Below are 71,129 nucleotides of genomic sequence, written 5' to 3' on the forward strand. Positions count from 1 at the left end.
CACAACAGAATTTCACAAGAGGAGGGTCTCTGCAGGAGCAAGGCAAGTTTTAATGAAGAGACGCGTAGCTGAGAGAACTTAGGTTTTGCCAGTTGATTTTATATAAAATGCTTTGTACGCAGGGACTTCAGGACTCCTGTGCTGCTATACAAGTCGAACTCACTTGTTTCTGCAGAGGTTGGCATGTGTTGGCAATATCTGTAAATTATTTGGATAAATTATTTGAACAGGGCACTGTCTGGGGCCTCTTACATATGAGGCGCTGATGATTGTGTCCACATTCTTGAGCTTCAACACTTGTATTACACTTTTCCTCTGAAAACACCTTGGGTTTGGTTACACTAGTTGTGCCAAATTACCATCACGGGTCTCACTTCATAGACAAGAAAACCAACTCAGTGAAGCATGTTTTGTCTGATACCACAAGATCTGTAAGAAGGTGGCTCTACTGAAAAGCAAACAGGGTGATAGTTCATTAACTTTAAGCAAGTGATGTCAGTTCGGAGAAGACAGAACAGACTTGCTTTTTGTTAGGATCAGCAAAAAAATCAGTAGCAGGGCCAAATAAAGCTGGATGAATTACCGCCTCTTCTAAGATACAGATCGAGGATTTACTGGCTGATACGCTGGCATGAATTGCCCTTCGTTCTGTTACCAGTGCAGACCATAATGATCTACGGACACTACACATGCATTTGCAGAACAAATTCATGTAGTACCTTGCAGCATCTCAAGAAACAGTCAACATTCCAGCTGTCTTGCAGAAGACTGACACAAACCGTTGTCCTAGTGTTACCAAAGAAGACAAGCAGAAGGTGAAATCAAAAAGGAAGAAATGTGGAGTGGTTTGAGTTGGTTTATTTTCTCTGCTAATCAAAGATGACATCACCATAAGTTAAGGCACGATTTTAAGCCAGTTTGTGTAACTGATGCTGGTGATATTACACTGTGCATCACCTGAATGGGAAGGTTTTCATTTCATGCTCCTCCATACTTCCAGCAGCTTTATGAGACTATAATCTGTTAAGGCTAAACTCTGTTTTATTGCTTTCCTTTCACAATCAAATGATTTTATGGAGCAATTAAGGTCTTTTGAAAAATCATAAACATTAGCATATTGCTAATTTTAAAAACGACTACTAAATAAATGCCTATCATGCAGTGCACGTGTTCCACTATGCACTTTGCTTATGTTGATATTGCTGTTTCCATTATTATTTCAGCTGAGTAAGTCTACCCAAAAATTTGCTTTCTAATCAATTAGACGGGCAAGGATATTTAGGCACATAAGTTGCAACACTGATTAAGGCATGCAATACAACTACAATCCCTTTTACTGTGTGGGTTTCCTGATCACTGCACATATGAAGACCTACAGACCTAACTAGCTGTTCACATTCAGAGAAAACTAATTTTCATGCACAACCATCGGTGTGTTTGAAGGGAATGTGTTGCATCCGAGGCTTTGAGAAGTGTGGCCCTTTAAGAAATAATTTCAGATTTTAGGGTTTATGTTTTTAAAGCTAATTGGGGGATTTTAATGCCAAATTCTCATTTAAATCCATTTACTTCTTTTGAAAAAACTCATCTTCAGCAACCATTGACTTTACAGCTGAAATCAAAGCAGAACAGCTACTCTAATTTTCATGAAAGTTATGTCGACAAACATGTTTTCTATAGAAATAGAACAATATTGCTGTGACAAATCACTGGTATTTGACTTGCTATAGCTAGAAATAATCTTATCTATCAGAGCTCTGTTACCCAAATTGTCATATTTTACTGCTTATTTTCCCGTGTAGGTTAGCACTTTAAGATAGACACTGCTAACATTAAAGCTAATATCATGACTAATATTATTTCAAAGATCCCTGGTTACACGATAACAACCTGTGGCCTTGCTGACCTCTGTGATAAATAAGACTCCTGAGCATCTCTTTTATTTTCATGTATTGAAAGGTAGACTCTCAAGTTAAATAGGGCAAAATTATTTAAAAAATCCTTCAGAAATGTTAAAAGTAACAGAATAAAAGTAAATTTTAGGATCAGTTGAGTTTTACTATTGGAATAAAGTCTGCATAATAATGTGTAAGCCTAGGGAAAACCTGTATGCATGTCTTTTGTTGGACAGACCTCAGGCTGGGCCTTGAATTCTCCACTGTGATTATTTTGATTCCACAAAAAAAAAAAAAAAAAAAGGGTACCAATTCTAATGTAATTCTTTACATTATTCTTTTAATTGCTAAAAAAAATTAGATTGTCAGTTTTTTAGGGAAGTTATACGTTACTAATGCAGATCTCGATGCTTATTGAAGATATTTTTTTTTTTTTAGTTATTCCTTTATGTCTAAAAGCATGCAGGTTTTATTAAACGTAAAATACTGAAAGGAACACAGAACCTATATTACATGGCATGTCCTGCTGTGGCCTTACTTTACCAAAGAAATGTAGCGAAAATGTGCTAGTAATATCCTTTGTCTTCATTATAAGAATCTGTGTTACTACATTCTTTCTGATGTAAGGCCATTTACCTTGACTCCCAACTACATTTAATCTCATTACATTCGCTGTCATTATAGCAACATCTTTATTCCACTTGAAAGACTTTAAAGCTCTGGAGGATGATATTACAGTAAGGGCAGAATATGCTTTATTGAATAGGGTCCTGTGTAAATTCCAGATATGATCATGCCATCCATTTTTATGAGTCTGCTCACATGATTCTGGGTTAATACAGCAATTGTGATTATTCCAGTTAAATATGGGGATGGGAAATCAGACCATGAATAAGCATCTTAAATATTTTGATATTGAAAGGACCAAAAAAGATGTATTAAAAGATCTTAATATAGATCTTGACTTAAAAAATAACCTCTGTACTTCTTCTGAAAAAGATTCTACAAAATGAAAATATGTATAAATACAAATGCTAATGTTAGAAGTAAGAGTAAATTAATTCCAAGACAGGAAATGACATCACTATAACTTACCCTCAGTATAGACCTCAGCATTTCAAGGATCATATTGGATTTTATAATATTAATAAAAAAATCTACAGTCCTGAGTTGAATAAGCTTTACTCCTGGAAATAAAAAAATCTAGTTAAGGCTGCTTGTCCAGGGATCGGCATTAGAGTAGAAATATTCATAGACAAAATGCTTCAGAAAACTAAAAAGCCAGAGAGGCAGGGTTAGGATTTTCAAGTCTTGCACAGCTCAGGAACAGGCTGTGGGGCTGTTAACAGTGTCCCAGACAGTCCTGAGAGGCAGTGGGACTCCCAGCAAGGTGGTAAACCACAAGAATCTATTCTCATCTTCTCTATCTGTCTGGCTCTCTTAAGCCTATAAAGTACATTTCTGAAAATATGTCTTGTGTTGGATTACCTCTTTCATCTCCTATATTCTTGCAGGTCGTTGTGTAGGTTAGTGAGTATAAGGTGCATTCAAAATTTCTTTGGGATCAGTTCAACTGTTTTATTCATGACTTGCCCTAGATAGTAAAAAAAATAGCTATGTGAAATTAATGGGTCGTAAGATCTTTGTGAAAAGACAGTAAAAATTTCTTAGTGCGTGTCTGAATAAAGCATTCTTGAAGTACTCAGCATGACCATGCTGATAAATAGACTTACCCAATGTCTGAAGGGCAAGTTATTGGTTCTTGCCTTTGGTCAGTGATAACGTTGTATGATCTTGTCATTTATTATGGTAGATTTTATTAGGTGTGTTATTATAGGCTACCCATAAAATTTTATGTACTAGTAGAAAATAAAATTATAGTTTATCAGATTATTTCTTTGCCTCTAACTATCCCAGATAGGTGAAAACAGAGATTTGCAAGGTATAGAACTTCTTAATGAATACAGACCTAGAGTAGGATGATATTAAAGATGATTCTGTCTGCTCTTTAGCCTTTGAGGCTGCAGCATCCAGTCAGGGCTGATGCAGGGACTGACCCAAGGGAAGGGTAACAGTAAAGACTGTTAGTTTCATTGAGGTGATTACTGAAGATTTGATTTCATCTTGAGAATGGCTACACAATGTAAAGATTGGGTATGTCAGGCCAATATATGCAGAATATCTTTTTTTTCAAGGGCAGGCTTTCTGCTGTATTAGCTTAAGTAAATATTCATGTTGCTAATTGGTTCAGATAATTTAGGTAAATGATGTTTTTTTGAAGATGACTTAAGGTGTAAGATTAGTCCTGTGAACAGAAATAATTGCCTATCTAGCCATTTCAGGAACCTCTGCTGTTCTTTCCTTTTTATCTCACTTTACAAAGCAACTTCATCAGGCCATAATAAGAGTTACTCACACAGAGCCTGTAAGTCTTGCTTTAAAGGAGCATATAAATGATGAAAGAAGAGACAAGACAGGCAGGAAATAGAATTCAGTGAAGTCATAGATTCTTGCAGATTTTTCTTCCAAACTGTTATTCAGTAAAAAGATTTCCCTTTCCCTCATGCCACAGAACTGCACTTCCGTGCTCTGTTCCTGGCTGATCCGTGACACGGTATCTTCATCATTTCTATTGCACTTGGGAGACATAAGATCAGGCTGACACAGGGCTTCCTCACAAAAAGATTCATTGGTTTTTCCACTGTACAGAGATCTCATTACTGAGGAACACAATCTAATTTCCACTTATACAATGGATGGGTCCCATAGTTCACAAAAATATATGGAGGAAAAAGGTGTCTTACAAACCTATCACTCCATCTTTGGTCTCTCAGAGTTTATCCCCAAATGAGTTCAACAGAATGACATTTGTATTTCTTTTTCATGTGTAATTCCATATAGGCATGTCTAGAAGGGACATTTGACCCAGGGTGCACAGTTAAATGTTTGTACAAGACTGTATTCCTGATGCAGTAACAGGACTCTCTGGAATCTCCTCAGTATGATGGCTTCCTCTCCTATTACTATGCATTTTCATGGTCCTGAAAAATCTTTTCTGAATCACTGTTTTCAGTAGAGTTTATGTGCATTAGTATTACATTTCAGATTTGCTAGTTATTTCATTAAAGAGCTTTGCTCCATAATTAAGCTAATGATTTCATTGCTTTTCTCCTTTCTGATCAATCAGGAAAACAATTTCTTCTTGTATTCCCACCCAGAAAAATTCTGCTTTTATCTAATGATTAAGAGATCTGATCCCATCTTTCTTCTATTCTTTATTAATCAGATCTGGTTTAATATTGAGAGATATCAAATAATCTCTGTTTAGCACATTTTGTGTTCCAGAAGTGCTGCTTTCATCACTCTACTAGCTATCAAATAGCAACAGGTTGGCTGGTTTTGCCACTAGCTCTCCATCATGCTGGGAAGCGTTCCTGCTGCAAAAGAATCCTGTAAAGTCTGTTGCTTTTGTAGTTCTAAAACTCACACAGCTAAAAACAAATGGTTGCTAGAATTTGCTCTTTTGGGAAGTGCAAACCTAAAAATGTCAGGTGTACAAACCTGTAGCAGAATCCTAGCAACAGTTAAATCTACACAAAAAGTTTGGCCTAACCTTGTTTTTCTCAGACTGCATGTGAATTTAATTATGTAGAAGTTGAAAAAGGAGACATGCTAGACACTCCTAGTAGACATGCTTTGACCTACCCTGACTGCTTTAGAGGATTCCCAAATTCATAATTTTGAAGGAGCATTTTTCTTTGGAAAAAGAAAAAAAAAAAAGGTAGATAAAACATTCTTCAGAGAAAACGTTTGTAGAATTGGATTCTGAATTACTTGCTGACACACACTTGTTCTCACTCCTCCTCCCAATTGGATTTTAATTCAGCAATCTGAGAGATTTTACAAAACTAATCATTTGCTTTGATCCTGTGAATACATTCCCCTTGAATAAAGACAAAATCAATAGGAGAAAACAATTGATGAGAGGAAGAAAAACCATTTTCCTATGCTGTAAAAATGTAGTTGTCCATTGACAAATGGTAGCATGTTCTACAATTAGCTTATAGCATATCTCAATGAGAAAGTTGCAGAAAAGACTTATGAGGGTCTCTCAGTGGAACACATCCATATCTGGTGTTGGGGATGATTCAAGTTCACTTTGTCCTCCAACACCTTGTCATCAATTTTCTTAACTTTCGCTAGCTGCTGGAAACAGTTTTCTGTTTGCCATTGGTATGTGCAAGATAATCAATACCGTTAATCTACATTCCAGATATCTGGAAAGTGTGTTCCCTACTACTAATACCACTTGGAAACCTACAGACTGGTGCATGTATGATCTTATCTATTATTACTGTCTGATTGATTATAACAAATTGACTTTATGTTATATAGGACTTGCTTGGGCTTTTCATAAAGGAAAAGCATTGTTTAATTCTGCAACTACCTTGGGCTTAATCTGATCGAGATGTTTTCCTAGAATTTCCACAGGCATACCTGTATTCCCCACAGAACTGTGTTCTAATCCATTTACAAGCTTTCAGTAAAGTCTCAGCAGACATTGTAACCTGAACAATTACAGTGCCGGTACAGGTTCAGGTGAACTTAAAGGTCTTCATTTTAATTTTGCCCACTCATTTGCTAGCAGCTTCTTCTTAGCACCTATAATCCACGGCTTCTGAAAGAGAGCATTGCATCTACAACAGCACCACTGTGGATGTAGCAGTTTTTTGGTTGTTTCATCATAGCTATTTAATTGCTTAATGCTGCATAATATGGTCAGTTCAGTGCGTGGACATAACAGCAATTTGCTGTTGACATTTTTCCCCAAACATACCATTAAGTACTGATAACAGCATCTTTCCTCTGAAAAGCAGTAAATGTTTGGGGCCCACCAAACCAGTGTTTCAGCAGAAGAAAAAACAGGAATATAGAAAGTCTCTTTGTTCTAAATGTGGTTAATGTACACGTGCTCCTGGAATACAGGCGCTAATAAACAGAACTCTTCTACTTTAGAAATCTAAGCCAGCAATAATGTTCAATACCCAGACAGAAGCTGTCTCAAAAACCGAGACCAGGGATGAGACCAAGCTCTCCTGGCACTCCTATGGTTTTTCTCTAACCATCACTACCTCAACAGTGAAACCTCAATGTTAAAGATCATATTCTTTTCAGAACTGGCACCTAAGGAAAATAATTTAGAAAATTCCATCTAGCAGCATCTTTTGGGCACACCTACCAGGCAAATATGTTTGCAGATAAGGTTTATGAAGCATTAAATGGAGGTAAGTACATATAGCCTTTTGCTTGGTCATCCTGCTGTACTATATAGCGTATATATGTATTTTTTTTTACTTTTCATAAATCTTTTGTGGTAAATATGGCATGATGCTGGTCGATAGCACTGATTTCAATAGCTGAACTCTTTGCTTACTTTTTGATTCATCTGTGTTCAGGTATCCTGAACAGTAAGCACAGACCTCATCGATTTGTCTTTAAAGTCCATAAAAAAATTCCATTGGAAATCTGGCTTGAGCCCTGAAACACATTGGAATTTATGAAAATGATTCAGTCTTTCACGAATCATCTCTTATTACTCGATACTCTACCAAATTATTTTTCTTTCAGAATCTGTTTTCATCTTCTAGTTATTTACGTTGTGGGTGCTGTCCCCAGATACAGCGCATCAGGAAAGTCAAGACTTACTAGCCTAAAGGGAAATGACTTGTAGTACAAAAAAGCAGGGAGAAGATTTTGTATCTTTACCCTACTTCCTCACCTCTTCTAATTTACTCACCTTTTATTGAAGCTTAACAGAATGGCTGACAGTGTGCAGCACTTTCTAGTCAGCATTAGCAAGAATGTTAAATTTGTAAGGAAAGAGATTAACTAGGGCAAGTAAGGAACAGAACACAGAAACTGTAAATTTTTTTTTATTGCTTATGTTTCATCAGACTGTTAGTTTTCATTCCCATGTGATGTAATATTATTATTTCCATAATGTATGATGCATTTTTTACATAGTCCTTTCATTAGGTATCTTTCTTGCTTTCTTTACCTGACCCACCATTTTGTCTCTGCTCAGCTCTGTACAGAACTCCTTTCACTCCTCTAGCTTGTAGCTGTTGTCTTTTTGAACCAAGCTCCTGACTGTCCATGGTGGGGCTGTATCTTCCCGCTCCTTCAGGAAGTTGCCTCCGCTGACTGTGCAGAATAGTCCCAGGAGGAAGCGTAACAGTCAAAGCCTTGACAGTGATATGAGGTGCCATGGCTTGTATGTAAGTCAGGTAGTAGGAAGTGTGATCCAGGGCATTGCAAGGTTTTACCGATCTGTGTTGAATCCTGAGTTTAGCGGAGAAGTCTACAGAAAATGAAGACACCCCGCACGTCTCTTGGGAATAACTTAGAAGTCACTTCAGTGATACCTTTCCTGACCTAAACCCTGACAGTATTTTCTAAAAGCAAACAGATGTGTAACAATTTGAGACTGTCATAAAGGATGAAATACCAGTCCTTATATTCCTAATGGTCTGACAAGCTGCAAAAACTTGTGTAAAGCATCTTCAATTGTTTAACCAGAAATCTCTATCCAGGAGAAACTATGTGGCTAAAACTCTCAGTCCTCCAGATAGATATACTCTACCTTTTTCCTTCTCAGAATAAAAAGATTAATTTATCCAATTCTCCAATTCTGTAAAAAAAAAAAAAAAAGAATTTACAAGATTTTTAAAAAATATTTTTCCCTTACTTTTTTTGTTTCTACCAGAATCTTGCTATTCGCAGAAAATCTGCAGATGTTTTTGCTTTCATTGTTATTTCTTGAAGGGGTCACGTGCTGCTTTTAATTACAACCTGATTCCCTACTGAGACCTGTGCAAGTATTAACCAGAGCAACATTTTAGCCACTACATTTAGACTGAGACAAAAGCTAATCTTCTATGTCAGAGGTTTACTGTACTGGATTTATTAACACCTTCACAATCTTCACCAGTACTTTAGAATTCTTCAGGTCAAATTCATCCTAAGTGAAGTTAAGCATAATGAATTCTCAGACTGCTGTCTAATTCTGTGACAGGCAATAAATTCTGTGGTATAACATGAAAACATAGAGCAATGTAACTGCTACAGGAAAAGATAGCTGTTACAAATACTGATGGGCACAATAATTATCCATTAACAATGACTAATGAATAAATCAAGTATAGACTACAAAGAAAGAATCGCAAGGAAAAGGATTCAAAGCAGGCAAAAGACTGTGCTTTGTGTTACACAGTCAAACGTAAATCTGTAATTTTTAGTGAAAATGCTCCAAATGTTTACCTCTTTGTTTCAGTGGAGCTTACTTTTATGTTATATTTCATTAACTCCGTGAAATATGTGTGGAAGTGCTGAGAAATTGATTCCTTTGGTTGTGTTTACATGGTGTCATTGATCTAAGTAGGAACCACATAAAGTGCCATTGATCTGAATGGGGCTCAGGCTGAAACATCCAAGGGAATATGGTATTGTGGTTCCATCGGAGCAAAACACCCACTAGATTAATTCGTTCACAAGCACTTTTCTAAGTGAGTCACAAATTATTCCTGTACGTACTGAGCCTTGAGACTTGCCTGTTTCAACAGCAGGGAGCAGAGACATGCAAGTCTTGTATTTGTCACTGTAATGCACAATAAATTAGCAAAAGCCAATGTAATATTAACCTCCTTTAATTGCAGTCTCCTTGTCTGTTTGTCTACTGTATATACTTAGTCACACAGTCTCTGGGTGCTGTGCTGTTTCTAGTACCATCACAAATAAATAACTGTGCAGTTCATTTTCAGGCATCAGTGATGAATTTTCATCAGCTTAAAGGAGAATTTGACTGTTTCAAAACATTAATGCAAATACTTGAAGTAGTTCATATCTGTTGCTTCCATATAGACACTTTCAGGCACTGATAAGAGGTTAGATTCAGATTACAGATATCTTACAAGATAATATATCATTTAAGCAGGTTACCAATTCCAGAAATGATCAGAGAAGACAATGGAGAGGGCACAGATGAAAATGCAAATGGAAATCTAGGAGTCTGATGAATAGGAAAACGAGTGACTTGGCAGGTGACACTCTACCAATACCCAGGTGAAAGTAGAGAGTACTTTATGACTTAAAGTGGTGAATATTTGATGAAATGAAAATTTAAGGTGCTGAGAGCTACAGTAGGTGTGGAATTCCTTGAGTTTTTTAACATATTCCAAACTAGGTGCTGTGTGTAGGCAACTCATTGCAATAATCAGCACTTAAACCTTGGTCAAATGGCTGTGTAATGCAATTCTGCCTGGACTAATTAATCCTGTAGGCTGATTTATTTCCACATTCTATTGTATAGTACTGCTGTACAAAATTAAATTACTACTGTATTGTGTCTAGAAGAGGGGATAATTTATTTGTGACTGAAAGAATATAGTACCACCATGGCTGATTTTTGTGGGACTTTCATGAAGTAAAATCTATATCACAATCGGTTTTGGCAGAGCCATGACTTTCTGAAAATGCTTTTTACAAATGTAAGGTGTAGAATTACTGTGGAAAGTGATACACACCTAAAATTAATTGCTGTGTAGCAAAGCATTTTTATACTGCTTGGCTGATCTTTAAACAAAAGTTAGCATTTCAAAAACACTTACTGAAACCGTTAGCTTTCTTGCAGTGCATTCCAGTTCAATAACTTTAATGAAGAGGAGTGATATCTTCACATCAAAATTCTAACAAGGACTATTTTCTAGTCATCTCTGACTCCAGAAGTTTGGGGTTTTTTCACTGAGTTGTATTGCTTTGCAGGAAGAAGTATGCATCATTCACATACAACATCCTAACCTAAAAAAGACCTAATTTATATCTATTTCCAAAGGTGTCCCAATCTGGGGACACTGGTGGGAGGTGACTGGAAAACAGGCTCTATTGTATAATACAACGCGTTTTTTAAAGCCACAAAATAGCACAAGATTTGCTTTTGCATATGCATTACTGATTGTTATTGTCTCCGTGGGTAATTATTCTTGCAGTATTCATTTAACCACTTAATACTTGAAGTTATACTGTTCTGGTGCACATTGCACAGTTGGCAGAAGGGGCTACAGCAGCAAGCATGAGAGGTTAACTGACTTTTATTGAAGCAGTTTATAGCTTGCTCTTTTCTTCATCCTTAAGCACTGCTGATCCACTGTAAACTAAGATCTATTGGGACAATATTTTTAAAGATGTTTAGTTTTCCACTAACCTATATTTTATTTGTGTTGTTTCATTTTTTTCCCCAAGATACTCTAGTGATAAAAAGGATAAGGTCATTGTTACTGAGTCTCTTTTTCTTAAGGTGAACATACTAAATTCTCCTGCCCATTAAAGGGCAGATGTTGCATTTTTTTTTCCAGAGAAATTTACATACACTTCAGTTTATGGAACAGAAATTGCAGTAATTCAGGAGGTAGCTACATTTGCTTAGCTTACATAAAGTGCTATAAGGAGATCTGCGGGGAGAAGTCTTAACCTTTTAAGTGATTTTTAAAACATCAAATCTTATTTCAGTTCATTCTAGTGGTTTTCTACTACTAGTATTTTACTGTTATCACCGTTTAGTGTGTTTGAGCTCTATTAAAGATTTAAATTAAAGTTTTAGAACACTTTTTTAGAATTCAGACGATTTTATGGTTTATTATTCATAACATCTGCCACTTACAGAAAAAAAAGCCTTAAAATGCTCCTTTAATATGTATTTAATGCCTGTGATACAATTTTATATTAAGATTTGTTTTATTTTAGTAGTTGTGTTTGTATAGCTGTAGGAAAGATCTGTTTTCACTATAAACCCTTAGGTCTGAGGTTTATATCTTGGCTATTAAAACCTTCGCCACAAGGAAACTTGATATTTCTCAGCATATAAAATGTATGCTTTCTGCAAAATATGGAAGACTGGAAAAAGAATACAAAATCGACATTCTAATATTAATGAATGCTTACTGGTAATGAAAATGGATTAACTAAAGAAGTAATGCAGATCATTTCTGTTTTCCTGCTGTATATTATATAAAACTATATTCTTAAGAAACCAAACTTAGCTATAATATGAGAGAGCCTCAAGAGAGATCTCAGAAGGTATTCTACAGGCAGGCAAATCAAGCTGAAGTCCTTCTTATTTTTAACTTCAGGAAACTCCCATTTTTCAGTGGTGCTTGACATTGAACTGGGCAGGTGTGTCCACATAAGGTGCAACAGGGAGGATTCACATGCTGGCTTGCTGAAGTGACAGAATTGTGCAAAATAACTGCAGTGGTCTGGCAAGCTTCAGGAAGCAGGTGGGTCTGAGGTACCTGACTCCAAAATTACAGTGCTGAAAATGCCTGCTTGCCTGCTGCCTGACCCAGGAGACATCTACACTACACACACACACCCCCGGTATTATTCACCAGGCTCCTCTTCTGTACATCTTGACATGCCTAGGATTGCCCCACTCTTGATGGATCTGGGTGGTATAGTCTATGACTCTGAGAAAATTTAGCATTCAGAAATTCTATGGGTGTATATGTGAATACGATGTACAGTGAATAGTAGAATTTGTATATGCATATCAGGAGGTATTAGTTTACATGCAAGAGATGTTGGTACCGTTTTTTACTGAATACAGACAACATCATTCATTTAGAAGGTTTTCTGAATGTGAGCTGCCAGTGCCCTCTTACCATGAAAAAGACAAATCACAAACTGGGCTACATGATATATATCTGCTCATTTCTGGTGAGGCTGCACCTCAAACACTGCATCTCATTCGTCAGCTAGACCTGACCTGACTCCAGGTCAAGAGGGAAGCTGACAACAGCAGTGGATCCACCAGAGGCTTACCAAGATTGTTAGGGACCTAGAGCAACAGCCCTGAAGCTGAGGGAGATGCACTTGCTTAGTCTGGCAAAGTTGCAAATAACAAGCTACTTGAAGAGGAATTGCAAAGATGATGGAGTCCATCTCTTCTCTAGAGCTGACATAAAAAGGGGCAATTGCCCTGAATTGTGGCTTGGGAGGTTTGAATGAAGCCTTCCTATCAAGATTGCCAACATACGTATAGGTTGTGAGAGTGCTTTTCATACTCCCACATCTCACAATCATTTCTTTTAATATCTTTAACACTTCAACCAATTTCCGTTGCTTTTAACACAGAATGAGTTTAAACCAGGTGAAAATTTCCACAGTCAGTTACTCACTCCCTCAGCTATCTTCTGTCATACCACTCTATTAAAGTCTCTAATGGGAGTATTCAGATTTCCTTTTTTTGCACAGTGGAATGAATTAAAGGTAAAATATCAACCTAGAATTCCCCAGGAAAGGAATTTCAGTCAGCTTTCATAACAGGTTATAAGCAGATTCAAAGAGGGGTTTAGTTATGGAATAATAGCACATGCAGAGCATCCACATTGACCTAGTAGACACTAACAGCTCTGTCTGAGGCATTTAAGTCTGTTGGATTAATGATTAACTGATTAAAAATTCACAGTAGTTTTTGACTTAATAGACTATCATATTCTATCAAGTAAACCATACAAGATTATTTAAAATTGTAACTCAGATTAAGAAGAATTATTTTTCCTAGGCTATAGTGGAGTTACATGGAAAATAAAGCACTAATAGAATTGCCAGAATAATTTAGCATTGCATGACATGAAAGTGTCTTAAATCTCTGCTGGCAGATGAGCACACAAAGTAATGGTTCAAAGTGATCATTACTACTTAATCATGACACGTTCTCCTGGAAGAGGTAGTTATAATTCTCCAAAATGAGGCATTTATATTTCCTCAACTCTTTCTCTTCTTCCTCTTTATGGCATATATCAAGTGATAAAATTCGTATTGAAATGACATTTGTTCAAATCAGTTAGTGAATTAGTATAGAAGAATGACCATGAAATAGTTGTTTAAACTTTACTCAAATAATGAAAAGCATTTCAGATCATAGTAATCACTGTCATCATCGTTTACTTAAAAATCAATAGCATGTAAAATAATTCTTGCTTCTACTCCAATCATTTATATTTTATTTATATCTTTACAGACACAGTCAGGTAGCAGTCTCCAACATGGTGACAGTTCCATATTCTGTTTCTTATGTTTGGTTTCGCTACGCTACATTTGCATTATTTTCTTCTTGTGACATACTGTGGAAAGTAATTTAATTGTTGCTATTTTTAGTTTACCAAATTAACCTTCTTCAGCAAGAACATCTGCAGAAGGAGTACCTGGAAAGTATATGCAAAAATTTTTTAAATGTACATGAATATATTTGTGCCTCTTAATATATGAGAGATAGTTTGAAAGAGTCAGCAATAATCCATAGATGATTAAAACTTATGAACAAGATTTTTAAAATTACTAATATTTCAATTATTTCAATTACTAATATTTTCAAAATTCCTAGTATTTCCAATGCCCCAAAGGGCATTGAAAAAGCAAGCTCTTTCCAGGTGGTCTGAGTATATGCCTATTATATTATGCCTAATATATCTTCATGGAATTATTTTGAATACTGTCATCAAAATGCTTTGCTTTTAATCATGGAAACGATTATTTGGCCAAGCCTGCTTAGACTCTTAACTGGAGAACTGGAGTGCCTACAGCCCAGAGAAATACCATCAAAGCTTTTCAGGATTAGAGAAAGATGACTTGCCTGGATTACTCAGTATCACCCCCATTAGTGAAATCCAATAGACGATGACGGTGTGTAAGTTCATTATAGGCCATTAGACATCTCAGTGTTGGAACTCTTGTTATGTCTACTTAAAGAGCCAGCACTGTCTTCCAGAGCTCTAAAAATAATATTAGATTTTTCTAGGTAATGAAAGGTATTGAGACATTTTCAGCTGATGAAAAGCGCTGGATGATGGATCATTAGGGTATTTAAATGTTAGTCATATGTGAAATTCCAAAACTGTAGAAATGTTTTAAATTTAATTCATTTGGTTCTGTTATTGATTAGTAAAGGCAATTTACAATACATTGTTGAATGGATGGACCACAATATTTTGGTTATAATGGACATTGTCTTGTGTTAAAAGGAGAGGGATGGTAATTAATGACACCTTGCAAAGTATCTTTTGCCATTAAATTCTCTTTCAGTGTATTAATCATTTTGTTACAGTGACTGTTGTAAATTCTGTGCCTCATGATAGTCTTCCTTGTAACAGGACTGAACCATTTCAAACATTGCAATTTCACAACCACACAGGGTTTAAAATATAAATTTCTCCCATATCTCAACAAGATTAGAGAGAACATATGTCAAGTATGTTTGTAAGAGCAGATCACTTCTTGATGTTTCGGTAGAGATTTTTTTTTTTTTGTCTTGAATTGAGCTTTCTTTTCCTTGTTTTCATTGTGTTTTCTTTCTCCCTTTTGAAGTGTCCTTCATTGACACAGTCTCTGCACTGCAATCTCCCTGACTTCGGGTCAGGATGGGGTGACTTTGCTCCGTTCTGCCACGCCTGTTATGTAGCCATTTGTTTGCTAATGTCAGACATCCAATGTGGCACATTAGGTCAAGCTGTAAGAAGTAATATCCAGGCTTCTTTTAATACTGTCAAACACATGGAAAATGCCTGTTCTTTGGGATCGTTATCGCAATTATAGTATTATAACATCTTCCTTCAGATCAAGTGTCTGATATCACATATATAGCTATTAGATCCTCAGTGAAATATTTTTAAATGGCTCTAAACATGAGGTTTTTTGCATACTATTTCTTGCTTATTTTTGCCTGCAAAGACCCTGTCTATATGTCTTAAAGGTACAGAAGTTCTACAAAATGTTCTTGCTCTTGGAATTATAAATTATAATTTCTCAACTGAAATACTGTTCTTTATCACTATAAAAATTAAAAAAAAAGTTGTAAAAAGCTAGTTGTTATATTATAAAGAGGAGCTCTACTAACCTGTGAGATATCAAAGACCAGGCCAGGCAGTCTAAAAAGCTTTTGAATTTTGCCCCAAGTGAGTATTTGTTGAAATACCTTGAAAAATACGCCTTGACTTTAGGTTTTGTAGGATAACACTCTCTCTGAAAATTTTCATATTCAATACTACAGCTGTATGTAGTCAATTAAAGGCAGTAATAACTGGAAACATCTAGAGAATCCATGCTTAAAAAATCAAGGAGCATTCATTTTGTGTCATAAGAGAACTGCAGTGAAAATAAAATGAATTGATATTTTATCCACGGGCAGTGACACTAATTAAAGGACTTATGGAGATCATGTGCTGATTTCACATTTCTGGGAAATATTGGGAGTTGCATTTGAGAGGACATAAGGTGTTATTTTAAAGTCTATACACAAGACGAAAACAGTCAATGTGATGCTTTTAATTCATACAGATGCTTTTTTATAGCTTGACATATAGTAAAGTTAGAATTAATTTACTCAGTCCAAGGATTTAAATGATGTAGAAAAGAATGATTTTGTTCTTTTATAAAAACTACAGAGAAAAAGATTTAGAATTGTAGAACAGAGAAAGACAATTACTCTGGGCAAAATCAATGAGTCTATGCACAAGGGAGAGAGGGATACTCAGCATGAGTTAAGGGTTAGTAGAAATAAGCCTTTAGTGTGAAATTCAATCCTGTGCTAAGTACCAACACAGACATATCACACAAACCAATTAAAGACCATTTAAGATTGATGTACTTGTTCATTAAGTGTCTCCTAAATGTAAAACTTGACTAGGTCCCATCAGTCAAATATTCACTTAAAAGTGACCAATAAAGGTAGTAGAAAAGCTTTTCCTTTAAATTACCCTTTCTTTCGACCAGGAAAAATCTTGCTGAGAAGCTTAAAAACAGTCTATAATAACAGGAGGTTAAAAGGTAGTCTGTGCTTTTACAAGTCCCTAGCTTATTTATAATTAAGAGATGCACTGAATTTTGTTCTGCAAAGCTGCAGTTCCTCACAGAACAGCTTGTGCATTAGTAAGGAAGAGCACTAATTGTTTGCTTGATCATTAATTAGCCATCCCGCGTTTCCATATCGTCATTTAACTCCATTAAGCTTAATGTTTATACATATACCATATTAATGATCTCGCATGCAGATAGCAGTGGAATACATAGTGATTAGTGAAGCAATAATCACATAAAACATTATCAATTTCATCAGTATTAATGTTAATTCCATCAATTTGTAGCATTACAATAGAAACTGGATCACAATTGGAAATGGTTTTTTAGAGATCATAAATTATTACCAGAGGAACAAAACCCCATGTAAATAATGCTGTGTCTTTGTGGGGTATTCTTTAACCAAAAGACCCCACAAAACTCCAAACCAAAACAAACAAACTCCGAACAAAACCCATAACCCAAACAAACAAAAAAAACCACACCCCCAACAACAAAAAAAACCAGAAAAGAGGCTGAGTTTCTAGTGAGATCAGTATAATAACTATAAGTCTTGAAGTTCTCACTTAGTTTAGGTCTTCTTTCATAACATCATGATGATAAATGACAGTGATCCTTCAAAAGCGGTGTTTCTCTTTTCTATAAGAGTTCTTCCAAATTTTGATCAAGAAATAGAGACTGAAATATAGACTGACTATCCATGAAAGCTCATAAAAAGGCAACAATGCTAGTGAGATGTACAGTAAGATTTACCTATAAAGCACTTCAAAGACTATAAATATTCAGAAGGCTTAAATTGATGCTCCTTTGGATCATTTACCAGTTCACACCACTGAGATTCTCATCTAGAGTGGTTTTGTTTGGCAAGAGTAGGAAGCAGTAGGAACACAACACAGTATTCAGAATAGTGATGGGGGCATTTTCGGCATTGCACAGCTCAGTGAAATAAACGCATCATGAAATTAAGGACCGGTGCATTTAGAACAAAGAATAGAAAATATTTTATGCAGAAAATAGTTAGCCCGTGGATTTTTCAATGGCAAAAAGACAGATAATGTGTCTGCATGTAATGGGGCTGGGTAATTTATGTTTGCTAATACTATTTGTAGCTGTGATAACACAGATGATCAAATCTCATGTGTCAGAGAAATATGATGAAAAGGGAACACTTCTTTCTTCTTCTTACTGTCATTTCATAGTCAGTTAGATGTTTTATCGGTATATAAAGCAGAAACATAAAGTACGCGAGGAACAGAAGATGGACCCATTATGACAAATCCTCCACTGCTTGCTCTGTGAATACCCAATCCAGAATGCCCATTGTTGCCAAACTGCAGAAAATATTTCTATTTTAAGAGTTAGTTTGGACAAGCAAAGCTGATAAATGTTAAAGCTAAAATAAAACTATGGAGCAGGGCTAAGTGACCCAATAATATCTTACAACTTTTTTATTCATATGACACCTGATGTATATGGCTGTAGTTCCCACTGATTTAAATGGCTCCTTGTGATCTGCATTGCTGTAAATGACAGTGAGATCAATTCTTGCACAAAACAGCATTCTCAGTGGAGATTTTTCTGTCTCAATGCTATGTTGCATGGGTTCAAGCACTATTTTCTCTTTTGTCACTTTTTGGCCAAGACATATTCTCTGTAAAAGGTTCTGGAAGACTTCTGTCACATTAATACTTTCTAACTGAAGGCATCATTTGCTAGAGCCTATATTCAGTGTCACACTCTTTAAAAGAATTGCTCTTGGCATCACAGCCTAATGGTATTACAAATCCTGTCACAATATCAGTAGTGAAGTGGTAAGAGAGTTAGAAATATTAGAATGGTGCTCCATAGTCGTATAGCTTGGCAAAGAATAATCGGACTCTTCTCTTGCTCATACCAATGAAATGTTGTCAGTCTCAACTATCCTGATTTACAGTCTGATTGGAAGACCACTGGAATCAATCTTCACCTGTCCAAGGGGAACAAAATATTCCAATTTAAGTGCTCCACAGTGTTCTAAATAAGATGAAACTTGAACTTAGTGTGTAAACAGAGGAGTAGTATCATCACTTCTTTCAGATTTAACAAGGAAGTAAATCACCTTAGTAAAATATTATTTTGGATAAATTGTAAAGCAGCATCACATAATCCTGCAGACTCCATATGGACTTTTGTACATCTAGTACTACCCGTCAAAAAGCCACCTAAGAAAGCATCAAGCAGTGTCAAATTTGACCATATCAGACTACTGGCTGCAGCCTGTCTGTCACACAGCCCCACCAGATAATTGGATAAGTCATGACAGAAAGAAGTATTTGTTTAGTTCTTTCTACACGTTTCTGAAAACTGAGAGAATTTCTAGGACAGCTGTAGTCTAGAAAATTTACAGAATTTCGTAAAATTAAATGGATGCATTCAGGTGGTGTGTATACCACACATGAAAACCTCATAGTATAGTACGACCAAATGTGTTTAGTATAACAAATTCGACTACATTTGCTAGAAGAAATATTAGTGATTTCAATCTATTATTTTATATTATTAGTTGGATTTCAATTTTAAGTCTTAGAAAAGTGTATAAGACCTTTGTGAGAATAATTGTTATTATTCGCTCTGATGCCACCTTGATAGGGTAAGAATTTTTATGCATTGCTGATATAGCAAAAAAACAGTAGGAACGAGTAAACGTAGCTAAAATGGAAGAAACTTGAATATATTCAAACCATTCAATCATTTCTGATTTTTATTATAAGTTTCTTTAAGTAGACTCTTTAAAATGTTTACCAAATAAAAAAACTAAAAGCACTGATGGAAAGAAGTCCTTCTAAAAGAGTTGTATTGTGCAGTTGCAATTAGTTTTCCTTCTGTAAAACCATCAGAAAACTTAGTGTCTCCCTAGAGTATATTTAAATATTCTTTGATGAATTTTCTTGTGTCATGCTTGATTGTGCATGTGCCACACAATTCCAAAGAATGTGTACAGTGGGACCAATCACTTCCTCTGTATAACTGTAATATGGCTTCATATATAACCATGAACCATTTACATAAGTTATATCTATGCAGGAACAACATATTTAATATGGTCCTTCAGTGAAAAGATTCTTGTCAGTCTTCTTGTGGGGAGATTGTTATCTACAAAGCAAGTACTCAGTCTGAATATAAGGCAAGCTAGGTCCTTTGCTTGTTAGTGTAGCTTGCTTAAAGTGAATCAGGAAGCCAGAAAAGAATACAAATATTTTTTTTATTTTTAAAACCCCTTCTTTTTGTGTGTCCATATGTCAATCAGTCACCAGCCGTCTTGTATTGGACTCAAAGAATGTCCCGGCAAATGTTGAGCGATGCAAGTTAGTGTAATCCTTCCTCCGTTCTGCCACTGAGTTACTCGTTACAGTTCACCTCATACCACTGCTTCCACCTTAAAATCAGCCCTTCTCCTTAGAGCCTTCACACGATTTTCACTGTTCTTCTTTCTTTTTTCCCACGTGTTGTGTCAGCATTACAAGCCTGGCTAGTACTGCATAGAGCTGACATTTATGCATCCTCTTGATTTTAGGCACCTGGAAAATAACGGACTTTTAATTTTTCATTAAAGGGTATACAAAGGAAAAGCAAGAATCTTCACTAATTATGATACTTCAGACAATGTTGGTTTTGATCTGTGACCTATATGTATGGAAATACATGATAATTACTTCTTGCTTTAACACTAGTGTTAGGATTCTGGTGAACTTGGGATTTGTTCTTAAGACTGGAGTGCGCGCAGATCATTTCACCCATGCTGCTACACTTGAGTCCCTCTCTCCTGTCTCTACAGTCTTTTTCAGTGTCGATTGCGTCCCACTGGTACCTCCCCTGCCCTTCTCTGCCCTCAGACCAGTCTCATTCTTTTCAGTTGTGCAGGATCCACAGGCATCTCTTGTAGCATCTATCTTCTTGATCACACAGCTTCTCCTTCACTCTACTGCCCATTTCCAGTTTCTCTCAATTCTCTCTTAGGTCTCTTTCCATCAACTTCTCCCAGTTTATGTCCCTAGAAACCTTTTTATCCCTCTACAATCAAATGGGATATCTTGTTCCCTGTTCCTGGAAATGGCTGAACTGCTCTGAAATTTTTCTAAATATTTCTCTTGAAATTTTCTAAAATCAGCCTCAGAACCTTGGAAATTTCCTAGAAACTTTCAATCTAAATAATTCCTGTAAAGCCATGAACAATGGAGGATATGGCTGTATGATGGTAATCATTAAAAAATTTAACAGGAGAAACCTTTTAGTCTTGCCTTTTCAGCTGTGCCCAAAACCATTTTTGACTCATGTTTATGGACATGAACCTTTTGGAGCAGGTCCAGAGGAGGCCACAAAGATGCTCAGGGGCTGGAGCAGCTCCCCTGTGAGGACAGGCTGAGAGAGTTGGGGGTGTTCAGCCTGGAGAAGACAAGGCTCCGGGGAGACCTTAGAGCAGCCTCCCAGTACTGAAAGGGGCTGCAGGAAAGGTGGGGAGGGACTCTTGGTCAGGGGGTGTAAGAACAGGTTGAGGGGTAATAGTTTTAACCGGAAAGAGGGTAGATTTAGGTTAGATCTAAGGAAGAAATTCTTCCCTATGAGGGTGGTGAGACACTGGCAGAGGTTTCCCAGAGCAGCTGTGGCTGCCCCCTCCCTGGCAGGGTTCAAGGCCAGGCTGGACGGGGCTTTGGGCAGCCTGGGCTGGTGGAAGGTGTCCCTGCCCATGGCAGGGGGGTGGGACTGGATCATCTTTATGGTCCGTTCCAACCAAAACCATTCTGTGATTCTATGACTCTATGATTTTGCTTTATTATGTTGTTAATTCAAAAATGTATGATTCCACTGAAATAGCCTGTTCTTGTCACCATGAAAATTAGTGACAACACTGGTCATCACTGCTAGCTCTCTTTTGCTGAGCTTTAGAAATATTCACATAGATCACTGATATCAAAATACAGATGTTGTATATCCAAGTTTAAACTGTCTTGTAGGCAGAGAGAACGTGTAAATGGAGGACTGAGAAGAAATAACACTTTTTATTACTACCAATACATCTTTTTTTTCTTTAAAAACAGGAGGGGGGAAGTAAGTTCTTTGATGCTAATTTTATTTTTAATTAATTTTTAGGGTCATGAATTAACATTACTAGAAAGTGTGAATATTGAAGTTTCACTTTGACGCTGTACATTAAGAATTAATGACCTAGACTTATTTACACCTAAATGAGTTTTTTAATGGTCTAATTAACAAAATGTATCAGTTTGCCTCTTTAAACTAAGCCACTCTGAGGTAGTATCTTTTAGTAATTTCAAATGTTTAATAAAAGATGAAAGTCTTCCATTATTTTAAGTAAGTACTTTTTTAGCAATCTGTTTCATCTTAACATATTACTGCGGCCTCAAAAAATTGAACTTTACATTCAGAATAAGTTTAAATTAGGTTCAATTAAATTCAAATTTCAATTGAGAGTAATTTGAGCATTTTGTGTAGGGGAAAGGTAAAGAAATGTTTAGATCTTGATAAACCGCTGTATGAGAAATTCTAGCTCCCAGGAACTGCTGTTTTCAGAAAAGGGTCCTGCTTATCCTGCTGAAGTGCAAAAGGTCCAGTTTGTGAAATGAGAAGTATGGTCTTCTCAGCGCTGAGTAAATCTTTTTCTCTTGGCTGCTGAGTCAGACTTGATCCGTGGTGGATTACATCCAGTTCTATGAGTTTGGTTTTATTAGGAAATCTAATTATTAAATACTTTTCACTGATTTTTAAGGATTCTTTCCATCTGTGTTAGCTAGAATTCAATTTACATCAGAAGAAGACAATATATTAATTATCTGAACTTTATTATCTTTTGTCTGGAGGCTTTTAAGTACCTGTAGAGGCAAAATTTACCCCCTTTTTTAAAGAGCAGGAAGCTGGGATATAGAATAATTCAGGACTTGCCCAAGATCACAGAGAAAACTGATCAACAGACCTCTTCATTCTTAGCTAATTCTTAATACTGTGACACAGGCTAACATTTCTGACATGCAATAGTAACTTACATAAGTGGCAAACTTCAAGTATGAGAGGACCCTCACCAGTTTCCACGGGGCTGTTTGTACGAATCAAGTTGAGCATTCAGATAAGGTATTTGCAGGATTAAGGTGGTGCAGACTTGAGCTTTATATAAACTTTAAATAGATTCCCAATCCTTTGTGCTTCCCATTGTCCTGTGTTGCCTCTCACTCTGAAATAGGGCATATCAGACAGCCAGGAGAACTGAGCACACAACTGGAAGGGAGAAGGCCGTCTCCTATGAATTAAAAAATCTAAAGGCTGACCCCCCAAATCATACGCTTCAGTTTCAATAACTTCCATGGCTTTGATATCCATCCTGTGATTCTATTTTGGTTTGTCTTCTGATTTTTGAACTCCTGGGGTTGGCTACACTGACATCATCTCTAAATTTGGTGGGGAGAGAGAAAGGCAAGCATTGTTAGGGTGAAGGAGCCTGAACAGCAGCAGCTGCTGATCTGCTCAGTCAACACAGTCTATTTTATCACACAGCTTGAGATTGAAGGTTTCTCAACTATATTTTTAGCACATTAAGTAAAAGCTTATTTGTTTTTTGACTGAGGTGATTATACCCTTGGTGAGGTGCTACTGCTTGTTCTGCAAAATAATACTGTTAATCTTATGATAAACTCAGGGGTTCAAAATGAGCATCACCCAAACCTCCATTATATTATATTCATAGTCAGAATGTTCAGAAAACAGACCTGCATCTCTGAAGTCGTAATGAACTCGGCTTTAATGTGCATTGCATCAGTTGCAAAAGATAAAAACAAGTTACCTGAGTCTCCTCTTAGTTCTGGGGAGCTTTGCAATTTAAGTAAATAATAAAACATAGTAAGACCAGAACAGGAGATATGTCTGTTTATGAGCTCTACCTCAGGAGTATTTTCAGTCTCTATCCTTTAGAGAAAGAATTTGTGGCAACAAATACAGTCTGTTAAGGGAATTCACTGTCACCTAAACAGCCCCTGCACTGGGGGCCATAAAGTGTTGTAGAACACAATTAATCCTTCAGTTTACTATCAGTGGTAGGTCGGTAGTTCTGTGACAGGCTGGTGAATCCAGGCAGCCTGTGAACCCACTACCTGTAACATTTTCCTAGACAGTTCTATAGAAGAACCCCACAGCTTCAACAGAGCTGTGGCTGTGTCTACATGGCACCATGCGAAGTCTCTTAGAAATATCAGTGAGCGAGCACTGAGTGAGCACTAGAAGCCATCTACCAACAACAGCACAGTGCTCTGGTTGGGTTTATTACTCTGATAGGAACAGTATATCAATACTGCAATTCTACTTTTAGTACCAAGCAAATTTGGAAATATCACTGCATAACGCTGCATTATGCTATGCAGACACGTACCGGGTGAAATGGGAACAGAGATGGGAAATCCTGGCTCCCATTAGAGTCAGGAGGAGTTTTCATGTTACTTCAGTTGGTTCAGGATTGCACCCGTATATTTTTTTAATGGCTTGGGGTTTCCCACCTCCGTATGGGTTCATCCCAGAGCCAGTATCATCACAGCCTATTCATTGCAATTGTTATTCTTCATCCAAGTTGTTTTGCAACTGTTATAAACTGAAGAATAAAAGATAAATCTCTGACAACATCTCATCTGTTTAGACAGAAAGGTCTTTAGGAACAAGGACTGCCTTTTACTGTCTGTTGCTATAGTGCCTAGCACAATAGGGTCCTGGGTCTTAGTTGGAGTCAATGCAGTATCTTCATTGTAGTAGTAAGTGTTCCTGAGGAGACAGAAAAATAAAACAGCTACTCTGTAATGCAGTTGTGCACCATAACGGCATAAAATAATTTGACATACCGGCTAGTCTATGTGTGGGATTAAACTTTGCTATGCAAAAACTTCTCAGGTACTAAAGATAATCCTTATGTAGCACTGATGATCTTGCAGTGACACAAATTATTTTGCAGACCCCAAAGCTCTCCTTCATATATATACAGATACCATGCTCTCCAATGTAGCCCTGAACCCCGGGAAATGCAGCTACACAGGTGATGAAGAGCAGAAAATATTTAACAGTCCAAGAGCTGCAGGACAAAATGTGAGCTAAAAAAAATGCACTGTTAATGTTGTGAGGTGGATTTAAATAAGTAGGAAATTATCTGCTGGATGGAATTTGGCAAGAAGACCAAATTTATCATTCCCTTGTGTGATCCAAAATGTGTCATGTCCATCTGAATAATGTCCTCCCAGATGGAAACAGGCAAAAACTTTCCAGTAAGCAGTGCTTCCTTAGAAAATGCTGAGTTACTGAAAACAAAATTATTTCTCAGGAAATTCTCTGGGTCTTTAGGGATTTTGGTTTTTTGGGTTTTTTGTTTTGTTTTGTTTTGTTTTTTTACTTGCCAAAACACAGGCAAGTCTCCATTATTCATTGCTCTGCAGCAGACCTGTGTGGCCTTTCTCTGATTCCAGGGCACCTAGCAGGCTCCCTGCAGCTCAGCTAGGAGATGAACCCAGAGCTCATCTGTCTTCCACGTCTCTCTGGCAGAGCTGGAAACCCTGAATTTCTGAGGTCTCTGACCCAAGTGGGAGCTCCTGCAGCTTTGACTCCTCTCTTTACAACAAAGACTTTGGATACCTTAACTACTGCCCCAACCCCTGGCCTGTGGAGCTGGAAGCCTGGAAGCCCTAGGAAAGCCGACCCAGTAGTGGCTCATTCTTATCCACCCTCAGCATTGTAAATACCAATAATTCTGGTTGAAGTATGGATGTCCATATTTCTGAGGTTGCTATTCTATTGGAAGGTGAGAAACAAACATCCCCAGGACCCCTGAGGCTTTCAGATCTGCTGCTTTCATAATGGGATGTTTCCTAGGTTCATCCAAGATTTGTACAGTTGACTCCATTTGTTTCAGACAAAATAAGCAATACCAAAACTACCTAATTTTTCCAATATAAAATTTGCATCATTTTAATTCCATTGAAAATTTTGAGAATACTCTTTTTTTATTCTCTGCAAACCATAACCGTGGAGCAAAGATCTTGACTTTGAGTGAAAGCACCTCCAAGCACCGTCTGGGGAACTTCTCCGTGCTCACTTCTTGGATGAAGCACTTCAAACTGAATTGCTAACATCACTTCAAGCTTGGCTGCTTGGTGGTTTGCCATCTGAGATTTTTTGGGTTAGTCGTTCTCAGCCTGTGAGATGTGGCATATCCAAAGTGGGAGGTTGATAATGTTTGGCACTTCATTCTTGGTAGTATATTGTTTACTCTGAAGCCATTAAATGTTCTATAACCTTCAGATATCCTGGGTTTTAACCATGACTTTTATAGTGTCAGGATGTGTTGAAGCTTATGTACAGTGTTAAGTCATGGTGTGTGCAGAGTTCAAAGCTTTGTGGATCTGTTACACAAAATCTCCCTGCGCCTTCACAGCTATTATCTTTCCTCTTGACAGAGACATTAAAAATAGCTGTGGACATTAAAGATGCTCCCTGCTACCCATAACAACATTTCACTGCATCAGATTTAATAGCTGTGGAAGGACTGAGCACAACTGACTGGTGCTATGAGATGTCACTACATTTGCATCGAACGGCCTTCTCTCCTGTGCCAACATGGAAGAAAGCTAACAGCACTTTAGATTAACAGTCTCTGATACGCATATAATTAGGATGAAGTTTGCACTTAGTGTGGTAAATAAGAATTATTACAGCTCTCAAAACACACATTTAATAAATATTCAAGAACTGTAATAACTCACCAGCAATCAGTTGTGAGCAAATTTTATTAGAAATCAGGAGATAAATATTGTCTGTATGTGCATATACATGAAAGCAAGGGTGGTCAAAGCTGCAGGTTGGTAACTTGTCCCTCTTTGTGTCCCTCCATGCAGACTAGGTGAAATGGCAACCTTGTGCTCTGGTCATTTGCAGGTCATTTGTAGGAATTTGCCTGGGGTCCTTGGGCCGGGGCACACCTCGCTCTGCAGTACCTGACAATGCACCTGAATTTGGCACTCGCATAGGAAAGAGTACTGACTATCCAATACCCAACATCAGCCTTCTGGCTGTAGTAGGACTACTCCTATGTGGCAAAGTGTTTGCAGAATCAGGACTGGAGAAGGCTTTGGATAGGATTAGAAGCTGGCAGTTCCCAGAATCAGAAAAGATTAGTGAAGGCCTTATTCAAGGCAGTGTGATGAAATTTCCCTACCAACGGTTTTTCAAAAATCATATTAATAAACAGTTAATCTAGGAATTATTCCAGTAGATCATGCACAGGGACATCAAAAAAGAAATGGTGCTGGCATCATTCTATGTATAACGAGTGAGATGTCAACACTATGCAGTGATTTGAGCACAGTGGTGCTTAACAAGAGTGGAAAGGTGTATGCTGGGGGAAAGAGAGAAAAAAGCAAAGTTTGAGACAGTATTTCTTTAAAGAAAGAAATCCATCATATGGCTTTTTTAAATGAGGATAAAACTACTCTCTCCAGCTGCATACAAATGGGAGAGCATCTCATATTAAAATGGAACTGGGACTTTCAAGTACTTCACTCAGTGTGCAGAAAATGATATTGGATGTTGACAGCTTTTCTCCACAAAGAAGACAGCTGTGGGGGTCCTTTTATTAGACAGTATAAAAAAAAATCCTGAAGTGAAGTTTTCCCAAGTAAATAGGCAAATATTCAATAAAACAATCAAGTGCTGTTTTTATTTTGCTGTTCGGTATGGAGTTTGTTACATTTCCTACAAATAATACACAAAACAAATCCCTTTTTAGGACTGTGGGAAGTACTCACATATGACAAATGGTGATTGGTATATAGATGCGCTGAGCTGGTAATGTCTGTGTTCTCCAGAGCCTATGAATCACCTGACAGTGCCAGTGCCATGGTAAAGTAGAACAATATTTTCCTTTTCCATTCTGGAACATCCTGAACTTTCCAGAACCAGGGAGCCTTCCCAATAATTAGAGATGACAACCTGTAAAACCACAGATCCTGTCCCCTTGCAAAATCCTTCTCCAGTTCCATGTGTGGAGTATACATACTGCATGTATGAACAATAGGTATTGCCCTTATTCTTATTCATGAAACCCTAGTAGAGAGCCAAATCCTGAATTCAAACACTCAGAATTACGTGCTAGCTTCTAGCAAAGTTGAAGCTGCATTATCCCTATCTGTCCATGGCTAGAATCAGCCTGGGAGCTACCCCTAAAGGTAAACCCATTGGGTTCAGATGCCAAGTGACTGTTGTGGAAGTACTTTGGCCCAGGAACTGCTTCCTCCATGTTCCTGTCAGCTGATGCTAAAAAAAAAAACCTCATTCAAAAGTTGTTCTTCAGGGATTTTTTGTGTCTTCTTCAAGAACAGAGGGAGATATTTGGGAAAAGAATAGTTTATACTGTTGAAAGTGATCGTTATATCTTTCATTAAATATTTATGATCCTTGTGTGAGCATCTGGGACACAAAACAGTTAATATGCAAACAACAGAGTTAACTGGGATATTACAGAACATTAGCAAACATGTACAGTATAAATTGGACGGGTAATACATAGAGATAAAAATCAGCCTGGCAGCTCTTAATTTCCATTTCCATTCAAAAGATGACTTCCCAGAGATGAAGCACAGCTCCAAGAAACAGCGGCACTTCTCCCATGTTTTACCTCTCTCAGTTTCAAGAAGGGCCTTTGCATTTCAGGGAAAGAATGCTTCTTCCCTAAAACTTCATATATTATCTCTCCTGGTTTTTCCTCTCTTAGACAAACCAGAGGTCTTAGCCTCTTTCAGTCAAACCAGAGGTCTCGTCGTTGTTTGTCTTTCTGTGTTTGCTTGCAGAGCTACAGTTAAACACCAATTACAACTTGGATAGGTGACAATGTAACGTCATTCCTGTAGAACTCTCTTTTTCAGGTCTTGATAATGTATGTCTTAATCACAGTGACTGTTATCACATGGAAAGACAAATGTACCAAACACAGATGCTATTATGCAGTTTTAAATGATTGTCATTTAAGAAAAGTAACAGGATTAAATAGATATACTAAGAGGGTTTTGTAAATCTCTGCAGAGACACAGGAATACATTGTATGGTGCAATGTGAGTTACACCTGCAGCTAGTTCTCATCTGACAATTCTTATGTAGTTCTGAAGATTCATCCCATTTTATCTCTTTAAAATGAGTACTTTGTTCCTCCCTTTCTACAGTGGTAGAAATGAGAGGCTTAAATCATCTTCATGGCTTGACACTTGACAAGTTATTCCACTGGCTCATCCTTTACCTCTTATGAAATACAAGCATCTCTCATTGCCACAAAGACCCTTTGCAGCTTACCACGTTCTCCCTAACTAGCTGACTTTTGTGTCCGACCTCCATGAGCACTTAATCAAGGCATATTTGCTAGCTTAATTAGACAATACCACATTTTCTGTCAAATCTCTCCTAACCTCTTTTACCATGTCTACACAAGGCCCAGATCTTCACCCATACCTCAGCGAGGTGCAAACTACAGTTGCTTTTCCCTAACTCACCACCTTCTATTCCTCTTCTATATCCAGAGCTAACCAAGGTGAGACAATTTATTGCCACTTGACTCTTATGCTGGATTCCCACTGGGATTTCAGTGCCACCTGGGGTTTCTCAGTGCTAATAACATAAATGTTTCATAAAGTAAATACAGAGAAGGAAGGGGAGCAGGTGGGAGTCAGGTTGCCCACAAATGTTGAATAATGGGACTGGTAGAAAAACTGCAAGTCACTGTAAGCTGAACGCTTACATTAACATCTCTATTCTATAATTACATGCTATACTCAACAGTTGTTAGTTTTGGCGGGTGTTGCACAGTGAAGATGCATTAGAGTAATTATATTGTAATGACAGAAGATCATGAGTTAAAGATGTTGTGGAGCCTGTTAGTATACACATCTGAAATTGTTTGGAGCTGATGTGAGAAGTGTATCCACATGGAATTTGATAGCACTGATATTGTAATTAAAGCTGAGGAGATGGGGTTTGTACTTATTTCCTACTGCTGCCTGTGAATATTAATTAGCTCATGTAACCACCTGACCCTAGTAATAATCAGCTCTGTTAGATAGAGCAGGAGGGAAAATGTGAATTGCCCACTAAATATTTATTAAGAAAGCAGAGATGAAAACAGCCCAGTTGTGGTAGCAAATAGAGGCTCCTGGAAGCCCAAGTGCCTCCTCCCTAGTGGAAGGAAGAGCAAAATCTTTCCAGTTCGCTCTGGTCTCTGCTTCATGGAGGACAAGGACATTTCTGGCACCACACAGACAGCAGAAACATGCCTGGTTTGGTACACAAATGAGAAAAAGAATCATGGGTCTGCAGAGATCTCAGATTTCTGAAGACAGCTGAGACTCTTTTCCCTGCCTGCATAGGCTGTAAGGAGGAGAGGTGACTCGAGAAGGCCACAGACAAATCTGAGCTGAAGAGCCGCCCTAAGTCTGGACACCCTGAGTAGACATATGTTACTCTTTTTGAGGGCTTCAGCATCACCCTTAAAGAGAAGGGAAATGATTATTTCACCCCTTGCAAAGATGGGATGAAAAAGTACATGGGGACACTCTACATCTTGTGCTGGGGAAAGACCTAAGAATTAAACAAAACAAATTCTAGCCCCAAGTCCTAGGCTGCCTGGCAATTTTCTCTTGTCTGGCAAAGCAATACTCTTCACCATTCTACTATAGACCATTCTACTAATAGCGTGAGCTTTGGGGACACCCAGAAGATAGGGTTCGGGAGATAAATCTGAATGCATGCTTTTTAAAGATGACAAGTAAAAGCCATGGAGATAATTAAGATTAGTCTATATTTGCAGCATAACAAGGTAGCTCTGTTTCTCTCTTTGTTAGGTCCTAGTCTTGTTTGCTGCAGCAGCAGCCCTCCTAATGGTTTCCTGATAAGAGTCATTATATTTTTGTCCTTCTAACATCTCCCTCATCTCTTCCTATCACAATCCCCTCCACAGTCATAAGGATTCAATCACCTATGATATACAGTCTGTGTGGAGGGAGAGGCTGTGTTAAAAAAATGGTGTGTTCCTAATCACTTTAGGGTTGGCTAGGCAGTAATTCTCAGAAAAGGTGGTAGAGCACGATGCTGCTGTGCACTGGTGTCTGGTTGCTGCTCTGCTGGAGATCCATGAGCAACAATAGCACTGTGAGTCCTCTTTCTTCTTTCCTGACAGCACCACAGTACCTGTATCTTAATCAGTCAGTGTCAGACAGTGTCACAGGCTCTGAACACTCCTCTAAGCAAAGCACAGCACAAATACCTCCCTGCTGCTTGTAGCTTAGGTTACCATTACTAGACTAAGCTGCCTGATGTAACACTTAAATGCTCCAGACAGACTGAAACCTTCAGAAGTGTTGGCACCAACATGCATTCAGACCAAGACACCCCTCAGCCCCGGGCCATGCCATTTCTGTGCCCTCGTGACTCTGGCAGAGGCTGCCACTGCTGCTACCCTGCTAGTCACAGCACAGACAGAAGCCTGAGCTGCTGCCAGAGAGAGGTGACAAAAGGAAAAGATCATTGTTGTGGTCATTGGTATAATTTTAGTCACACGTTACAGAGAATGAGGAATTTATGTATATTTTATATTAAAATATTGCATGCCTCTCAGGCTATCTGATTTATAACTTTTGTGACTGGCATGATTTAAATCAGAAAAGATGAAGGAGGAAACCTACCCAAAATGAAATGGTGACATAAATAACGAGTTTTAGAGGAAACAACAGAATAGCTGACTATAGGGAACAATTATAGCCCCATCAAAGTTAGAGTGGTTTACTGTTCCCAGCAGTGAGTCTAGCATCAAAGGGAATCCTAAAACCTGAAACCCTTGGAAAGAAGTGGGTTATCAGCAGATACAAACTGATTCATGTAGAGAACAAAGAGAACATTTTGCAAGTGGGACAGCCTGGCTTTTCCCAACTCAGTGACAGCACGCTCTTCCCTGAGCACGGAGAGGTTAACTTGGGCTTTTAGTCCTTCCACCATGTTAACACATTTTCCTCAAGGCCCTATACCTTCAAGGTATGAATAAATAAGGTTTTATTTTTTAAAACATTATGTGAGTTACATGTGTTCAGAGGATCCTGCTGGGAATGTTTTCAAGCTCCATAAGTAAGTGAGACCTGTGGTGTTAACACAGGGGTCTGAACCATGTTCACCCATGGGCACCAAATATTTACAGCAGCTTTATTAAACCTTTGGCGTTTAAATACTTTATCAAATAAGGGCCACCAATGATAAACTTCATCAATTTGACAGTGGGATTTGAGAGCACCTCAGCAAGTTTGCTGCTGACACCAAGCTGTGTGGTGCAGAGGCTGGAGGGAAGGGATGTGCCATCCAGAGGGACCTGGGCAGGAGTGAGAGGTGGGACCGTGCAAACCTCATGGGGTTCAACAAGGCCAAGTGCAAGGTCCTGAACGTGGGTCGGGGCAATCCCCAGCACAAATCCAGGCTGGGCAAGGAGTGGATTGAGAGCAGCCCTGCAGAGAAGGATCTGGGGGTATGAGTGGGTGGAAAACTGACTGTGAGGCAGCAATGTGTGCTCACAGCCCAGAAAGCCAACCGTGTCCTGGGCTGCAGCAAGAGCAGTGTGGGCAGCAGGGCGAGGGAGGGGATTCTCCCCCCTCTACTCTACTCTCATCAGACCCCCCCTGCAGTGCTGTTTCCAGCTCTGGAAGCACCAACAGAGAAAGGACATGGACCTGTTGGAGCGGGTCCAGAGGAGGCCACAAAGATGCTCAGGGGCTGGAGCACCCCCCTGTGAGGACAGGCTGAGAGAGTTGGGGGTGTTCAGCCTGGAGAAGAGAAGCTCCAGGGAGACCTTAGAGCGGCCTCCCAGTACGGAAAGGGGCTGCAGGAAAGGTGGGGAGGGACTCTTGGTCAGGGGGTGCAAGGATAGGATGAGGGGTAACGGTTTTAACCGGAAAGAGGGTAGATTTAGGTTAGATCTAAGGAAGAAATTCTTCCCTGTGAGGGTGGCGAGACACTGGCAGAGGTTTCCCAGAGCAGCTGTGGCTGCCCCCTCCCTGGCAGGGTTCAAGGCCAGGCTGGACGGGGCTTTGGGCAGCCTGGGCTGGGGGAAGGTGTCCCTGCCCAGGGCAGGGGGGTGGGACTAGAGGATCTTTAAGGTCCCTTCCAACCCAAACCATTCTGTGATTCTATGACTTTCAGTTTGTTGATTACCACTTTATGGGCAATCTCGATGCTGTATAGGCCTTCGTTGTGTGTGGAAGAAAAATGATTGATTATTTGGAGCTACTCTGCTAGTAACAACACAGACAGGAGGTAGAGCTGCTTCTGTAGAGAGTTGACAAAAAGAAAAGATCATTGTTATGGCCATTGATATAATTTTAGATGCAAATGTTATACAGAATGAAGAAACAAGGTTTAATTAGTGTGGACATGCAGAAGTTACACTAGGTGTTCCAATTTGGCTGGGTCAGTCTTCCTCCAAACAGAGGATCTTCATATGCAGTAGAAGGTATTTGGGGTGTTACTTTTGTCCCAGATTTTCATTGAGAGTATTCCTTGTCCCCCTTTTGAATCAAAAGCATTTCACCTCTGCAGGTTAGGACTGTGCCTCAGTGTAGAGGTGTGTCCTCCACAGCATGGTCCAGCACTCAGGCAGAGGTATCTGTGTCTCCCTGCTATATCATACCCTGGCAAATTTAAGATGTCTCCTTCAAAGAGAGTACACAAATGGATGCAGAAATCAGTGGCTTTTTTTTTTTTTTACAAGCACAAAGCCATCACTCATTTGAGCTACTTTAGGACTGAGACTTTTTTAAAAACAAGATATTCAGGAAAAATAGTATGTTCAATTTTGATTTTTGGTATCTTGTACAGATTGTAAATATTTTGGAAATGAGAAAGAATACGAAGATGCTCAAGTACTGAATATTCAGAGGCCTCAGCTTTAGTAACACATTATGAGTTTATGAGGCTACCTTATAATTCATTTCAGCTGCCCCAGAAGGAAAAAGACAGCGGTGTTTCAGGGGCTGATTGCAGAGGTCATAACCTTCTGCACACAATATATTGAACAATTCCATCATTGCTGCCTTCAAAGTAAATTTAGACTGACATAGCAGAATAGAAGAAAATGCTTAATAAACTAAGGGTTTTATTGCACACACACACAGAGTCTCATAGGTATGCATTCAGCAAAGAGTGGGCATGACTCTATAATAAGTACACTAAAAAAAGCAATCTGTTTGTATTAATATCCCCTTTCACCACCCTGAGTAAAAAAGCCCTTTTCAGTTATTTTGCTCTTTATCCTCATCAGCTTTACATTTGTTTGGCTATAGTATTTACCTTAGTAAAGAAACCTTGTTATGCAAAGTAATAAATATGAAATTTAAGAGAATGAATCTTTTATGGGTAGTAGTAGCTGCAGTGCACTGAGCCAAGCGAGGGATTCAGGAGACATTGCCCTGGCAAGCGCTGCCCTGTGTGTGCGTCCTCTGGCGAGGAGAGAAACTTTCCATCGTGCTGCCCCTCCAGCCATCTCAAGAGCAACAAAGGTAAGGTCTTCCAGGGGCCAACTCATCAGCCATGATGCTGAATCAGCCCAAGAATTTTTAACTACTGAAGAAAAATGGATCACACCAGAGGATTTTCTCCTTGGAGGGAACTTCACTCTGTTCTAATCAGAGATGGAAATTTCTGACGTATTCTGGACTTCTTTAACAGGTCTCAGCAGTTTAGTGCAATAAAAAATGGAAATCATGGTCATGCACTTTTCACCTTAGGCATAAACATTAGTTAACCCCTTGATGGAATAAGATTTGTAAGGAAAATCCCTCAGACTTTCATCCCCTTGAAAAGATTTGTAGTAAAACCATTTCATAAATCATGCCCAGTCTTTAGCACCCTCTCCTTCACAGTACCCCCTATGAGAATCTCTAGTAGCCCTATTTTCCAGATGAGCAGCTGAGCTCTAGGAGACTTAGCCAAAATGTTCCAGGACAACAGAGTGCCTCAAAACATTTGAGACCCTAGGCTCACCTGACCCTCTAGAAACCAGGACAAAAGATGGAAAGCAAAGCCTTAAATGAAGGCCTTCGTGCCTTAAATGTTAATAATGAACACAGCACTATCCTTCTCCTATAGAGAAATTCCACACTGTAAATAATTTTTCATTACCAACACTTTTTTGCTAATTGCTTTTGCTTTGCAGTCTTACTGCTTCGTTATTATGTTGTACAACCACTGGTACCTTAACTTTTCAGCCATATGTTGTCAGTCATATTTTTGCTTCTTGTTGCGTTACTGTCAGGCTCTAAGCTGTTTATGAGTCCCTGAAATGTGAAATTTTGGTCTTGTTCTGTTTTCAGCTAACCCTGCTGCTTAGATGCTGGAATATCACATTTCCCATACAGAGAGATTTATTTAAAAAACAATTGTGAATTACACTAAGGATTCTTCAGTAAACCATGACAATAAATAATGAGAGGATGTTTGCCTGGAGGACTTCTCCCTAATGAGGTTCAGTCTTAGGCAGGCATTCTGTCTAGAAGTCAGATACCTTCTTTCTTGAGATTTTCATGTTTCTCTATCTAGCAGTGATTTCTGTGAGATGTTGTTAATAATTGACCACAGGGTCACTAATGATTACACATAACAGGAAAAGGCATGACCATGTACATACTTGGAGGAAAAATAATTTTATGTACAAATCCAATGTCCAATATTTATTTATTTATTTGTAAACAAAAAATCTTAAGAAGATAGCACAGTTGTTTCGGAAGTAGGCATATCCAAGTGTGCTTAAAAAGAGACTATGGGCAATTGTTAAGTAGAAAATACTATGCTCCACATTTCTTCAGAGAGGGTTTCTGCTGAGGTGCATCTCTGTACAGTTACAGTCTTGTATAGGATCTGTTTACAAATGAACTTTCCCAAATGAACTGCCTTACTTTTGTACCTGTGGCATTTGCATTAGGTCACCCTCCAGAACGCACCTCCCTTTGCGAGTGCTAACCTTGCTGTCCGTTCCTTCCATGATACACAGGTTCTATGCTAACATGGGGTTGAAGCAGCTGCATGGATGAATATTGGTGCCCCCAATATTCCACCAGTTCAAACCGTCATTGCTCTGTAAGATACACAAAGATGATTTTCCAGCATGGTGTTTTGGACACCCTATTATAAGGAGATATATACAATAGCAGTGGAGGTATCTGCATATATACCAGTGGAGGTATATATGATGCATGCCCAGGAAGAAGAAAATATGTAGGGAATGATGTACAGCTTATTATGTTTTAGGCGGATGGGTGCAGTTCTATTGATGCTTGTTGAAACCCCTGACACCTTGTATCACAAGCCTTTATAGTACTTTCACATCTGTTAAAAAAGGTATAGGTAGGTTTACTTAAAGGTTGATGTAAATAAGAGAGTGAAGCACTTTTTAACTTGAACAGTGAGAGTCATGAGTGTAATTACCTGGAGAGCCAGGGTCCCTAGCCAGGTCATTGGGTACAGAGAGTAACTTACTGGATGCTTCTTGGATTCTGCAGAATAAATGGACATTCGGGTAATGGGATAGGAAAGTTACCAGACAAAGATTCCCCGGTGGACAAATCCCCACCAACATTAAAGGGTAGCCAGAACGTACAAATAGCAGGCCACAGTTAGTAAAAAGAAATATGTATGGCAAATAGTTTTGTTTAGATCTTTCCAGATAAATTAACCTGCACCATGATTTTGAGTAACTGTATCCAGGATTAAGTCTTCCTCTCTAGATGAGATATTTCATCTCTGCTCATTAGTAGTTCATTCCCATACTGGGCAGAACTCTCCTTAAAGTAGAGCAAAAGGGAAGAATAATATTGTCAGACTCCTAAATTAATAAAGCTCTCCCCCAGTCTAAAGCAGCCCAACCATTTACTTACTGCAGTGAGCACCACATCCAAAAGTTACAGAGGGACGATAGGAAAGCCTGTCCCCTCTCTGCAGCCACACATCTGACAGCCCTGAGGCAGAAGACAGGTTTGAAAGGCATCTAACCAGTAGCTGTACACAGTCTGGTTCTGCAGGTAGTGCAAGGTTCAGCAGCCAAGTAAAAAAAAAAAAAAATGCATCGCTCCTTTCCTCCTTGCCTCTAGCAACATCTGCTTGTGTGACAAAGCGAAAGCTCAGTAGTTCTGCACTTCAAAAACTAGTTTGATGTCTGACTTATATTCAAAGTGCTCTATAACTCTATGCTTTGCACTTACCTATCTGTTTTAATCTCTCACAGTGCAAGCAACTTGATAATGTAATAATCAAACAAAAGATTGACAGAGGACATAGCAAGCTTAACATATCCCTCTGATTTTCTACCATGGAGTGATAGATACTTCAAGAAGAAAAGAATTCCCTTAGTGCCTTCACTGTTTTCCAGGCATCTTTTTAGATGAACTTTTCCAATAGTAAAATCATTACAAAGTGGAATTGCAATCTCTCTAAGGGCTAACTTGAAAAACCTAGTCTAATATAAGGAGCTATAATGCACTAATGAATACTATAGGCAAAACAGGACTTTTTGTGACCAGCTCTGTAAGATGAGGAAATGGGAGAAAAATTTGCGTTAGGAAAGCCAGAGTGTTATTTTTGACTGCCTTATAATTTGAGATGTTACAAAACGAAGATCTCTTCAAAAGCTAGAGCCCAAACTCTAAAATGAAAAACCTTTGAACTTCTTGAAATGGTGAACTGTCATCTATATTGTATTTTTAAAAATGAAAAGACAGTACTGAGAACACTGGGTATCTCTGATATTCAAATCTCAAACTGTATTAAAATTTTACCTCTCAATGGTAGCTGCAGTATTTTCTGCTTCCATTCCTTCCCAGATTGTTGCAGGATGCATGATTGCCCTGTTACATGATGAAAAAGGATGTGGGTACCTTATGACTACATAAGAAGGTCCCTTCCCACTCACACGGCAGCTACCTCAGGCCCTCTAATGAGCAACAAAATAATGCTTAAACACACCCCCACCAGAGAAAGCAGTGGGAATCCAGGCTGGTATCGTCCACTCTGAGATGGCTTCTGGGGAATTTTCATATGCAAAACCAGAGCAAAATGAAGCCTGTCAGAAAACAAAACTTGCTACTGGGACAGGAAATGATTGAGAAAAAAATCTTAGTCATAAAACCTGAATTTAATTTCTAGCATGACAGAGAGGAACTTGCTAAATTATAGATTTACAGTAAGAGTTCAGCAAACAGACATAAGTCTATACAAAGTACTGAAAATTAAAGACACTTGAAAGAAATATTATTTGCTTTTATCCTTCTTAGGAGAAGAAGCAATTGTAATCAATTATGTTGTAATTTTAGTATTGGCTTCAAACTATTTCTAAGATTACTTTGCATTTAATGATGCAGCTTACCCTAATATGAGATAAAAGCAGTTTGTCTAGTTTGGAAAATAAAACTTAAGAATTGCCTTGTTCAAGCTGGAGCAAATCTAATAGTCAGTGTGTAACAAACCACAGTGATAGTTCAGGACAATGAACCTTTTATCTTTTTTTCCTTTAAGTATGATGAAATTAACATGAAAAAATTAGTTTCTAATTTACTATTGACTCTTTGTATGTACTAAAATTTTTGGATGTCTGAAATTGTAGCATTTCTATTGTCCTCAAACAAGAGCGATTATATGATAACAGGATTCAGTGCCCTGCAATAAACCTAAAGCAAACCCACAACTGCACTTGGCAATTGGACCTAATGACTGTCCAGCAAAGCAATAATCTCTGAGAAAGGCCCATTGTTTTAAGTACTTAAATTATACTAGATGAGCATCAAGGCTCAAGTCCTTGAGTGGAATGTGTGTGTGGTATGACAGTGATTTCCTTTTCAGAAGATTTAATAAAAATAACATTGCATTTTCCTGGGAAAAAAAAAAATAAATCTGGTTTTAATCCAAGAATTATAAACTATAAGAATTTAAGGGTCACTGAAAGAAAAAAAAAAAATCTCTGAATAGTTGACTGGAGACAGCAGAAAGCAGAAGACTGTAACTTTGTTACTAAACCATAATCACTCCCAAACAGCCTTTGTGGGAAAAGTCCAGGTTGCTTTAACAGCCTCAAAGTAGGTAATAAGGCAAGGAAGAATTAAAGGTGTTAGTGAGCCATCGTGTTACCTACAAGCAGGGAGAGCCTGTCTAGCTTCTGTCAGCATCCCTGGATGCAGGAAGGAAGCCGTGTCTCCCCGGTGTACCAGCTAGCCCACCACCTCACTAGGAATGGGTCTCAACGATCTCTTCTCACTCTCAGCCAAATTGCTATTATTATTTCCTTCCTTTTTATTCAATAAATGTTACACTGATAGGAACAATGTGTGTCCTCTTCCGATACCGCAGCAGTCATTATTAGGAAAGAGCATCCTGTTATATATAGATACATATACACACAGGTACATATATATGGATTCATATATTACTTATATTTCAATATTAATACTTCATTATTTGTTTTATATGTTTATAGTATATATATTGTTTTATACAGCAGGTAAATATGTGTATCATCTTATATGTATACTTATATTTTCTATGGTTTGTATATATATATATATATATATATATATATATATAAAAAGCTAACAGGAAGGCTACAGGTGTTTTCCACCTATTTGGGTGTCTGGGGAGAGCAGGATAGGTGTTAGGGGGATTTTTTTGTTTGTTTCTTCAAACCGAGCCAGCGATAGCAGCTGCCTCTGCGGGCCGGGGCTAAGGCCGGTGCCAGGCACGAGCGATGCGGTGTGAAGTGCCCGACCCTGGGGAAGGCACGCAGAGGCAGCCCGACTCGGAAAAGCAAGCTCGTGCTGCTCCACCGGGTTTCATCTGGGTGTTTTAAGCACAGCTCGGCCCTGCCTGCAGCCAGCAGCGTGGGAAATCCGGGTGCAAGGCTCCGGCGGCTGCCGGGGCCCAGGGCAGGGTCCGGATGGGAGCACCGCAGCCACCCCGGCCGCGCCCCGCACAGAGCAGGACCCCCCTCATAAGGAGCAGGCTTCTGATGCTGCAGAATTTCCCATCTGTTCCCAGGATTTATAATTACATGCGACTCACTGTGCACCTTCAGCGATCCGTAATTGGTAGGCATTTGCCTCATTAATCATTCAGGTGCTGTGAGCCGCGCCATGCACAACTGCAGAAGTTACAGCCAAATTTACATATCCTTACTGTGGTTTGTATCATTTACCACGCACAGTTTTTCTGAACTGTGGTTGATTCTGAGGACATTTGCAGTTATTGTCGCTCGGGGGGTTTTCGCTATGCCGGAGTGCCACAAGATGGCACTGATTCCGAGGCACCTCGGCTTACCTGGCCTCTTGCCCCTGCATCGGCTTTGCCATTGCAGAAGGTGCAGTTTGGGCTACTTTGGTCATTTTTTTACTAACTAGCTGGTGGCTCCAACATCACTCAGCTTTTCATGGTTTGGTTTGGTTTAAGCTGTGGCTATGAAATGCTTCGGTTCTGTGACAATAATATGAAGCTCTGAGATTCAGACAGATTTAATTTTCATACTTTATATGGGATGGATATTTGCTTTTTCGTTTTTAAGGCCTGAGCCAGGCCATATAAACAGCATATGAAGACCAGACTGTTGCAAGCCCATCAAGAGCTGATGTTTGTTATTTGTTGCTAAACTAGGTGAGTTCTTACCAAAAGAATAGAAACCAGCAGTCAAGGGTCATTCATGAGAGCAAGATCATCTGCTCAGCTGAAGCATTTACTGAGGAAGTACCTGTAACTCCGCTTGTGCACAACTTGCCTCTGTGGTTGCTTCTTTCCAGAGCCTCTTCCTGCCACCACGCTGGTGAGTCCCACGGCTGCTCACTCTGCAGTGCTCCTCAGGCACCTCCTGCACGTGAGCATTAGACACTGATCTCTAGACTCTCCAGGTATTCCCAGCTGGTTTGTAATGTCTCTTGTCATTTTGCTGGAATAGTAAGATAGTGTTCATTACTTCTGACCAAACTGTGCCTTCTGTGCTGGTTGTAGCATCCTGAATGGTGCTCCAGTAGCTCGTCTGAATGATCAGCTGCAATAACTGCTTTTGAATCTCTTTGTTGTGACACCGGTTTTCAGTTTTACCCATGTATAATAAATAGCCTAACAGACATTGTATTATTTCATTCCTTTATTAAGTCATATATTACACTACAAGTTCTTTAACTGCATCAGAAAAGTTTCTGGAAAAAACAATTTACACTCTTACATGGATTGTTTTTTTCTGTGAAAAGATACACACTGGCTACACGCCGAAATACTACAAAAACTGCATTTCTTTAAAAATAGGCTGAATCCCACACTTTTCCTGAATTTGAATCAAACCCTTAGTCAAGAGAAAATACAGTAATAAGGAATACAGACAGTACAAACACAGAACAGCTGTTTACATTTTAACATATGTCATTCAGCTGTTAAAAAATAATTCAGACACCAACATATCAAAGGCACATTACTGACATATGGTGTCTGACATGCTTCCACAAATGAATATATAGACTGCCTTTGATGACAATCATGCAAACTGTATCCCTTCCACAAGAACAGTTTATGAGGGGAACAGTCAGATTTGTGCCTGTACAGCAACATGTATTTTGGATTTCTTCTGGAGGACAGTAACCATACCGTATGTCCAATCAGGAGACTGCGTCAAATCATTTGCTCCCTCGTTTCCATCCAGACCCAGGGTAAGACTTCAAAGCATGCAAGACCCATCAAGCAGGTCTGCTTAGAAATGAGGCCCAGCTGGCAGCTGTGGTGCACAGCATTGTGTTACAGTTCCTGGAAGCACCCCTCCTTCTGGGACAGCGGCCCAGCCTCCAAAGGGTGGGTCAGGGGAGAGCACCCCCTGAGACAGGGAGGAATACCCTCTGAAACAGCCAGTCAACACAGTGGCAAATTTCAGCCAGCGTCATCAAGTTGGTTTTTCCCTCTGAAGATTTGGCCTGGTTCCTGCAGCCCTTCAGCATCAGTAAGAGTACAATACCCAAGCAGAGTCTCCCATCAACTGTCACAACATAGTCCTCATTTGCTGCAACTGCCAGAACTAGTCCGCACCACGTTACTCATCTCACAGAGGGACCCCAGGAACAGCAGAGCACAACCACTGCTGCTGCTGAGCTGCTCTCCCAGAGGTACACAAGCAGAGTAAATTAGACACAACGGGCTACTCCCAGTGCTATGCTCAAAACTGACGGCTTGATCTCCTTGGCATATGGTTGGCGCTTCCAGCACACAGGAGGTTACTATTCCACCATAGGAGAAATAGGTGTTAAAGCTTATTAATATTATGGGGATTGGGCAGGCTAACATGGGGCTACATGCCAAAGTACTCAAGATCCATCTAGCCTTAAGCATATTTCAGCAGAAAAAAACATCATTTCAGGTGCTGGGAGAGCTCTGCTGGCCAGAATTTGCGGTACCAACTTGGAGGCTCTTGCAGGGCCCCGAGTCCAAGGCAGGGTTAAGGGTACTTTCAAGATTTCAGCTTTAGAATTCACTGACTAAATTTTTGCCTACATTCCTTTCTAGAAACTCATCAGGAGGGTAGTTGCTTTAGTTCAGGGCCTCTGAAAGCAAGAGTAAAATAAGCAAAGGCCATACTGAAGTTTACACAGATACCAGCTGAGGAAGGTCTGGCTATTGAGAGAGACTTTGCTGTGCCTGAATATGTAAATAAGGAGAAAAAAACCACACTTGCTTAAAGTTAAATTAGCCCTATTGTCTTCACTTCCCCAAAACAGCTCCAGCTCCAACCCTGAATGGGTTCATGGGCACTACCCAATTCACATGTCCTAAAAAAATATTTTTCTCTACTACATATTTCTGCATCAGAATATCCTTAAGTCTAGCAGTTGATTCATCATTTCAAACAAACACCATTCAACTGAGGAGGGTTTCCCATGAGTGCACTAAATAAGGAGAAATTCCAAAATGTTACTCCTTCTCTGGCTCTGTTTAGAGCCTAATGGGGTACACTCTCTGGTCCTACTGACGCCTGGACAAGGCTTTCAGCTCATAGCTGGCTCACATCCTGTCACTTCAGAGCACAGAGAGCGAGCTGTCCTCCTTCCCTGGGGACAAGAGTACATCTGTTCCTCAGCCCAAGGTGCTGAAGACAGGCAGCACGCTAACTGGCACTCAGCATAAAAATGCCAAGTGACTTGGGCTAGCCTTAAGTTGCAGATTTGATTGCAAGAGGTCTGCCTTCATGTTTTCTGTACTTCTAGTCCCAAGCTTTCTGCCCTTAAATAAAAATACTGTTAGTGTTTATAGAATTTCCACAGTTTATTTTATCAGCCTCTCCTGTGTGTTCTCTCTGGTATAGAAAAGAAAAAAAAAAAAAGCCATATATTGTCTTCTAGTCACTAGTTGGTCCTCCTTTAAGGACCTTGTAAGACATTTTTTGTGTATTGTTTCCCTGCATATGTGGGCAGCTTTACTACTTCATCCCCCTCAGGACCACTTAACAACATCAGCAAAGCAATTAAGTGTAGTTTTCAGGAAAATGCCAGAGGCATTACACTGTCTGGATGGGAGTCTCAACCCAATTATTTTCAGCTAGTTGTGAACTGTGGAAAGTGGACTTTACTTCATTATAACTTCAGTTCCCACTGATTAAAAGTCTAGTGTGTTACAGACGGTAGGAAAAATGAAACAATTAAACTTTCCATCAATAAAATTGCTGCATATTCTTCAACATAGGGGTTTACTTCTCTCCAGAGAAGTGATTAAAATGAACTGATTGAACTATAATTTGATTGACTGAAGAGCTGCAATCCATTGCACTAAAGCTTAAATTCCATCTTATTGCTCTATTTAACTCTGAATATAAAAAATTACTGGCGGTCTTGCAAACCCCTTATGCAGTCATCCAGCTGAAATTTCTTGCTGCTCAAAGGCTGCGGTAGGTTCTGTTCTTTCTCTGCTGTCTGTGCATGATTCACAATGGATTGATGCTGGAAAAGAAACGATGACACCTAAGAAATTACATTAATATAGCTTTAAAAAAAATTAGAAAAGGCCTGTAACATTATCAGGTATCTGGTACCTATTACATAATCATGTGGGAATTCTAAACTCAACCACAGATAAAGTTAACCCAAGAGACTGGAAAGAATAATTGTCAGGTTATATACAGTTGTTGCAGCAAAAATTAGCATATTCTCCTCACAAAAAAAATGCAGTTGTGATGCACCTTCCTACTGCAGAGCTGTCTTCAGCAAGGCATGAGAGGCACTGGTTTGTAGACATGCGTACGTATGCCTCTTTCCTTCTAGGAGACACTGGGGAGGCACATTTAGTCCAGTCTCAAGTGTAAGCTGAGCTGGCTATGAATCAGGATCCTGGATCCTGGTCCCAAGACTGCTTATTTGGTCTTGGGGCAAGTTTCTAAGGTTTGCTTAGTCTACGAGGCCTTCATCTCCACAGATAAAGTGTGATACCAGAGCCAGGGACTCCTACTGCACAGTGAAGTCTAATGAAAGCCAATTAAGAAACAACGAGCTGCTTACTTCTGCTACTATGATGTTTTGATACAGAAAACACCTAGAATATCATTCCCCCTCTGCAAACGTAATTGAAATGCTGTTTCCTATTATGAGGTTACCACTCTCTTGTATGGTACCTGCTTTCTTTATTCCCACCTTATATTTTGAAATAAAACACAGTATTTGACTTAGAGCTGCACCACAGTAACACTGAGTAAATTGGTAATTAAATGAATTGGGCTGGGTAAGATGTGCAGATAAAGATGGCCAACAGCTAGCTTAAATACTTAAAGCACTTCCTGTAACAGGCAGCTCAAACTCCAAATGAAGTCAACAGATGTTTTTCCATTAACATCACCAAGAACCAGGGCATGTACTCCTTGGGCTATAATATTTACTAGTGAGCTCAGTTTGCTGTTGAGCTTTGCACTTCTGGCTGTGACTGATCTACGAGGCTGGCTTCATAGCTAATCAGGCCATATATGTGATTTGTATCAGCTCCAATCCTTGGACATTGACAATCCCAGTTTTACAGGGATTTCTGACCACAGCCAAGGGTTACTAATTCACTAAGTTCTTTGGTCTTATTGTTTAAGCATAGGGCGTACCACAATTCTTCGTATTTGTTCGCCAAAAACTACCAAGACTGTACTGGAGTCACTTAGGCAGTATTGATCTGATAAAATGCTGCCTCCATCTAATTTAGAAGGAACACCTTTGACAAATTATATTAGGCATTTAATGATAGTCTTGCATTATTGCTCTTTTCTTTTGTTTCCTCTTTCATTTTGATTGCCAGTTATTATAAACCTTATCCTCTACTCCACCTCACCATGTGTAACTTTGAATAAAGATGTGCAGCAACAACAGTACAGTAGCACTTCAAAGGGAGACAAGGGCAAACACAGAAGCACAGACTTGTAGGTGTCTCTGGAGGCTGCAGGATGTTTGCTACAATCCCTGAGCCCAGCTTTATATACACACACCAGAGGCACCTATGGCCCCAAACAGCTTAAATGCCTACATAATGCCTATTTAATCTTTCCGTTCTTAGACAAAGTCTCTCAATTATAACACCATCTTTGTCTGCATAAAAGCTGCAGAAGAAGAAGAAGCAAAAAGACAAACCCCAAATGTGAAACTAGCCTTGAGACTTCTGTAATTCCTAAATGAGAAAGTGGCAGGGATCCTGTGAACCATTGATTCATCTGTCACAGCACTCCTACATCTGTGGCAGCAAGCAGAGCCTCGGAAGGGTTTTTTGTCACGCTGACATAAGTCACAAGAAATCTGGGGAGTGTGCAAACAACGTCAAGAAGAGGGCAGGACCTTCTTCCAAGCCCAGCCTGTGCAGACACATGAAGGAGGAGGAGCAGGCATCTGGTGACCCAAGCAATTGCTTAATGTGGTTCCCCAGAAAAGCATCAGCGACTGTATGGACAGGAACTTGCCAGCAGTTCCACCAGACCATGCTGGACTGGCACATCAGGGAAAGAGTGAAGACAGAGGGAAGCCAGATCAGTTTTCTGTATGTGTGGGTCTCCTGGCAGATGCACAGGAATAACCATACACAACTACCAAAAAGAACATAATTTTGCTATGGATGCTGCAAATCACACAAGTGACTTCTCTATCCCTATCCTGTTAGGAAGTCGCATCCGTATTTTCTGTTTTACAACAGCAAGTTAATTTCAAAATCTCTAATTAAAACTATATAAAAATGTATTAGCCCACAGATCTGTGTTTGAAAAATACAGCACTTTAAAAATTGAGAATTACAGTATCTCTGTAAGAAATGAGATTACTGCAATTTCTTCATTAGGTTATAGTTTCACTATTTAAGAAAACATTATTTAAAAGTCACAGTGTTATCTGTTTATTCCGCACTGTTAAAACCCCAACAAAGCATAAGCATACACTTGAATACTTCCTCCTAGCAACCAAGGTCTTTCATCAGAAAAGCAGCATATTTGCCTTTTTTCTATACCTCGTATTAAGTCAGATTTCTAGTTTGCAACTCCTCCAGCCATTCATGGAATAACCACCAAATTCCTGGAATATAATTTTAGGTGAATGTCTAAGCCAGTGATTAAGCCATCTCTGTTCATTTTCTAAAAAAAACATTAATTGAGGTTTTTTTCAAAAATACCACAAGTAACAAGAGTGTCCTCACCTTTAACATTAGGGGAAAACCATCTCTCAAGCTCCCCCAAATGACTTTGGGCCAAAATTCCACCTTGGATACATCGGAATCCCTATTTGAATGCATGTGTCACCACTATTTACATGTAACACTATGATCACAGGGCCAGATTTCCAGAATTCTTGGATCCCTTACTGTCACTGACAGAAATATCAAGAAATTAATTTTAGGCACTTAGCTTCTTTACATTTAATAACCTGCTGCATGACTTAACTCTTCAAATTACCAGCAGCATTTTACAAAGTGCTGAGTTTCTGCAATTGCTACTGCAGGGAGTACTAAACACAGATACTAGTACTCCCTTGGGACTTAGCTCTGTCTTTAAAGGCTCAGATAGTGGTGATGTTTTTACTGAAGAAACAGGGGGTTTTGGATCTCTTAAGACCTTTGCAGGATGCTTGGGGTTCCAAAAATAAAAACTCAAACCAGAAAATACTTGCACTAACAGTATCCTCTCCCTCTCTACATCTGTTCTTTTCTTACATAAGGGTAGGTTCTCCTTTCTTTCTTTTCTTATCAGAGACAGACCTATGGTCTCCTTGCTAACTCTTCAAGAAAAACAGAGAGGCAACTGGAAAACGTGTCTTCCACAACAGCTAAGTGAGAGGATGTGTCCTTCTCGACAGTTACAGTGTGGTCAAAGAGCCAATTCCCCCTCCCTTTTCCCAAAAGAGTTCGCAGACAACTGTCCAGAAAAGTACACGGTCTCCCCACCAGTTCTGCTAACAGCAGGATATACTGCAGCGCTCTGGACTGCTGCTGCCGTGTCATTTCAGTGCCTCCGAGGTCAGCTGAGTGTATTAAATTAACACTGTTCCCAGGCAAAGCAAAATGTCTGCGAACAGAATGGCGCAGCATAATAATGGGATACAAGGGATAGATACGTGTCTAAATATTAAACGGTTGGAAGGAGTGGGGAGCATTGACGTTATTCTGACTTACGTGACAGTGCCAAATGTATATTATCACACAGATCTCCCAGCAGATCATGGGTCTGTTCACCACCACTTAACATTTTCATACTTATTTCAGTATTTTTGCATTTGCTTCATCCTTAATAATTTATTTATGAGTTTAGGATTATTAACAATTTGAAGCTTCATTACAAACTACCCTGGGGGAATCTCACCTGCCTCGTCCCATTAAATTATTATTCCCAAATATCTAATTTACATTTAATAAGACATCAATTGAACATCAATAAAATAATAATGAATTAATAAACTACAGCTTCCTAGAAATACTAGTAGCTTAAATATGTAAGCAAACACTGTGCACAGTCTGCAGATCAGCCATCAAACCTCTCCAAGAATATTTGCCGGAATCATTTTGTATTTAGAATATGACAATAAGACATAAAAATATTGCTATGGTAATCAACTAATTGCTGTGATAATTGTGAACCATACCAACCTGCGAACCTCTAAGGCAGAGCTGGGAAGTAACCAAGAGTTCTGTGTAAGTAAGAAGGCTGTCGCAGAACACTGTAAATGCCTAAGGAACTCCATGTTTCCATGAAATGAAATGGCAAAAGACCTTTGCTTTGGGTAAATACTTATTTTTTTACTTTGACATGATCTCTTAAACTGAAATGCTTTAGTTTTCTATACAGAAAGTTAAAATGCAACTTTTTTTAAACTGACCTGAACTTCTGCCTAAGAACATTAAAATAGCATAGTTCAACATGGCTGGTTGGATGTTCTGTTTTAACAAAAATACCAACCCAAGGACAAGCTTTGGCAAGTATTTCTATCCAGAAGGAAGTGGCATTATTCCGGTAAAGGCCCTAATCCTATTTCACCCTATGGCTCCACAGTGCTCTTTACCACTAACTGGGAACCACTTCCATGTGCATGTCCTAGGCTCATGCAAAGTCCACATGAGGCTTAAAGGAGGAAGGGGAAGCACAAGAGTCAGAATTTTCATTCTGCATTTTTTTTTCTTCACTTCAAGTTCTTACTATGTACTTTCTTTTGTGGTTCAAATTTTATTGGGGCTTGAAAAAGAGCCTTAGACAGAAAATATGACCATACTGTCAGTAGCATGCTGCTCTGTCCCAGTCCACTAAGAATCACTTATCCAGTTCTTCAAAACGATCCCACTGAAGTCAGTGGAACTCACTCAGCCCCTCACTTCAGTAGGATTTATATGAGGGTTTTAAACGCCCATCTGTGGAACTAAAGCCAAAATACAATATTATCCTTCTATGACAGTCTGATATTTTTTAACATTCACCACTCCTCCTCCTTTTCATCCACATTACATTGCTTTTTTAACTGCTCATGTCAACTGGATATCTCCATTACACAAGGCCAACTGTCCTCAGGTAGGCAACATGGGTTCACACAAACATTACAATTCCATCTGAAACCTTAATGCTGCTTGGGATGCTTACAAGTGCACCAAGATGTGCCACTCAAACCTTAACATAGAGAGGTTTCAGTTTAACATTTTTTAAAATGTTAAGATCTAAAGGGGCCATCAAACATTCTGGTCAGAACTTCTACCGTCAGATTTTTTCTCTGTTACCTCTACATCAATACCCATACTTCCTAGCTGACTAAAACACACCCTCCTGAAATACTTCCAGTCTTAATCTCTAAATGGAAAATCCATCATCTTCTCTCAGCAGTTTACACTAACATTTATTACCTCACACTTAAAAAGCTCATCTCAATTGAGCTTGGCAGGCTGTCACTCCCACTCACTGACTTCTACTTCCCTTTGCTACACAGCGCTTTGGCAGTCCGTTTTCTGGTCCCATGGAGGTGCTGGTACCCTACAACCTGGATGAGCTGGACTCAGAGGTATGAGCAATTCTACCATTCAGAAACATGCAAGCAATCGCACACATACATTCATGCCCTTGGCATGTCTTTTTACCATGAAGGATTCATCAAAGTCCAGAATCAAGGATATCTCCTATGTTGCTCCTGAGAAGATCCAAATACATTCCTCTTTGGGGCACTCTCATAAGGAAACGATGACTAGTTTAACACAGAAAGCACTTGCCCACAGCTTTGAGGGATGGTTCTAATTTTAGGGCAACCCACTTACCAGATTTTCCATTTCCTTCCATTTAACCACACTCAAGTTTTGAAAGAAAAATATCACTCACCTCTCTTTTTAAAAAATTTCCACTATGGACTAGTTTCACTGCCCTCACTCAAACAAACTACTTGCTGACTTGAACAGGTATTTTTCTTGAGTAAGAAAGAATAAAGTCTTCAGTTTCTGCCTTCTTTGCAATGAATCCTGTGAAAATCAAAATAAATAATGTACACCAATTCACCTTAAGTGAGTCCAGAAACAGTCCCCCAGTGTGGTAGCTATCAGTTTGTCTCCAGCGAGACCTCTTCTGTAAACATGACAATGAATAATCATCAGTATCTTACTCCTCTCTAATGTGTGACAAACCCTTGATTGTAGCTACTACATTATGAACCTATTCAGAGAATTCTACATGGCTAAAGCCACGTTCTCCTCTGGACCTCAGAGACAGTATTAAAACCCTGCTTAGGAAAATCCCTCAGAAACATCTGCTGATGTTCTCCCTAACTAAGGAATGCTCTGTTCTAGAGAGAGCACAGGCATCCTGCAAAAGTTGATACACCACTGAAAAGGAAAATATTTCACCTGAAAAGTCCACCTCTCATTAAGGTCTGAAAAACTATTCAGATTTCTCTTACCTTAGCCACCTCTAGGATCCTGCAAAGTTCATCCATCCTTAGTTAGTTCCTGACCACTGAGGCTGACAGAACAATGCTAACACAGGATCACAAATTATGACTGTGTAACAGAAAAATGAACTAGAAACCACCCACTAAGGCACTGTACCACCAGCATCTATTACTGCACCACAAGCAGAGCTGTAACATTTTAATTTTGTATGTATAGCATTTATGGGCACCCTTTGGGGATAAATATAACTCTACATGCTTCTGCAGTCAGCTAGGAAGAATGTCTATGGAGGTACCCCAAGAAGGGAACAACAGGGCAGATCCAGGTTTGTGCCAAGCAATGAATGACTCTTTACGTGTAGGTAACATGAATGAATTCTTACATCATAATTACCAGAAAATTAATGTAACTGCTTCTCAAGAGAATGACTGGAGAACACTGTTATCTTTTGCAGGTATGCAGACATGAGCTAAAGCTAAGTACATGTAAGAGGTAATGATACATATTAAGATAGCATATTTGGTTTAGACTTCTTTTGGAATATGTAGTGCCTTATTGATAGACAACATCTTACAACATTATCTATGTGGAAAGTAATGCCTGGCAATTTATCAATTCTTAATAAAGCTCTGTGTTTCTAAGTATTACTGTTGACATGGCTCTCGATTTTGATTCAGCTGATTTTTGTCTAGTGCTCAGCAGTGTGGCTCATCCATGTTTCCCCAGCTCCCTCAGGATTTGCAAATACAAATTCCTACCTGATGAGCCTGTTAAAAAATTAAGAACTGCATATGCAGCACTGTCCTTGTCTGTCCCCAGTCTGACCATGAAACTAACACTGGTTCAAGATGCTAGGAAGGCACGTGTGTGTACTAAAAGCAGAGGTTCCCAGATGAACGTTGCATTATCCATAAGCAAGTTACACTTATTCTAAAACCATTCTGTCAAGGTGATACTACTACACTTAATTAAGCCTATATGTGCCATGCAGGGAAAGAATTTTCAGAGAATGGCATCTGTAAAGGCAAGTTTCTTCAGAACTTCACAGCCACATGGTGATGAAGCAAAAAACCTGTAGATTTAAAACACCTCTCTGACAAAACTTAAGCCTGTTTTGTACCTGTACAATAATTACTTGAGATGATTCCAAAGCATGACTCTATTTCAAGCAGAGTTTAATTATGTCACACACCTCAATTGTCAAGAGCTGTTGTAAGCAATTCTGATACACAGTAACACAATTCTCAGTTATATCCTTAGACAACAGTTCCCTTTTTGGGTAACTCTTACTGACATCATGTCAGGTACTCCATAAGCCACGTTCCTCAGCTGTGGGAGCTCAGCTGCTTTCCACTGATTTAGTTAACTGTGGGGATTGGGTCTCATGTGATTTTGAGTTCAACAAGAGTGTTCTGAAAAAGGATATTTAAACTATTTACAATTCTTGTTGCAGCTTAAATCCTGTATAGTATTTTTGATGAAGCTTTATGACTCAAAAAATCCACAGTCTAAATAAAGGACTGCTAAAAAACCTCTGATTTGCCACAAAAATTGATCTTCCATTGCCCAATTCCATTCCTAATGAGAGACAATTCAGAAACCTACAGGAACATGCTTTATTGATTCATTCACAAGTCGCTAAAGCCTGCTGCCTATGTTCCCTCCAATAAGACTAACCACATAGTGCTCCTCATGTACTGAATTGCAGGAAAGATGATGACCCCAGATCTGTTCTGCTGGAAGTCCAGTGAGACTGAACATACCCAATAAATGTAAACACAGTAGCCACAAAGTTAATGATAAATGTGTGTAGGAGACAAAGAGACTTACATTTCCTCTTTATTATCCCTTCAGTTGAGCCACTGCCTTCTCTGTCATTTATTTACCCAGGACAGTTGGGCCCAGATGCATACCTGTTTTTTCATGGAGGTACTTGTTTTTCTCGATTTTGCAGATGGATTAAATAAGCCAGGAGGAGGCCAACCTACATGTGTGAGGTCACACAGTGAACTGTAATCTACACTGCAGCAGATGCCTGAATCCATTCAGGTTCAAGACCTAATTTGGCATAAACCTGGTGTGTAGCTGTACTGCACTGTATATTTCATAAACATATCTTTCAATAATGTCCTGTGCTTCTTATGAAAGCAGTAACAAGCAGTAAGAACAACAGAGCCTATATTGGGCAAGCTTTCCTATTAAATTCCACTAATGCATCTCAGCTGTGACCTGTAGTAATTTTGGTAACTTAATAAGGCCGACTGCCCCATAAGAATCTGTGATGATGTACTGTCTACCTGCAAGATACAAAGAAGTATGAGGGAGTAACTAGATACCAATATCATCTTGCAGTCGGAACAAAAGTGAATTTAAACAGATGTAAGAAAATGCAGGAAGAGAAAACATAGTTTCAAGAATAAGAAAATCTGCTTCATATAATCCTACAGGTATTTTCATGTATCACCATTTCAACAATCATTTCCAACTCAAAATGTTACACCTGCTTGTCCTGCTTAAGGGAATATGCTGCACTCTGATTTAGTATCAGGCTTTACAGTAACTACAGTAACTACAATTATTCCCATAGAAATACTTTGAAGTATGGTGTTTTCTCAGATTCACCCAGGTTCTGACGGAAACCCCGTATTCTGTCTTCTACCTTATGACACAGTAGGGTTTAGAAAGCCCAATTCTCTTAAGTCATTCTAATACTTGTCTTCCTTTACATATGTTTTTGGTAAGTGTGCACAGACCCAGTCAAGCATAACACTCTCTACTGCAAAACTCATCTGTTCACTTGTATTATGATTTCAGTCCCTTAGTGGCTTTAGTATGCCACTATGCAGAGAACAGCTTCAGAAAGCAGACTCTGCTCTCAGGTAGCTGTTACTTGGATAAATAACATAACAAGCAATTTACTGGTGCATAGATGAATTAAAAGATTTTTTTAATGCTCTTTAATATTTCCCTTAATTCTAAAATCAGCCAAAACCCCAGCATAAAAATCACTTTTCCTTTAGAATTGTCTCTCAGCAGGGCAGTGCGCACTGCCAAGTTATCGCTTTGTGCCATGCCGTATGTTCAAAGCCATCAGTATTCAATGTGCTAAGAAGTGACACTAAATCCCACAATCAGAAATAAAAATGAAAGTTTCAAAAAGATTTCAGAATTTAGATGAATATAAATAGCTGCTTTGAAGATGGAAAGCATTTTACAGATTTACATTTTAGTCTGTTTTGAATGGATAAATAGACAAAAACACGTTTTATAAAGGAACAATAACATTTCCCGTTTAACACTCTTCACAGTTAGATCGTAAGAAATACTAGGAGCCACAGAAAGAATTATTTATATTCGCTGTACAAAAAGCTCATGTTTCACTTCTGCTTATTACCTGAGCTCCTGAAAAGCATCTCATTTTATAACCTTAACAACTATTAATGTAAGCCACAAGCTCTCTGCAAATGTACATTCCCACCATCATTCACACTACCATCTTTCCCACCCAACTACAAGGAACCAAAACAATCAGGGCATTATTATTCTTCAGTCAAGAGATTCAGAAGGTTTGTCAAAGGTTTTCTTTTCTTCTGAAAGACACATCTAATGTTGCCAAAGCATTCACACACATTTAGAATTAAAAATGTCGAGAGCTCTGAAAGGAAAATTAATTGGAAAGATTCAGTCTCTAACACTGCTTCCTGTCACTTCACTCCTAACGAGTGAAGTGTTTTTATAGTTTCTGTGTTCTCCTTTAGTGCTGTGTAATTTCATTTCCAAATCCCCCAAGAGCTCTGTGACAAACCTCCAGGTGTATCCAAGATGTAAAGGTCAGAGCTGAAGATGAGGATGGGGTGTGCAGAAGACAAGTCTCAGAATCTCTTGCTTCAAATCCGTCACTGACACAGAAACCAGGGATAATAAAGGACAATGGATAGTCTCTTAAAGGAAAAATCAACCCTGGTGGGAACTTCCTAAGGAAAAATCAACCTTGGTTGGAAGCTCATAAAGATCCTAGAGTAACTACCAGCAGAATCCAAGTGACATTCCTTAAGCCAACAGAAGACGACAGCTTTCCCAGAGATCTGCATGGAAATCAAACAGACTTCCAAATTTCTTGAACAAAAAATCTTACACTGGGAAGACCAGACAAAGTGGCTTGTGCACTTGGCTCATGTACAACACTTGGTATATACGGAAATCCTCCTGCATTCCTCCCTACCCCATCCTCCAAAGACATCTTTCCTCAGCCACCTTTTTCACTGCCCTCACACCAGCCTCCAAATTCCTGACAAGACACTGTTATTTTGGTCTAGATATTATAGACCTTCCCTGTGCTGGCTGGTTCCATTACTGTTAAAGAAATGTCAGCCAATCTTTATCTTAGGGTTCCCTAACAACTTTATTTTTTATTGGTCATTTAACATAATCACTTCTTAAGAACAACTGTACTACTAGTTAATGGAATAGGTATTCTAACTAGTAAAAAATCTATAAAGAGAAAAACCAGTATCCTGCCAGATATATGTAGGGGGTGTACCTTCCAACATCATAAATTCCCTTTTGGGGACCTGAAAGAATTCTCTGTTGCTTTTGCATGATGTGCTTCAGTTTTACCTTATTTGTTATTCTGTATTTAATCAAGTTCTTCCATAGTATCTTCCATGATCACCATTATGCTAATCTCTTCACTAGACATGCAAATATATAAACATTTGTGTGCCAAATTATTAAGGTTCTGCTTATAATGTTATGCCCTTATTTACTATCTATATTTTATGTCTTATGGATTTCTAAAGATTTAAATTTATATCAGTGCTGTCACATATCTGCAAGCAGAGACAGTTTTATGAGCACTAAAAAAGCTGCAACACACAGCCACTAAATACTAATGACATAAATGTTATCCACTAATGGTCTCAATTTTTATTACAATGCAAAACTTCAATATATTGTAATTACCATTGCTCTCAGACTGAACCATACACACTGTATAACGCCAACTTCCATCCCCATAGCATAAAATGGCATTATTTGTTGTATATAGTTCAGCCCTGTACTGCAGATGTTGACTGAATGCTCAAGTCAGCAGCTGTAGCTAAAATTCACTCTATTTACAGTGTCTTACTCTTAACTAATACCCTAAATTGTCAGATATGCCAATGCATTAGACATTTTTCAAACCCTACTGCACTAATAGCATGTAAGTGCAGCACATGTCTTCTTGTACCTGTCAACAGCCCAGTAACTTTGCAAAGGTAAAATGTCAAAAAAGGAAGTTATCTTCTTACGCTTCCACGTTAAAAAATCTTTAGTGAGCGATTTTTCTAAAATATTGCAATACAAAAGTGTACTGAACAGAATTTACTCACTTGGAACAGAGTTTCTATTTTACCTTTTTAATGTTAAATTCTTCTAATTCATAATTAGAACAATGTCTCTTTTTATTTCAGCTAGCAAAGAGACAAAAGCTTGCTCTTAGGGCTTTGAGACAATGGAAACCTCAATGTTGTCCATAAAACTGAACAAAAAAAAGCATATGGCAAAAATCCCTCATACATTAATTGGGGAGCAGTAGGGTTAATTTAATTTCATCTATGCATTTTACTTGCCAGAAACTTTTACCAAAAAGAGAGAGCTATGTTCAGCTCTCAGACTTTCTCATGGTTATCTCACATAAAATAAGCCCAGTTATATTCCCTTCCATTGACTTCAAACTCCAGAAAGCTGGAAGTTTTGTTTGAAACAGGAGACATTTTTCCTATTTCCATGCAGCTGTGTAGTCATTTACATAAGGAAAACACTGGAGACAAACTAGGTGTCAGACTTGGTAGCATTTTACATGCATTTTCTGACACAAGGCAGACAACAGAAACGTGCACACAAAATATTTTCCTTCAAGGGCTGGCTAGTGAGAACTCCAAAAACTAGAAGACATTAGTGTAATTATTACAGAGTTACCAAATACTTCTTGTCCTTACTTAACCTGAAAGCAGTATTTTCTTTAAACATTCTTACTCAGCTTCCATAAATCTAAACATACATGACTGACTATGGAAGAATGAAGTAAAACATATAGAAAGTAACACCAAAAGCTTACAACTGGGAATACTGATATGGTATTGCCTTTCTTCATCTTCCTTTCTCTGCCAATAATCTTGAACATGACAAGTGCTTTCTAAGGTAATCTGAACCCATTTCAGGGTTCTAATATTTTGACTAAGTAGGTTTTATCAAGGATCCCAGTTAACTGTGTCTGTTCTACAATTAAAACAATAAAATACTCCAACTGAAAATTATATAGCTGTTTAATTTCAGAATACAGGATTTCTAAAAAGAACAAATTCTTTACTTTAAATATCTGTAAGAAAATACAGCTTTTCTGAATAAGTATTCTATCTGATTTTCTCAACCAGAATGTAAAATAATAGCTCATTTCTGCAATTCAAAATGTTGGGTTTTTTTCCTTTTTAATCCTCTCTACACATCTTAAAACTTGAAACAAACCAGACTGATTTCACTAACACAGAAATGAAGTATTTGAGTACATGAAAAGCATTTAATTTTTTAATGAATTCCCTGTTTCTCCTGAAGAAACTGTTGGGAAACTATAACCCATTCTGGGGAGTATTTTTGAATTCTGAAATGCCATCTTTGACAACCTGCATCGTTCACTGAAATTCTTTCTCCCTGCTTAACAATCACATTGTAACAAAAAAGGAAATGAGCTCTTTTAAATAAGACCTTGGACAAAATCTGAAGCATATCAACTTGAAAGAAAATGTCAACTTTGTTTAAGATTGTAAGTGTAATGCCTCCAAGGGAAGAGTAGCAATAGGTCACAGGTCTGCTAACACCAAGCTTTTTTTTTTTTTTTTTTTTTTTTTTTTTTTTTTTTGGTGGGTTGTTTTCTTTCTTTTATCCCCACTGACTTGGGGTTCACAAGTTTGCCAGTATAACCCTCTATGAAACAACTTTGGTGAAGTCCCTAATTTAGGAAAGCAGCTGCCCTAGAAATGCCGTAATGTCAGAGAGGTATCTGCAGAGGCCAAGTCAGAGGGTGTCTGCATGAGAGTGCTCCCCAGCTCCTAATCCAGGTGTCTTAGATACCCGAGTTAGATGGTCTGAATCCAGCCCAGGATCTAAACTGTCCTCCCCTAAAAATCCTAAGTGAATCATTTCTGTGAGTAAGAATTTCTATTTCAGCCTAAAACGTGTATGTTCACTAGGGGCACTGAAAGAGTACACAGGTAACAGCGCAACTGCCACCCAGAATCAGAATTACAAAGGTCTCCACAGATATTACGTGCATCCATGTAGCATGGTGTCTGGTGGGTTTCTGAACTCACAGACTTGGCTGCTTTCTCTGGACACCGTTCCCACCCTGTTGGCTCAAGTCTCTTCTACAGTAAAAACAATGAGCTCTTGTGGAACATCCCTCTACCTGGTTACACACAGTGAAACCATGGTCCTTCACTGAAACAATATAAAACCCATGGGAAACAAGAGCCTTTCTGTACACTTCAATGGGTGGTTGATCAAACCCTAAACTATAAGCCTCTTGACTCCATTGCTTGCTTCGAATATTTGGCTATAGATAGCTTTGTTTTCACAGGTAAAGACACTACTTAAAAAGAACTCTAGGAAGGATGGTTGGCTGTATTTGCATTCCCTCCAAAGGGAATGGGGTGGAATATTTACACCTAAGGCAATGGTTTTTTAAGGGTGTTCTTCTTATAAAAATACAATGAAACAGCTATAATATCGGTGAGGTTTGGACTTTTGTCTTGTAACCCTGCAGATAAATAGCTTCAACCTTTAAAAGAAATTGCAGTATGAATGTCTATTTTATTCCAGAGTTGTGTCTGAGCAGACTATTAGTAGAATACTGATAAATGCTACAATAGCTATGTTTTCCACCCCTTCTGCTTTTATGCCATTGCCAATACCTATCCCTCCCCTGGTGCTGTCAGCTGTTGGCCTGTCTCATAATTCTCAGGGTAACAGCATTAGAAGAAAAAGAAATTAAGTTCAAATAAAACTGCCAGGTAAAATTCAACACTACAAGATTATGGACAGAACTGTTTTTTGAAGCAGACACATATATGCAGAGTTATACCACTAATGACCTACAAAGAACTCACATATTAAAATTTAATTACTATTATTATTAAAGAGAAGGGAAAAGATACTAAAGCAATTTTTCTTTTTCTAGTAGCTCTGCGATTTTTAATGTCAAGTAATAAGTAACTTCATCTTCTCTACACGCTTCCCGATGTCCGTGTTTGTAGCACCATACACTGCACCATGTTTGCATAGAATCAACAGGTGTTATGAAATCTTTGTAAAATGTGTGTGTGGCTAGTAGGACTTTTAACCAGTCCTTTGCAAATCTCACTAGGCATTCTTAGGCACACAGTTGCACTTGTACAATTCCCTTCTCTGTGTTTGCTCTTGTGAAGTAAATCTAAAAAGATAAGGAACTGCAACTGTTGGTACTGTGAGTTAAAATAAAAATCAGTGAGATTACGGAGAAGAACATGCAATATAAAGACTACACAACAATTACAAAGAAATCCAAAAAGCCAGTAAGAATAGCCAAGTACTTGATTATGATATCAACAGCTTTAAATGATTAGTGTAGAATTGTTTAGGTGGCTTTGTGAAGCAAAGTTGTTTGACATGTAACGGAGACATTATCCATGCTGTAACTTATGTCATGTACCTTAGAACTGCAGTCAAATGCTTCATTTGGATTGCAGCAACTGCTATTGCCATCAGAAACAGTCAGCTCCTTAACTGGCTGTTTCAAGGAAGCCAAATAATTAAGTGCCAGAGAACAAATACATTTTTTGTTCCCCAAAGCAATGTCTCAGTGAGTTAGAGGAAACAGCTATGTTCCAGAGAAGCTTATAAGTCTGTAACCGATGTTTCATTTGCTTTGAAAATTCGCATTTTCTATAGCTCCCAGACAATTAGGGTTGGAGCAAAAAAAGCACATGTAAAAGACACTAAGAGGAACAACAATCTTTTTTTCTCATAAATACCTAAATAAATTTGGGAAAGATTAGAAACATTTAGATGTTTGTCCAGTCTTAACACAATTCAATCCAGCAACATGCTCGAGCATATCCACAGTTAAAAGTAACAGTTTTACTGAATAATAAATATTTACCTTTTAAGATCATGGTGGTAAGTACTGTTGAAACATGCACACATGCATCTTAGGAATAGCTAACATTTGTTCATGGGTGGAAAGCTGTCTTGGTGAAGACAAACAAACTTATAAAAATGCTGTAATAAAACTAACAAAAAAACTTTGAATGCAGTATGTGTGAAGCAGGGTACTCAAGGAAAATAAGAAAGCATGTGGCATCTTAGCTTTCAGGAAAGCTGAGTCAGCTGTGGCTCTCTTAGCTGGAAGCCCAGACAACAACAGACATCAGAGGAAATCCTGCATGTCTGCACACCAAAAGAAATCTGACTAGTGGGAATTTCAGTGCACAAACAACAAAGAAATAGACCCTATAATTGTATTAAAATGCTATTATGGGACTGAAAAAAAATTAGCAATGCAAATGGCTGAATGCCAGTGAATGCAAAAAGCAGTCATGGTGAAGCAGGTAATCTAAGTGTATCTGGGAAGGCAGGCAAAACCAACAAATGGTACATAAAGCTGATGGAAATAGTGGGGACTGGCAGTTAAGATGAAGACGAAACAGAAAGAAGTGGAAACATTTATCAGGAGACACATGATTTGTAAACATATCCCAACATTTATACAAGGCAAGGACTTCTCAACTATTTTCTTTGTGTACTTACCCATAGTTTTAGAGACCGACAGTTTTGGAGATTACATCATATGCATATTAGTCTTCCAACATACTCAAACCTTTTTTTGACTTTTCCTGAATAAGAAGAGGTATGTTTATATAATTTACTCTGATTCACTGTAATTCACAATCTTTGTCATCATATCAAATTCCTTAAAGATGTTTCCCATAGCAAAACTATTTCAATTAACAGAGATTAAACAAACGCATTTTGTAACTGTAATGGGTCATCCACAAACTGTATTTTAAATGATTAGAAATTTTCAGTTTCTCTTACAGAAGTCAGAGACACAGCACTTTTCACATCCCATTGATACCTCACATTGATATCTGTTCAAAGAAAACTTAAAAACTTTTGATTCTGCTAAGTTAGGCTGACAGACTTTGAAAGCTAAAATAAAACAAGCATTTGTGGCATTAAGCTCAACTCTGTTGAAACCCGCTCTCCTTTACTTCTTCCCTGCCCGCTATGTGGAAGCGTAGTTGTATCCCTGTGTACGTGAGTGGGATGCAGAAATGGAACATGGCTAGAAAATGGCAATGAACGAGAATACTGCTTCCCCTCAAGTTTTCTCACCAAAATTACCCCCTCCTACACTCCTCCAACCGCCCCTTCTCCTTTACGGTGGCTAAATCCAGCAGCCATGCCCTCTCCAGAAAGAAGAGAGGTTATAAGGGTCTTGGAATATGTGGTGACTCAATCTCATAAAGTGTTCACATGTGTTTCTGCCACCAGATTGTTCATGTGACCTCAGGAAAGTCTCTAGTTCACTCCCTTATCCCATCTTACTCATATTCACGTTGCAGACATGGCATCTGATCTTCTCCTCTTCCCCATCCCATGTTTAAAACTACAGGCAAAGAGAACAAGCCACCACTGAAACTCTGAACTGAGAGCCCACCAGCCAGCATCTGGTTACTTTTTATATTTGGTCTTTCCAATCTGAGTTCACAGTTAACAGTTTACCTGCTATAACTGGCCTTCACTCGGTATCTTTTTCACTTCCCTTCATATTACCTTAAATCCCTGATATCTAAGATGTCTTAACTACAGGCATGATTTAGAATAGATTTAAAGACATCTACACAATGAAAGTTAAGAGCTAGGGATTTCTTCGGAGTTGTGCGGTATGCTGTAAGAAGCCAAATTAAATGCAACAGTAAAGCAGAGATGAACTTTCAGATTCATCCTCTCCACTTGCTATGTCTCTCCTAGCTGTAGAGGTGCTGCTTGAAAAAATAAAACTTAACTAGCTGATATAAACTAACTTTACATAAGCAGTTATGACCTAAACAAAGTTTGAACAGTACAGAGCCTCCGGATACTCTTGCCCCAGCAAGACATTTTGAGTTTAAATTTAGATTTTTATTGCCCTTGGAATGCTGAGATAAACTTTCAGTCCCACTGGTGCAACTCCAGGAAGAGACTATATTAAATTTTGCTGTTCGTGAAGGAATGCGTCTTCCTTCTATTCATTACCGGGCATGCAAGCCACGTAATAAAGCTGAGCTGTTTTTATTCTTATACAATGTACACCTTATTATGGCTAGCAGAATTCTGCAAGAGCAGTTCCTATTAGCAGGTGGTATCACACCAAGAGCTGAGAATTACATCGGGGTCTGTGGGGTTGAAAACACAGATCTGGCACACACCAGGGCCTACCAGCGAATGACACAGATTTTGTTCTTTACTTCTCTAGCCTGGGATAGATATCTCCAATTTTCCTGTTTCCACAGAAGAACATTTAGAAGTAACTCAAACACAAACAAATCAGCTTACTGAGACAGCATTATGAAAACACAACAGCAAACTTAAACACCTCAGTTTTGAAAAGACAAACCAAGAATTTGCTTATTTGACAAGGAAAAGGTCTCTAATACCCTAATACTAGTAACATGCATTAGTCTTAGGTGCCTACCATTTTACTAGCAAAAGAAAAAAGTAGGAATTGTTAGGCTCAAGTAGAAGTAACAACTCTGACTCAGGAACAACCCAAGATACTAATAACATTAAAAACCATTGTTTTGTCTAAGGTTTCTTTGTCATTTCTTGAACTGAGTCTGTCATTGAGTCAAAACACTTTAGTTAACTGGAAATGGGAAAACTGCAACCCTTCTCTTACAAATCACAAGGAAAGATTCACCCATTGCATCAGTTGTTTAAGTTGTGTAACTGCAAGAAGCATTCCTTATTCCAAATGTAACAATCCATAATGCTGCACAGGCCATAGGCAGAACTTTTAAGGTAACAGCTGTATTATGCAATGAAGCAGATTCTTACATGAGAACTGACATAAATCATCATTTGCTTCAGTAAAAAAAAGTTAGGCAGATTCCAAAATCTAGTCTTTGGGGCAAAATAATGATAATCATCTCTATGACAAAAAAAAAAGAAAACCCATTGTGTAGCTCTTGATCCAACTTGCCATTATCTTACTGATGTTCTCTCATCAAAATCTAATTCAGTTCTGGTTTTATTTAAAGCAAAAGGTCGTAAGCCTTCAAGGCACGGTGCCCATGACACAAGTTGTAGGTCCACACTGGTGGCAGACACAGTTCCCATTTTGGGGAAAATGGACGGGTTATCCAGATCTTCACACTGTTAACAGCAGCTGCTGCTGGTATGAAGTGCAGCATTAACTGCACACAGTAGAGCATGCAACACTTCATCGATATAGCTCTTCATTGCGTTATTTGCTTTTCAAGGTGGTATGGGAGAGAATCCCTATGGTTTTAATCACATTTATCATAGGGCAAGAGAATTTGTGATCTAACCTCTAACACAGTAAGTTTAAAGGAGAATCTGTTGTTTTGACTGATCATTTTTGAGATTTCTAATTTTTGAGTTTTAGTGGGGTTTTTTAGAGAGGAAGTTTGAAGAAAAAGCCAAGAGGTTGTTTGTTTATTTTTTAAACACTGTCTCAGCAATAAGTCAAACTGACAGTGCTTCTTTGATACCCTTTACTCAGAGAAATTTTGTGATTATTTTCCTCTTTCTGCATGCAACATAAACCAAATTTGCTTAACATTCCCTTCCTCTTCAGTTCCTAACCTATTCAGCTAGAATTGGCTTAGATAAGCTGCTCTTTTGTTAGTTTGGGGGGCTTCCTCCATCTTTTGGCTTCAATTTTAGATCTTCCCAAAGCTGTTTTTTTCCAGAATAGCCTACGATTTGCAGTTCTAGCCCTGGTCCTTCCTCCTCTTCTACAGTATTTTGAAGTTTAATTTTATACTTTTCATAAGGCTTTTGATTTTATTATGTTTTTTGTAACTCCTACTGCTGTCTTTATGCTTTTATAGATATTGATAACACTATGAATTACATTATACTGTTCAGAAATAAAGCTCGCTATAATTGAAACTCACTGCCATTTTCTTCCAGTTTTTTCAAGGGGTTGAGACTCCCTATGAATTTATTCTAAAAATCTACTTTAATCTTCCTTGCTGGACTGATGTTTCCTTTCAGAAAAGGAGGACACTGTTCCAGCCAGAAGAAATGACATAGCATGAAGGAAAAGAGGAAAAGAAGTCCTGAGTCATGAAAGCAAATAAGAAATACAAGTGATACACAAACTGGAAGGGACAGAAAAGTAGGATGAAGCTCTAATTGAAAGGAAACTGAGGACTGAGTCTACGTAAGAACTAGGTAGATCAAGGAGGGAGAACTTGACCAAGGGAGAGCTGAACTAGAAGATACCTCTGACCTTTTAGCTCTATTCATTATCTACCCTCTGTCTTCTGTTCCCAGTGAGAGCTGGGAGCCCTTCTGACAAACCTTCTCCGGTCACAGTCAATGCTGAAACTTGACATCAAAGCCTCTGGGACAGGAGCTGCCCTCAAAAGGTCACACAAGCACTACCAGGGTGTAGTGATGGAGTTGCACTGTGCTTCCAAGGGTGGGATGAACACATGGACTCCGAGGAACATAAGTTAAGTCGGTCTTGTTCCCACATTACCGAGAAAAGGAAAGATCTGTACCTAAAGTTTGCAAGTTGACATATTCTGTGAATAAGTGCTTCCCTTCTTTCCTGATACTCTGAAAATCTGATTGCTGTGGAGGCAGAAAAACACTGCTAAGAGCTAAGCACACCACAGCTGTCTCGGTAATCAGAATGCCTAATGCAGCCATCAATAACTAACCACCGTCCAGGATCACAGACCACAGCCTGCTTGCTTCACCTGTGTGCAACCTGGCTGACTCCCTGCAGACCTTTTTGTCAATTAGAGAAGCTCTTTTTTTTTTTTCTCCCCCTCAGTAACTGGGTTCATTAACCTCCTTTCTACACCTATACACCATTTTGGAAAACCCATGTTTACAGTAACTGAATGCCCTGTGCACTCATCAAAAGGAGTGTTACAGTGTTAAATCAGAGCCTAGCCATAGAATACAGTACTTAATCTACCATTCTTAGCCATTCTATAGTGTGAGGTTAACATCATTTAAAACACAGCAGTACCAACTAAAAAAGTTGAAAAGGGCAGTATTTTCTGCATTATTCCCATGGAATGCACAATTCCATTAAAAAAAACCCAAACAACAAACAAACACAACAACCAACTATGATCTTTTAATATTCATGCTTCTGAACGGGATGCTAAAATGTAAATCTCTTTGAGCATCACAGCTATACTTTAAAGACGAGTCCAGCAATAAAAAAAAACTTTCTATGGATAATTGATACATTTTCTAGTAGTTGGGTAAAAAAAAAAAAAAAAAAAGAGAATACCCTAAGGTATGACAAGTTTGTGGTATTGTGGTATAGGTGATATATGATAGTAATTGACATCCTAACAATAGTAGACTGTAAAGATACCCTAAAATTATTTTCTTTTCTATTTGTTCCCTATCTGCTCTTCCTCCTCCGTTTCTTCAGTGAGCTAGATTTGCCAGCAAGGCAATTTAATCTTCCGGGGATAAAGAAAGTCTTCCTTGTCTAAGAAAAATAAAAACTTCTACTGGTCAAGGACAGAAAGCCCAAGAGGAGGAATTATCTACTGACAGTGAGCTATGTTCTTTTATCTCTAGGAACGGAAGCAGCAGTATTCTGGAAGAAATAACATTGATTTAGCTAGAATGTAAGAAAGACATCTTCTATTTGATGTATGTTGCTTTCTGGACAAGGGTAGGACAATAGCTCGTATTCCCTGAACAAAATACTTCCTACTGTGTTTTCACTACCATTTAGTGACAAGTATTTTATTCCCTTGTAACATTAAACTCTGAACCATGAGAAACTTCATGTTCAGTCATGAACCTGGATAGGTGTTTATTTAAGGAACAACCAATAGGGTAATTATTCTGGGCTCCTACACGGTAACTGGGAGAAAGAAGAGTCATGCTCCTATCCTGTGGAGATGATAAAGTAAGCCATGCCAGCCAAAGAAACAGGTACAGTTTATCTCCTTGGAAAAAACAGGCACAGAAACCAAACCTCAACTACTGCATAAATTTACAATTCAGAGCAACTTTTTTCATTGTTTTTGTTACTGCACTTAACAACATAGCAGTATGCCAAGCAGAGTCAATAAAGTAATGTTTAATAAAGTAACTTATTAATCAAAGAAACAAGCTTGCTAACTTGGACTTAACTGTAAATACAGAACACACCTCCACATCTGTCTTCTTTTCTTTACAAACACACATTTGCCATCTTGTCAAGATCCACCTTAAAAGTAGCTGAGTGTTGCCTGTGATTCCTTCTAAAAGAATGTTCCAATTTTTAAAAGGCCACTTTTATCTAATGGTCTAAATATAAAACAACCCTCTTACTTCTATTATCTAGCCTGCAGGTATACATGGCTGGTAAAACTTATGCTTAAGTGCTTTAAGAACATCAAGCATCCTGTTGCTTTCAACTGGATGAACATATTTTTCACATCAAGCACATTCTTAAGTGTTTTGCAAAACTGTAGGCTTCTCAACAAAATAACTATATATATCGGTATCTATCATTTCCTGAGGAACCAATGAGAGATGTGGGTAGCCAACACTTCAGCCAGAATTAACATATTACTGGTTTCCAGCAGAGATCCTAATACTGTCTATCAACAGGGTTCTTCTAAACAAGAAAAAAAAAAAAGTAAGTTCAAAAAGGAAAAACACGGCATGAGCAACCTATAAAGGTAGTGGAGAAAACTGGAAAGGGCTACCAAAGGAAAGAATTATTTTAAATTAATCTCAGAGATGACAAGAAGTAGATACACAAAGAGGCAGGCACAAACAGAGTTAACACAGCAGAGAGGGTCTCCGCTGGATTGGGAAGGCTGAAGTATTGGGCTTTATGAGAAGAAAGACAGTCAAAAATGAAAAGCTGCACCACTTGTAGAGGAAGCTTGGCAGATCAGCAACTGCATCAGAAGGAATGTACAAAAAATGTCTCAAGATACAAAGGACTGTACTTCTACAATACATTACCAATGTTGCAGGCAAAGATGTAAACTGTCACGGCAAAGGGTTTAAAATTCTCCTACAAGTGGTCGTGTGTGGCCAGACCTCACCTTGCTTGCTCTAAAGTGCTTAATGCTTCCTACCGTATAACAGTCCCTTTGCTTCAAGCCTGCAAAAATGCTTTATGGCTGCACACATACAGCAAGTAGTATCTTGCATTCTTCCTCTGACCCTAAGAATAGACACAGGGTTAGCCTGCAACCTGGCCATGGTGTAAGAGGAGGGCAAGCTCCATGAACTGCAGAGGTAAAGGGCTGAGTCAGACAGGAGCTCACTCAGCTGCACTATGTACAATAGCCTTTGTGCAGAAGTATTCATTAGACTTAGTGTAGATACAGTAAGACAGAAACACAGTGTGGTATGGTATGCTGTCACCATTAAGGTAAGATTTGACAGATATATTCAGAAAATATAAAATATAGTCACACAACTTCAAATTAAGAGGATATATGTGAAGTCAACCTGAATAAAGAGCCCTCCTTTCTTTGGAACATACTAAGATTAATAGCACTAACCTGCTCCTAATCAATTTAGAAACAACATCCCAACGTTGCATTTACAACATTTTCCAGCTTTGCTCAAAACATATTACAATAAAGGGAACATTAAAAACATGCTTAAACGCTAAACTAAAATTTTCATTCTGCAGTTGATCTGTGGTTATACAGGACTAATTTATCTTCCCAGCTGCTGAAGCATAACCAAAGGGATTTGGCTGCATATTACCACTGTTACTAATATAAAACATGACCAAACCTGTGGGTATTGACTAGTTGGCCTAGAGAACCTGAGCATCAGTTTGCCTGGTTTCAGAGGAGATAATACTACCTTACACTATGACCAATTCAGCCATAAAAAGACATAAAATTGCATCAGAAAGAAAAACTGTGCTTCTGTCATTGATACCATGTTCTCTGCATTTCCGTACACACTTCACTTGTTTTGTCTTAAAACATCTCCAGACCAATTCAACTATTTCCTTTCCCACAAAGGATGAGTATTCTTCTAAAAGACTGCTGGTAGACAGAGGGGAGACAGCCCCCTTATAAAACCATCTACCATTTCAAGAGAAAATAATAATGGATGTTATTCAAATAAATATCTTACTGAATAGAATATTGCAATGCTTTTAACTGTTTTTCTTCTTCTTCTGCATCTTTAATAAAATATTAGAAACATTTAAAGCAGGAAAAGTTTGTCAGAGGACTAGAACAGGTTATGTACCCAAAGCCCTAGACTGACGGAACTTAACGTGACCATCACCAGATAACACCGGACAGATTTGACCCTGCAACATTCAGTCATTTTCAAAAAACTATCTAGACATCTTAATTTTCGGACAACAGCATCATTCTACCATGTGTTTGCCACAAACTATTAAATGTCTCTACAGTTATCCAGAAGTTTTATATGATCTTGAAAACATGGCCAAAGGAATTCAGTTGTGTTACATAAGGCCACAAGACAAATTAAACAGGCGAAGAAATATGGAAGCATTTCTTACAAAGTTCTAATCATCCAAATAATCCTTGTCTCATGCAAGTGTATCTACTGCATGCAGCAACTGAGGTAATAGGACTGGGACGTATTTCTGTAACAACTCTCTTTCCTGGCTTCTGTCATAAGATCCCACAGGCAAACTAAGTCACGAGAATTTGCACTGAAACACAGCTACGCAAATTTACGTCAGCAGAAAAATCTCATTTAACAACCCACTGGAATTTAAAACTGTTTTTGAAAACTGAGCCCTGGCACCTCTACTTTAATAATGAAATATCCTGCTCTTCCTGTTACAGAGAGAAGCTGATTTTTCTCTCAACATACGTGTTCCAAAGTCCTTTCTAGTCTATGAAGTCTTTTCACTATGTGTATCAGGAAAATAAATATGACTTTCACAGATTAAAATGTTATGTTAAACACTAGTGTTTTAAGACTCACCGATTTCCTAGCTCAGCCAAGGCAAATAATTCTGAGTTTGGTCAAAACTGTGCCATTTTTCATGTAAACAATAAGAAAAATGCAAAGCTGGTACGTTTATATATATTAATAGTGGTCAATTACTAGCAGGGCTCTCAGCTTAATCAAAATGCAAGAGGGACCTGGTGAAAACTGAGTGAAGATCTCTGCCCAATACATGACTGACTGAAAGAGGCTGACCACATGACAAACTGCATGGCTACCTGGATTAGTATTTCTGTTATGCATGTAATAACTGCTGAGCCTCATCTCGCTATTCTGGATAGAACTGGTCCTGTCATTGCAAGAGAGGTGTTTCAAAACTAGAGGCTGCAGTCCTCTGGGTTCTAAGAACAATCAAGCCTTTGGAAAGGCTCTTCAAAGACTAAAATAGTGAGATTAATCACTTGAAAGGAGATAACAAAGGAACAATAAAACCAGATTAAAAAGAGAGACATCAGAAGCTTCTCTTTCCACACACCTCAACCAAAGAATCATAGCGAAATTCAGCTCTGTTGACAGACCAGAAATACAAAACCAGATACAGAAAAAGATAAAAAGGTTCCAAAGGGAATTGTAGATCCATGTCCATCAATAACCTTAAAACCAGACTTAACATATGCCCCAGAACTTGGGGAGAATCAAAGTAGGAAGGAGAACTGACCCATGAAATTTCAAGTCCCATAGACCAGATTTTAACAATTATGAAATCAGGAATAATATCACATGCATGGGAAAGAACAAAATGCTTCTCCATTCTTTCAGTGGAAACGGTATTTATGAGGTCAGCAGATCAGGCAGTCTGACCAATACCCTGTAGTGTTTTACTTTAAATTTTGAAGGAAAGAACTGTTGGCATGAGCAATATGACATTTTGGGGTTGGGGTTTTTTGTTTGTTTGTTTTGGGTTGTTTTTTGGTTTGTTTGGGGTTTTTTTTAAAAGACTTGGCACTTTTATTTGATAACAGAGAGATAAATATAGAACTGTGACAGCAAAACCAAAATAATTATCATGCAATTAGTGGCATGGGATTTTTATTAACAGAAAAGGTTCGGGATCATGTTCATTTTCACTATAATATTTATCTTTTCAAAAGGGTTATTTACTACTGACAAAACTAGGAAACACTGTCAAGTATAGAATCAGCTCAAGGAGGATGCCCCTGACTTAAATGACCCTGAAGTCTACAATATCAAAAGCACATTAAAATTTATTAGCATGAAGTGCAACAATGAAGTAAGAATTTCCACTATAAACTGGAAGACAATTAATTGCAAACAAATCAAGAGTCCTCCTGTAATCCTCTAGTCCTTGAGTAAGTGTTGCATAGACAAAAAAATAAAAATAGCACTACTGCTGGATGTCTCTGGCAAGAAATTTTCAACACTTCTGATTGAAAATGTAACTGAAGTTGATGCACTGGTATTTCTTCTAACATACTGGACACAACAAATTACTAATACAAATGACAATTATTCATATCTTCTGTTTTCATTTTGCTCAAACTCTTCCAATATCTCTTCTTCAGGTCTTCATTCTTCTGATAGCTTAGCACCATTTCAGAGTCTCCCCCAACGACTCCAAAATACAGCATGGAGGCACAAAAAAGAAGGTATGAGGATAAGATCAAAACACATATGACTTGCTACACTGCAGTTGAATAAAAATTAAAAGGTCATCAATAACAAGAGTGCTGATAGCAGCATTCTGAGAGGAAGACTCATGACACTGAACCCATTTTTGTTAGCGACCTAGGCACGAGAGGCAAGAGACCCTTGGGAATCTTTCTGCAAGTCTAGACAGCTGTGCAATGCTAGAACCATTCTGCAATAGTTCCACAACTCCCTCCTGAAAGAAAATTCCCAAACACAGCTTTTCAGCATCCCATACATGTCCTGAGTTCTGAAAAGCAACTGTTTCATTTTAGGAATCTCATACTCTTAAGAAACTAAATGCAATTAGTAAAACGTAACATGGATCATTACCACATCTCCCCACTAACACAGGTATAAAGCAAGGGCAAACAGCATCATCTTCTTCACTTGTCCAACAGAATGGTCAAAGTTGACATGGGGAGAGGAAGAAGGTGCAGAAGCGCACCTAATTCAGATATCCACAGCACAGGCACCAGAGCCTCAAGTCCACACTGGGTTTCCAGCAGGAGTGTTGACAGCAGAGAGGAGCAAAGCCCCAGGACACAGGGACTGATTACTGGTAGCCCTGCCCAAGCCCTCTTCTCCCACTGCAAGGTACACAGCTTGTTTCACTCTCCACAGAAACACAAGGCCTCTTTCTTTCCAGGCAAGCAACAAGAGAGGCCTTCTGGCAACTCTTAGCAGGCAGAGTATATGCTGTGCTTCCCTGACTGACCCTGCCTGAGAAGAGGCAAGAAAAGTAATTCTGCAAGCCCCCTCTCTCCAGGATTTCTGCACTGCAGGTGTTCCCACAGAACCTTGGCCTCCCCCCTCTCCCCCTGCACATCCCACTGGAGCTGCTTCCAGAAAAACACTCTGTTAACTCCCCTCCCAGACCACCCTTCCGTTTAAGTCGAAAGGACAGTCCCACAGGTCATCCTCAGGCACACAAGTTGCTTCGACTTGCTCTCCCAGTATTGCGTACTGCCCCCCCCCCCCCAACCC

At 38.7% G+C, this 71,129-nt stretch overlaps 2 long non-coding RNA genes across 3 annotated transcripts; one reads left to right on the forward strand and one right to left on the reverse strand.

The window, feature by feature from the left end:
* The first annotated feature begins 27,607 nt into the window (after nt 1-27,607).
* LOC113484436 lies at nt 27,608-41,665 on the forward strand. Of its 2 annotated transcripts, XR_003399221.1 has the most exons (4): nt 27,608-27,716; nt 34,255-34,393; nt 40,432-40,686; nt 41,560-41,665. It is a non-coding gene; the product is annotated as an uncharacterized LOC113484436 (long non-coding RNA). The 2 variants fall into 2 exon arrangements; XR_003399220.1 differs by lacking the exon at nt 41,560-41,665 and having other exon boundaries at nt 40,432-40,806.
* Nucleotides 41,666-43,765: 2,100 nt separating this feature from the next.
* On the reverse strand, nt 43,766-60,161 carry LOC113484437. Its single transcript, XR_003399222.1, has 3 exons — nt 60,075-60,161; nt 49,690-49,826; nt 43,766-43,858 (listed from the first exon to the last, which is right to left on the reverse strand). It is a non-coding gene; the product is annotated as an uncharacterized LOC113484437 (long non-coding RNA).
* Nucleotides 60,162-71,129: the final 10,968 nt, after the last annotated feature.

The sequence above is a fragment of the Athene cunicularia genome (genome assembly GCF_003259725.1).
Source record: "Athene cunicularia isolate RWA chromosome 11 unlocalized genomic scaffold, athCun1 chr11_part1, whole genome shotgun sequence".
NCBI lineage: Eukaryota > Metazoa > Chordata > Aves > Strigiformes > Strigidae > Athene > Athene cunicularia.